General features: G+C 46.8%; 7 protein-coding genes across 7 annotated transcripts in view; 6 read left to right on the forward strand and 1 right to left on the reverse strand.

Annotated features, from left to right (window-relative positions):
- PtA15_12A288 (uncharacterized protein) overlaps window positions 1–1,191 on the reverse strand; it is a gene marked incomplete at both ends in the record, with an annotated part of 1,428 nt that extends 237 nt beyond the window's left edge. Inside the window, 4 exons of the mRNA XM_053161881.1 lie at window positions 24–584; window positions 655–762; window positions 833–1,001; window positions 1,073–1,191. Of these exons, the coding sequence (XP_053025855.1) occupies window positions 24–584; window positions 655–762; window positions 833–1,001; window positions 1,073–1,191 (957 nt within the window). The remainder of the gene's footprint in view (window positions 1–23; window positions 585–654; window positions 763–832; window positions 1,002–1,072) is intronic.
- A 6,811-nt stretch (window positions 1,192–8,002) lies between these two features.
- Window positions 8,003–11,254, forward strand: PtA15_12A289 (uncharacterized protein; the record flags this gene model as incomplete). Its single annotated transcript, XM_053161882.1, has 2 exons — window positions 8,003–8,263; window positions 11,249–11,254. The coding sequence occupies 2 exons, from the start codon at window positions 8,003–8,005 to the stop codon at window positions 11,252–11,254; spliced, it is 267 nt and encodes an 88-aa protein (XP_053025856.1).
- A 10,055-nt stretch (window positions 11,255–21,309) lies between these two features.
- On the forward strand, window positions 21,310–22,370 carry PtA15_12A290 (uncharacterized protein; the record flags this gene model as incomplete). Its single annotated transcript, XM_053161884.1, has 5 exons — window positions 21,310–21,445; window positions 21,517–21,665; window positions 21,781–21,868; window positions 21,967–22,088; window positions 22,194–22,370. The coding sequence occupies 5 exons, from the start codon at window positions 21,310–21,312 to the stop codon at window positions 22,368–22,370; spliced, it is 672 nt and encodes a 223-aa protein (XP_053025857.1).
- A 1,775-nt stretch (window positions 22,371–24,145) lies between these two features.
- Window positions 24,146–25,826, forward strand: PtA15_12A291 (uncharacterized protein; the record flags this gene model as incomplete). The annotated part of the gene is made up of 7 exons (XM_053161885.1): window positions 24,146–24,238; window positions 24,297–24,360; window positions 24,419–24,655; window positions 24,764–24,939; window positions 25,002–25,060; window positions 25,124–25,275; window positions 25,363–25,826. 7 exons carry the CDS (start codon window positions 24,146–24,148, stop codon window positions 25,824–25,826), a joined length of 1,245 nt encoding a protein of 414 aa, XP_053025858.1.
- Window positions 25,827–26,734: 908 nt separating this feature from the next.
- On the forward strand, window positions 26,735–27,687 carry PtA15_12A292 (uncharacterized protein; the record flags this gene model as incomplete). Its single annotated transcript, XM_053161886.1, has 6 exons — window positions 26,735–26,755; window positions 26,843–26,910; window positions 26,986–27,081; window positions 27,183–27,259; window positions 27,352–27,469; window positions 27,534–27,687. 6 exons carry the CDS (start codon window positions 26,735–26,737, stop codon window positions 27,685–27,687), a joined length of 534 nt encoding a protein of 177 aa, XP_053025859.1.
- A 9,631-nt stretch (window positions 27,688–37,318) lies between these two features.
- PtA15_12A293 (uncharacterized protein) lies at window positions 37,319–39,334 on the forward strand (the record flags this gene model as incomplete). Its single annotated transcript, XM_053161887.1, has 11 exons — window positions 37,319–37,341; window positions 37,423–37,514; window positions 37,601–37,671; window positions 37,766–37,811; window positions 37,906–38,037; window positions 38,126–38,200; window positions 38,279–38,429; window positions 38,517–38,685; window positions 38,781–38,849; window positions 38,928–39,004; window positions 39,067–39,334. The coding sequence occupies 11 exons, from the start codon at window positions 37,319–37,321 to the stop codon at window positions 39,332–39,334; spliced, it is 1,173 nt and encodes a 390-aa protein (XP_053025860.1).
- A 13,427-nt stretch (window positions 39,335–52,761) lies between these two features.
- Window positions 52,762–55,198, forward strand: PtA15_12A294 (uncharacterized protein; the record flags this gene model as incomplete). The annotated part of the gene is made up of 11 exons (XM_053161888.1): window positions 52,762–53,002; window positions 53,084–53,149; window positions 53,294–53,709; window positions 53,791–53,880; window positions 53,953–54,014; window positions 54,082–54,236; window positions 54,315–54,384; window positions 54,459–54,513; window positions 54,605–54,871; window positions 54,940–55,054; window positions 55,137–55,198. The coding sequence occupies 11 exons, from the start codon at window positions 52,762–52,764 to the stop codon at window positions 55,196–55,198; spliced, it is 1,599 nt and encodes a 532-aa protein (XP_053025861.1).
- Window positions 55,199–70,927: the final 15,729 nt, after the last annotated feature.

Genomic DNA, 70,927 nt, shown 5'->3' on the forward strand with positions numbered 1-70,927 from the left:
GGTGTGAGAGGGAGACAGCTTACGGCGGCGAGGAAGAGAGGGACGAGGCCGGGTGGGATGGTCACTGTGGGCAGATGGGGCCGGCCGGAGAAGATGTGGCTCTCGATGCGTGAGGCGTTTTTGTGTGACCTGAAGTCGGAGGTGGAGGAGTGGCGATGGGAGGGGTCGAGGGTGATGACTTCTCTGGCGGCGACAAGTTCGGACCAGGCGAGGAAGACGAGATTGAGGAGGGATCGAGCGGGGAGCTGGCCGCGGCTGTCATCCAGGGGGGCTGGGGAGTAGCGGTCGGCGAAGAATTTGATGAGGGCCTCGTCAGGACATTCGAGCAGCTCGGAGGGCACGATGTGGGTATTGTGGTTGTCGACATAGTGTGGCATCCGCTCGAGCAGCCGGATGATTGTCAGGAAGGTCGCCAGATGCGTCAGACTGTGATCGATCGTCCTCAGCGACACATCCCCCCGCCAGGCCGGCTCGCTGCTCGTGAGCAGCTGGGCCAGTAAAGAAAGCCCCGCATAGGTGGTCGAGCGTGAATATTTGACCAGGGCTGAGAGATCGGCGAAGCGTGGGTGGCAGCAATGGGACCACTTATATTGTACTCACCGGCAGCGTCAGCAGAAAGTGTTCAGTGTTCGGTGTTTGGTGAAGCAGACTTACGGAGGCCTCGATGATCCGGGTGAAGTAGTACTTGGAAAGTTTGTGCTGCTTGATGAGCGGCCTGAGGCCCTGGATGAGATGATGATCGGGAAGCTTCTTGCGATGATCCTAGCGAAAAGAAGACTGTGGTCAGTTTTCTTTGTGGGGCTGTCGAATATGTAGGGAGAGGGGAGTGGACCTGGGAGCCATAGCAGCTGTCGATGGCGTCCCTCCACCAGTGGAGCCTCAGCGAGGCCATCCCCATCCACTTGACCTCGGTGAGCTGGATGCAGTCCATGCCGGCAAGGAAGGTCCTGATGGCGATGAAGCCGGGCTGGGCGTGGCTGGGCCAGAAGGGGAGCTGGAGGCTGGCGGCCGCCCGCCGGGAGAAGAAGTCAGCATCCTGGTCGCGCCGGGCCGGTGGGCTGGTGGTGCTTACACCGCGTTCGGGTCGGTCTGCTTGAGGCGCTCAAGAGATTCCGCGAGCGGCCCGGCCATCGAGGAGGCGCGGCGGACGAGGCCCAGCGTGCGTCGGCTGCTGAGTGCTCGGCTCGCCATCTATCCGAATCACGATGCCCGGGCGAATGCGAATCTGACGGAAAGAGATGAGTATCCGCTACACCACGGCTGCAAACAAACTTTCTTGAGTGGTATCTGAAACCACTCAAGAAAGTTTTTGATAGAATTCAGATTGGACGTTGGGTTCCCGTTCGCGGCGGAAACCGAGTTGAGTAATCCAGAAGCGGACTGTTTCCTCGACTGTAAAGTCTTCTTTTGGCGAACCCGAGCTGTGGACAAGTTGCCCAAACTGACAATACATCTGTTGAGATGTTTTCCAAGATTTCCACCAAATAGCAGAGTATGCAAACCGTGTTGACTTCAGCAGAAGCGCTGGCTATGTCGCCAATTGTGTCCTGCGCATGAAAGAAAATGTAAGCATTGAATTACTCTTGCGGCCCGAGAAGAGAGACGGCCTTTGAAGTTATTCGCAACACCCTTGTTGGCCTTGTTGGAAGTTGTGTTGGTGAGATCAGAGGCCTTGTCAGAGACATACTAGTGTGGAGGCAGTCAACATGTGTTATCTTTTTGAATGGAACCCAATGGAGGACTTCCCGCCAATCTGGAAACCCAGATTTTCCCAGATTTTGCAGGGAAATCTAGGTAGATCTGGGATTCGGGATGATCGAGCCCAGATTTCCCCGCAAAATCTGGAAAAATCTGAGTTCCCAGAATGACGGGAAGTCCTCCAATTAGGGATGAAAGTGGGTCGGGTCGACCCGGCGGGTACCCGGCCCGTGTCGGGTCTGGGGCCGGGTTCGGGTCGACCTTTGTCACAAAAACCCATTTTTGACCCGACCCGCCTCAGACCCGCCAGATTTTTGGGTCGGGTTCGGGCAGCCATTTTGGCTGTCGGGTCGACCCGCCGACCCGTTTACAGACCCGCGCAGCAGGCGGGTACCCATGTAAAACACGTGGCCCCGCGCTCCCAGACTACATCAATTGCGCGGCCGGCGCTCCCACTGGGCCACCAATCATAGTTTGCGGGGCCGTGGCCCGTCAGCACTGAATATATGTACATATACTCAGGCTGCCGCTCTCAGCTACCGGCCTGTTACCCACGACTTCACCATGGCCAGGACCCGCTCTCAACAAGTACGCCCCCTCAAGCGCAAGAAGCACGTCCCCTCCTCAACCAAAGACGATACCGGGGCAACTAACAACGCCAAGGGCTCTATTGATCAAGACCACCAGTCACCTGCGGAAAGTGAGGCCGAAGACAACATCCAAGTCCTGGACCCCAGTCAGCCCCGTGAATCCCAAGAAAAAGCTCCCCGCTCGGCAAACAAAGCTTCCCAAACCGGAGAAAAAAGTTTGTCTCAAGGCCAAAAACCGCGTAAAACCACAAGCGAGATATGGAACCACTTCAAACCCAGTGGGGAAGGTTGGTTGTTACTTTCTCTATTCTCTGAATCAAAAATATTCTAATGTTTATTTATTTTTATTTTGTTTGAATGTTGAAACAGGTGAAGAGAAAAGAGGACAATGTCGGTACTGCCAGCAAACTTTATCTGCCAAAAGCTCGTGCGGAACGAAACACCTTTGGCGACACCTCGAACGATGCACCTCTTATCGATCACAAAGCAGGCAGACTATGCTGCAAATCTCAAAGAATTCGACACCGGCCAATTGGGTGTTTTCTCAGCAGAAGTCCCGCGATCTTCTTGCGAAGATGGTCGTTACTGACAAACGTTCGTTCAAGTCGGTCAAGAGTAAGCTGTCCAGGGAATTTGTGGCGAGCTTACAACCTCAGTTCAAACTCTATAGTCGAATAACCGTCAAGAAAGACATCTTGGAGATGTATCACTCAACCAAAGCCAATATTGCCCTTGAGATCGTCGAAGCAAATCAAATCGCCTTAACAACTGACCTCTGGACGACTTCAAATCAAACCCCCTACATGGTGATCTCAGCGCATTTCCTCTTGTCCGACTGGACTCTGAAAAAGCGACTCATCTCATTCAAGGAACTTCCGCCACCTCACACCGGATTGCTAATTGCTGAGCAGCTCTTCTCAGCGATTGTTGAATGGAAAGCTATCGACAAAGTCTCTTTTATTACTGTCGATAACGCCGCTGCAAACGATGTTGCCGTGGCTTGAGTCAAACAGTTACTTCAAGACAAAAGTCGATCCCCACCAATAATGGAAGGGAAGTTCTTCCATGTGCGATGCGCCGCACACATCATCAACCTGATCGTCAAAGATGGTTTGCATCAGCTCTCTCCCGCCATCAGCAAGATCCGAGACTCTGTCCGATATATCAGAAGTACCCCCTCCCGAAAGCGACAATTCAAAGAGGCTCTTGAGTTGACAAATATTGGAAATCTAGCCCAGCCAGTACTCGATGTGCCAACGCGCTGGAACTCGACATTTCATATGCTCAATTCGTCTATACCGTACCGAGAGGCCTTTGAGAATCTAGCCCTGCAAGATGCGAACTATAACAACTGTCCTGCTGCCAAAGAGTGGGAGGAGATCACGGCAATGAAAGATTTTCTTTCAATATTCAACACTGGTTAGTTGACATATTCATTTTATTTACTCTATCCATTTGAATAATGTACTCATTTTCAATTGTTTATTCTCAAACCCGCAGCAACATTGAAGCTGTGCATGACTCATTGTCCAACAGCCCACATGCTTTATGTGAATATAGTTAGAATAAAAAAGAAGCTGAACGATGTTCTTCAATCCGGACCGACTGAACTTTGCGATCTAGTGGAACCGATGCAAGAAAAGTACGACAAATATTGGAAAAACCCTGAAGAGTCGGCCGCAATCTTCCTCGTCTTTGATCCGCAATACAAGCTTTCGCTCATCGAGTTTCTGCTCCTCGAAAACTGTGATTTGGACACAGACAAATGTGAAGTTCCGAAAAAAATTGATGGCATAACAAAACAACTCTACGCCTTGTTCAACGAGTTCGCCTCCAACGCAAAACCAAAATCAAACACTTTGAATGCCTCTCAAGGCTCTCAATCGATCAACAATAGTACAACTTTAGATTCTAAAAATATGTTTGAAGACATTGAGGAAAGTTGCTTCAAGGAGTACCTTGCAAGCAAGATGACAAAGACTGTACCAACAGTCACGGCTACGGCAGAACTTGATCTCTATCTGCAAGAAGGCACGGTTGCCGTCGATACTCCGTCGTTTGATATCCTCGATTGGTGGAAAACAAACGCAGTCCAATTCCCAACCCTTTCAAAACTGGCGAGGTACTTCTTAATAGCACCAATGACATCAATAGCATCCGAGTCAGCCTTCTCAACTGGGGGAAGAGTGCTCAGCCCCTCTAGAAATCGGCTGAATCCCAAAACACTCGAAGCCCTTGTCTGCGGGCAAGATTGGATTAGAACCAACGAGGGCCTCTCTGACCAACAGCGCGAAGAATCTGAGCTTGACTCCGACTGATATAGTATAAGTTCTGATGTTTTTTTATCCAACCTCTTTCACATTCATTGAAAAAATATCGATATTGTGTTATATATACAGAATTACATTGAATAAATAAGACAGAATTACTAAATAAGAATGAGATTGATTGAATGATTTCCATGAGCTGTTGGCATGGAAATAAGCCATAAATATGGCTTGACCCAAATCCTGACCCGCCCCGACCCGGACCCGACTTCATCACAAGCAGGGTCGGGTTCGGGCAGTGCTAACCTGAATCCGACCCGACCCGCAATTATACCCGGGTCGGGTTTGGGCACTGTTTTCCGACCCGAACCCGACCCGGTTTCATCCCTACCTCCAATCAATCAGTGGTAGATATCAATATTAGGGGGTTTCAAAGTTGGCCAGATGCAACTTGCATGCACTTTTGCAACTTGGTGTTCAAGAATGAACAAGTGCATGCAAGCCACACTGTACTACACCCCCTAAGCCTGCTTGGATGTTTTTTTTTTTTGAAATTTGGTGTTCAATAAAGGGTCAGGCTTTAGACACGCCAAGAATTTACTACGCGCACGCCAAAAAAGGCGTGAACATCCAACCACTCCAATATTTTTGGAGTGGGATGTGGCTCACTCCAAAACCAGGTCTTTTTTGGAGTGCACATCCCTGCACTCCATGCTGGTCCGGAGTGAACACCTGCACACTCCTGTATATACCATTGTCTAGGGCCGGCGGAGGCCGGCCATCAAGCAAAAGCACTCCCCTCAATGGCCGGTCTGCGTCTGCGCCGGCCATCAAGGAGAGTACATACACATACAAGTCCCTCAATGACAGGTCAGACCAGTCAGCGAGAGGACTGAACCCTCTTGATGACCGGGATCAACCGGTCATGGAGAGGACACAGTCCTCTCATTAACCAGGATCAACCGGTCAGTGAGAAGACTCAACCCTCTCAATGACAGGTCAGACCGGTCAGCAAGAGGACTGAACCAACTGGTCATCAAGAGGGCAGTATCCTCTCAATGACAGGTCAGACCGGTCATTGATTGATGTCCGTTTTGTCCGGCAGGTAGCTTCCTGTTGTAGGGTCCCCGGTCATTGAGAGGGCTGTGTCCTCTCGATGACCAGTTGGTCCCAGTCATCAAGAGGGCCAAGTCTCTTGATGACCGGTCAATCCCAGTTGTTGAGAGGGTTGAGTCTTCTTGATGACCGGCCGATCCCGGTCATTGAGAGGGCAGTATCCTCTTGATGACCAGTTGGTTCCGGTCATTGAGAGGGTTCAGTCCTCTTGCTGACTGGTCTGACCTGCCATTGAGAGGGTTGTATGTGTATGTACTCTGCCCAATGGCCGGTGCAGACCGGCCATCAAGGGGAGTGCTATTGCTCAATGGCCAGCCTCCACTGGCCCTGGACAAGGGTACATACCAGAGTGTCCAGGTGTTCACTCCAAAACAGCATGGAGTGCAAGGATTTGCACTCCAAAAAAGATCTGGTTTTGGAGTGAACCACATCCCACTCCAACAAATATTGGAGTGGTCAGAGGTTCACACCTTTTTTGGTGTGCGCGTAGTAAATCATTGGCGTGCCTAAAGCCCAACCCTTCAATAAAAGCCTTGAACACCAACTTGCAAAAGTGCATGCAAGTTGTGCATGGCCAACTTTGAACCCCCAAGCATCTGCATTGGTCGCGGATTAAGGAGGGATTAGCGTAGCTAATCCTCCTTGGCATCCGCATTTGGTCCAATTTAGTTGGACTAAACTCCTCCTTGGAGTACGATTTGGAGTAAACAGGAGTAACTTTACTCCTTGCTACTCCTGGGAGTAAGAGCAACTTGAATATGCAAAACACCCTGGATTAAGCCAGAGTAGCTCTATGTAGCCATCTCAGCCGTGGTACACCCACCTATTGCCCCATCTACACATCAAAAGCTGCCCCAGAATACCATCCCATGCCTGCCGCAACGGCCCAGAATGCTTCAGCCCCATCACTGGCCCCTGCCAAAAACTCTCCCGCTGCAGCAACAAATACAACCAAACGCCAAGGACCCAATTTCACCGCGGAGGAAGACAAGCAGCATGCAAAAAGCTGGGTTAGGATTTTGGAAGATGATATCTGGTCTAATAATCAAAAGATAGATGATTTTTGGTCTTGGATACTTCAAGATTTCAATCAGTTCAGCCTGGGACCTTCACGTGGTGCTGATGGTTTATCAACCAGGTGAGATGCCTGTCATTCAATTTTCAATGTAAGAAAAACTTCTGACATGTCTTTCTGATATAAATAGGTGGAAAACTTTGCAAAAAGCCTGCCTCAAGTTCTGTGCGCTGTACAATTGAATTGAGAAGAACCCTGCCTCAGGCTCTTCATCTGAAGATTGGATGATGAGCGCCCGCAAGCAGTATCTTGATCAAGAGCATCACAGATTTTTTTTTTTTGATTGGCTGTGGCAACTCCTGAGACATGTGGCCAAGTTCAGGACCCTAGGCGGAAAAGCAACCACCAGCCAAGCTCAAGGACAAAATCAAGCATCTCTCCCTCTACAGCCAGCCGCATCCCTATTGCCAGCCAATCCTCAGCCCAACAACCCTTGTTCTCACCCCAAAGGTGAAGAATTAACTAGCAGAAGCCCCGTACTGAAATCAAAGGATTGGGAGTGCCCCATGGGTATTAAAACCGCCAAACGTCTTGAAGCTGAGGAAATGTACAAACAAAAAAAGATGAAGATGCTTGAATTGGCGCATGATGACTCAGTGAAACATTCGGCCAAAGAAAAATGCGGAAACAACATACAAGCCGAGTTAGTTGAGATTGACCAACAAAAAACAAACCTTAACTGCATGCTTCAAAGCGTTGATGATTGCCCAGACAAGCTCTCGCAACAGTTTCTCATATTGGAGAAGCAGATGATTATGGAAGCTAGCAACGTTGTAAACGCTGCGCTGCGCTAAAAAAAGCGGTCATTTAGCGCAGCGCAGCGGTCACATGGCTATGTCCCAGAGGCAAGTAGCGGAAGCTGTTGAAAAAACCGCTGCGCTACTCGCTACGCGCAGCGGTTGACCACTACCCACCCAGGGCAATTAGTGATAGCGCAGCGGAAGTGGAAATCTGCTGCGCTATCCGCTAATTTAGCGGATAGCGGAATTTAACTGCATGTTAAACCTCTTTTAACATGATTTAGACCATTTTCTTTCTTCTTTTTCAAACCGCTGCGCTACTGCTGAAGCGCAGCGGTTCAGCGCTATGTGACCGCTTTTTTTAGCACGCTAAAATTATCTTTTTTTTCCCAGGAAAACAAAAAGCAGTTAGCGCAGCGGTCTGGCCGCTGCGCGCAGCGTGTAGCGCAGCGGCACAAAAAACCGCTGCGCTAAAAGCAGCGCAGCTGTTACAACGTTGAAGCTAGAAGGAAAGCTATGGTGGCAGCAAAAAATCAACCACCTGTAACACCATCCTCTTCCAAAACACCTTCAAGACCTCCCTCTTCTTCCGAGACACCCTCAAGACTTCCAGAATCTTCCAAAACACCAGTGAGACCTCCCGCATCAGGAAGGCAAAGCCGTGAACAACAGGGCATCAGCCATGAAGAAGATTGCGCTACTGATGATGATTCTTTGCCTGAAGATGTTCTCCCTACTCAAACCCAACACAGCGCCCCTTCTGATAATCTCAAGCATGTTCCACTTGACCCACTCCTCTTTTAATTCAAATTCAAAACAACACACAGACAGACAGGGTTTTTTATCCATTTTTTTCCTGGTCTTGATGTGTTTTCTTTCCATTATTTCCCTCAAACTTTTGATTCTATCTTTTCTCTCTCTTAAACTCTGAAATGTTTTAGTTGTTAGATCATATCTCACTTATCAAAAATGAAAACAAAGTATTGATTGCCAGAAAAAAACAAGTTTTTTTAAAGGAAGTGAGTGGAAGAAAATCAGGATGAAGGAATTTCATCTCAATTAATAGGGGGTTTCAAAGTAGACCCGCGCCTGCATGCAGGTCACTTTGCATAACCCAGTTTTGCAGTGTGGTGCTCTATTCCAAACCATAAGTGGTATTTTATTGCTTTCCTTTACATATATTCATCATTACATTACCTATTTCCCCATAAAACTTCACAAATACCTCATTATTATTGCATATTCAGATTCTACGCCAAATTTCATCTATAGTCACTCATACATAGTACCCCCTTATCTTCAATGGTTCAGTAGTTATAGAGGATATAAGACTTACAGAAAACCTACAGTCTTCATTAGTTACAATACTCATTTCATGAGTAACTTACGTGAATCATTTCATTACATTCTTTTTACAGATATATTCTCACATACTAAACCCTTTACATAATTTACTCATTATGTACTATGCCTATTGTACACATTACATCATTGGATCTGTGCTTACCTCTTTCAGTAGTGCTCATCATTACAAGCTGTTACTATGTTCACATCACTTTCCCCATTTGTACAATCTTTTATTCCCATAGCCAGAACCTTTCCCCATTTGTACAACCTTCATTCCCATAGCCAGAACTCCTCATTGTCTGTGCTCATCTTTCCTTCATATAAGAACTGTTCTTCCCCCCCTCACTTGTACCCCAGCAGAGCCCTAGCCAACCTATGAAAGATTTATGCAGAATTCTAGATACAGAAATTATAGTTAGAAATTACTCATCACCCATTGATATCAGTGCAGTTGCTCCTGAACCCATTGCTATTGAACCTTGCCATTGCATTCCCCTCTTCTCATCACTGCTCCAACCCTCTCACCCTCAGTAGTCAGTAGTCAGCTCATAGTACTAGTTCCTAAGATCAAGTAGAAATCAGCCACACCTTTTCTTCTTTTTCTTAGTGTTACTCTCATCCCCTCAGCATTAGTCAGGAAGGCAGCCTCATCAGCACCCTTGCATAGCTTACATTAGTACTAGTGTTGCTATACATTTCCCTTCCAAGCTCTATTCTCCCCTTTGAGTAGTTCCACAGCGGGGAGACTGCAAGTCAACGTTCAACATTTGAGCTGAATGCTGGCTTGCCTTGCCTTGCAAGTGGCATGCACGGGTCTACTTTGAATCCTGCTAATGTAGCCTTCCTTACGCGATGAATTCCACAAGTTAGTGATGAGATTGCTGGTCAGATTGTGATGAATCAACTCCAATCGCATTTCAATACCACATATACGCTGTTTGCGAAGGGAGTAAGGTTCAGGTTGTGGAGGAAATATCTTCGTTGAGGCTGGGAGTGGTGGGTAGATTTTTGGAACTGCTCAAGATTCAACAATCATGTTATGAAGAATGATACAGGTAGTCATGATTGCATTCAAGTTGCCTGGGTACCAACTCATAGCCAGTGCACTTAGAATCTTGAACTGCCCTTGCAATGCGGCAAACGTTCTTTCAATGTCTTTCCGAAATGATTCTTGCCTTTTGGTGAAAAGTTTGGTCGCTCAATCTTGTGTGACTAAAGAATTTGACTGGATTAAAGTTGACCATGGGTAGTAGATGCCGTCAACGAGGTAGTAAGGCATCTTATAAACATTGCCTTCAACTTTGAATTCTACCCCCCAAGATGTCCCTGCTAGCGCTAAATCAAATAGGGGTGATCAATCCAAGACATTTTTATTGTTTAGAGATCCACATGTCCCAAAAACCAAGTGCCAGATCCAGGTATCTTTGGTGGCCACCGCTTCCAAAACCACCGTTGGGGTCTTCTCTTTTCCTTGGAACTGACTGCTCAGCAATGTTGGACAATTCTTCCATTCCCAATTCATGCAATCAAGGCTGCTGATACATCCAGGAAAACCTCTAGCTGCGTTTTTGGCGAGTATCTTCTTCAAATTGTCTTCGTTTGGAGCACGTAGGTAGGTCAGTCCGTACATCTCTTGAATTGCTGCACAGAACTCTGCCATGTTTTCTCGGGCTGTTGTCTCTCCAAGCCAACAGTACTCATTGGTGGCATCAAGGGGAAGTGCGTAAGCCAACTGTCAAATGACCGCCATTAGCTTTTGATGAGGACTTGAGCCAAGTTTTCCGGTACAATCCTACAGGGATGGAAGAGTGAGACTCTTCAGTTTGGACTTTGTATCCAAGTTGAAAAGAATAAGAACAGACTCACCGGCTTTTGAACAAAGTAACGGTATCGTGCAGTAAGGTCTTCTAGAATACGCAAAAAAAGCCCCTTCTCCATGCGATAACAACAAGAAAAATCACAAGGGCTGTAATGCAAGCCCTTGTTGAAGTAGTCACTCATAGGTTTTTTGTGATCTTCCAGATGACCCCGGTCCTTATTGGGCTGACGACTCTTGATTGATGGTTGGGTATTGTCCTTGGAGTTGCTAGAACTGAGATAATCCATATCAGCTTTGTTCAGGAGGTCTTGGGTTGTTTGGCGGGTATATAAGGTGTTTCGTTGTGTATTGAAGTCTTCATCGTTGAAGAGGAATCTTGGTGTCATTGTTGTGGAGTAAAATTGAGCTGATGCGGGTGAACAGAGCTGCTCAAGGAGTAGCCAGTTAATCTTGATTTTACACCGTATTAATGCGGGTGACAGGTAGGATTAGCGCTAATCTGGTATTAAGCTAATCTACTCCAACCCCAGTTACTCCCGCACCAATGCAGATGCTATAATACTGATGTTCACGGCAACAATTCAACAAGTTGGCAGAGTTAACTCAGAAAACCACTCTTGATAGTAGCCGCACAAGGCTACCATCTCACACACTCCATAGCAACAGAGAATAAGGAAGAAACAGAAGTGTTAAGAGAAGTGCTGCCAAGTGAGGGAGCTGGGAAAAGCAGTAAGCCTTTTGCTGTGTGGACAGGCAGAGGCAGAGGGTTTTCAGAACTCAGACAGAGGAAGGGGAACTTACAATAGGATGTGAGGGCTCTAGATGAGCTTTCAGATTGATATTTGCTGATGGCTGGAGGGAGGAAGAAGGAAATGGGGAAGAGAGAGAGTCACTTTTGTAGACAAGTGGTGACTGGAGAACAGCAAAAAGATAGTCATCAAGCCAGACTTGGTGCAAAGGAGGGAACGGCGGGTGGAGGGATGATGTGGCACTTGAATCCCCAAGATCCCGGTGGAAGAGAGGTGCTTTTGTAATAGAAATACAAGCGGTAAGTGGAGGAGAACAGAACAGAGAGAGCCATTGAGCTAGACTTGGTGAGAGGGAGGAATGACAGGTGGACTTGGAGAAATGAAAAGCAGAGAAGAGAAGAGGGAGCCTGGATCCCCAAGAGACCAGTTGGGATTGGGCTTGTGCGAATCCAGAAAATGCAAGCTTTGTCTGAAAACCTCCTCCAAAAGGTTTTGAAAAAGGAGAGAAACTTTTCTTCAACAGGAGAAATTTTCCAAAACCCCCATCAGTAGTTTTGGAAACTTTCTTCTTTTCAAGAAAAGTTTCTCCCAACTTCTTGGGGTGGCCAAACCATTGTGAAACTTTTTTTAAAATAAAGTTCTGAAAAAAGGTATTGTAAACCATGTTGAAAATTTTTGGAGTGAGAAGCTCTGCCCAAATGTTTCTGAAAACTTTTCAAATTGGTCCAGGGAGGGCAGAAACTTTCCCAAAACCACCGTGACCTACAAACTGAAAACTTCTTTGAAAACCATTTGAAAACCCTGAAACTTTTCTGGAACCACATTGGAGCTGTGGAATGTTTTGGACAAACTTTTCACACCCAAAAACTTTTCCCAGAACCAATCTCAAACCAAAAAAAAATTTAAACACCACTTGAAAACCTGAAACTTTTCACATTGGTAACAAGAAACTTTTCTTGCAGCCATGGTGTATGTCAGAAACCAAAATGTAAGTTGTGCACTATGGGATTTGAACCCATGTCCTCAACCTTCATGAGTGATGCTTTTTACCAACTAAGCTAAGTGCGCTGTTGCACACTGCGGGCATCTCGATGTTGCTGCGGACCGCAGCAACATCTGACAATTCAGTGGGGATTTGAACCCTGCACGACAAGTATTGCAGCGACACTTGGCCGGCTGTCCATCAGCCGGCCACCAGGGTATGTACACACAACGTACCTCTTGATGGCCGGCACAATGACCGGTCACTGAGAGGAGTATGCACTCCTCTAGATGGCTGGCCCAAGGACTGGCCATCAGGAGGAGTCCTTGTGCCGGCCGTTGAGAGTTGTCCCCACTCCTCTCAATGACCAGCATAACGGCTGGTCATCGGGAGGAGGAGTCCACACTCCTCTCAATGACCAGCACAAGGACCATTCATCGGGAGGAGGAATCCATACTCCTCTCAATGCCAACACAGGCCGGCGTTGAGAGGAGTACATGCACCTTGATGCCCGGTCTGTGCCGTCCATTGAGGGAAGTGTGTATGTACTCCACCGATGACCGGGCCTTGGGCCAGCCATTGAGAGGAGTGCGTACTCCTCTCGGTTACAGGTTGTTGTGCCGGCCATTGAGAGGTTTCTGTACTCCTCTTGACGCCGGTTGTGCTGGCATCAAGAGGAGTGTAGACTCCTCCCAATGAACCGGCCTTGGGCCAGCCATCAAGAGGAGTGTAGACTCCTCCCGATGACCGGGCCTTGGGCCAGCCATTGAGAGGAGTGCGTACTCCTCTTGGTTACTGGTTGTTGTGCCAGCCATCGAGAGGTGTCTGTACTCCTCTTGACGCCGGTGTGTGCTGGCATCAAGAGGAGTGTAGACTCCTCCTGATGACTGGTCCATGAGCTGGTCACCGAGAGGAGTGTGTAATCTTCTCAATGGCCGGCACAAGGACCGGTCATTGAGAGGTTGTTATGTATGTACTGCGGTGGCCAGCTGTCCAAAGGCAAATCAGCCGGCCAGATGTTGCTGCAGCTGCATTCTAATATGCAGCATGCTGATGTCGCTGCGGCCCACAGCAACAGCAAGATGCCCGCAGTGGCATCTGGTGCTCAATTCACTGTATGGTTACCAAAGTTTGTGCATTTGACATATATCCTGGGATCAAGTCTTACATGTGTTTTACATTGCTTGTCATGTTACCAGGGTCAAGCTCAGTTGTCTTTGGGTGACAGGCTGCATAAGAGCAGAATTAATTATAACAGTCATTCAGTACCTGCCGCGGGTACCTAGTACTGCTTGGCGGGTACCCCCTTGCACCCGCCTCACACCCGCGCAGCAGTGCCGGGTGTGGTACTAGGTACCAGGTTTTGGCCAGAAAGCAGTGCAGTACCTGGGTACCGCCTACAAGTACCTACCACCCCCCGGGGGATTGAGAGCCTTGACTTGGTAGATCCAGCTCGGCGAAGGCCTCCCAGCAAGCTGGGAGGATTCCTCTCGGCGCATCCAGCTCTCCAAGGGGACTCCTCCCCGGGAGCTGGATACATATATTTTATCCAGCTAGCCGCCGTCAAGGAACCTCCTGATGAGCTGGAGAGGAGTCTCCTTGCCAAGCTGGATACATATGTATCCAGCTTGCCAAGAGGAATCTTCCAAGTGAACTGTATGTGTCCAGCTCGCCGTGAGACCTCCCTAGCCAAGCTGGATATTGTGTATCCATCTTGGTGAGGGATGAGTCATCTCAACAAGCTGGATGAATATTATGTATTCAGATTGGCATGAGATGTCCACACGGCAAGCTGGACGCATATCCAGCTTGCTGGGTGGACTTGCCTCTTTGACCGGAGCCATTCCTCCGGTCAAAGAGGTGTACATGCCTCCAATTGGATTGATCAATTCCTCCGGTCAGAGGTGTGTATTCATCCTTGACCGGAGGGATTCCTCCGGCCAAAGAGCAGAGCCAGTGCATGCCGGGAGAAGTCCCTCCCGGCAAACAGTGGCTTGTTTGCCCTCCAGCTTGTCGCAAAGGACGGCAACAAACTGGATGAAGCAAGCAGGACAGCAGGACACTGCCACACCAAAAAACATCACGGGTGGTACCCGCGGTGCCGGTTGCGGTAACTACTAGGTACCTGAAATGGGCCCAAAAGCGGTGCAGTACCCAGGTACCGCTTGGTACCTGAGTCCCAAATGACTATCTCTACAGGAGATGTTCCTTGTACATCTTATCTACCTGCATATGCTGCACCAAACATACAAACAATGAGGGATTTATCCTACAGGGGACACTCAGCTACACAGTATTTGCATGCATGATGTCATGTGTTGCTATGCAACCAAGCCACCTTACCTCCTCTTCCATGCACCCTGCCCACAGCTGCCTGATATTTTGCTAACTCCTCCCATCCCAGATGTTGGGGGTCAACACCTCTCCTTGCATCTTCCTTCCTCCCTCCTACATAATTACTCTTCCATTGCCCCCCATTTAATACTACCCTTGCTACCTGAAATACCTTTCTGTACACTATACACATCCTCCTCTTGTAATCACTTTAGTTTGTATGGAACTGGACAATACCAACATTGCTGCATTAAAAATTTTGGAATAGGCACAGGCCACGCACATCACATTGGTCTTGTTGACTGAGCAGGAGGTGCTGATGCTGGCTGACAAGCCCAGGTTGGCAAACCATGGATCCCAGCTGAGCATTTGCCTCAGAGACCATGGATCCCAGCTGAGAAATTGCCTCAGAGCTCAGCCTTGTCTAGTGCACTCTGCACTAGAATGATGTTGAGCAACTTCCAAATATTCCAGGCTGTTCCAGCCTAGGATTCATATGTATGAGCCTGGTTCTAATCAAGTATTGACTCAAGTACACCGCATGTCAACTGGCAGTGGTTTCCCAATTTTTTTTCATAGTGTTCCTGGATGAACTATGGCCCCAATTATAAACAATAATTGGGAATTTATGCAAAAATTATCCAAACTTGGTTGGAATTCATAAGTAACTATTTTTAAGTCAAAAAGAATCAATTATCCAGTTTTGGTCCCAAGAGGCCTCAAGGAGGTCTTTTGAGATGAAAATTTGCCAAAAGTCCATTATTGATGTTGATTACAGGTGTGTATGATGAGAGGCGGCCGACAGAGCGCAGCCCCAAGGCCTCCGGTGTCCATAACTCCGCCGGCGCACAAGGGGTCAGGGATTCCTGAGAGGGCGTACACGGTAGGGGGGACAACCCCGTTTACGTCATGACAGATCCCCTAGATCTGTCCACAGACAGGATCTGTCAAGCAGGTGACCAACGGGTGACACGCTAGAAGATCCGTCAGGAATTATCCCACGGCTAGCACGACGCACCTGATCTCACGGCCAAGAACTCCAGCTCGGGCTGCGAACGTGCGATCCAGGAGACAGCCGGGCAGAAGAAACGAGTCCCAATAAATAGGCACTCGAGCTAGAGACACAGGAGTTCCTCCGTGCGCCTCAGCTCTTCCATCATTGCTGTCTCCTCACAGGGAAATTCCTTCATTTTTTTGCTCCACCCGCCCACCCTAGCTCAGGAAGGGGCCGGGCTTGGCGCCTCATCCCCTACTCCCTGAGCTATCAGGTTTCAGTGTCTGCTCGGGGGAAATGTCTTGACCTCACATCAGTGAGGACAAAAAACTGGCGACAGTTTTTTGGCGAGGAGGCATTTTCTCCCCCTTCAACCCACACACAGCAAGGCACATGTGAGACATAAAGGCTCCCCACTAAGAGGGGTTGAGCCTTTCAGAGCCTTTAGCTGTGTCAGACTCAGGAACCAACAGGAGGGATGCGGAGCGCGCGCGCCGACGACGCAGGAAGAGCGGCGCGCTCGCAGCCCTCCGCCTGACCCGGCAACGACCGGTAGGAGTATGGATTGCTGTTGCTGCACCACATAACCCTTTCTGTAAAACTGATTCCACTCCAATAGCCAATACACATGTGAAGGATATGGTGGCCGTTTCAGCAAGGGTCTGGCCCTCTCTTCCCATCCACCCATCAAAACTTGCCACCCCCCACGCCCAACCCCAATCAATCCCCCATGGAGCCTAATGCTCAACTGAATGACAGCAGCCCTCTGCAGCTACATAATCCAGATGGATCCTGGCCAGTTTCACCCCCCCCCCCCCCCCCACACACACACACCCACACCCAGCCAGTACCAAGCCAACTTTGAGTTAATTTATCTGGATCCTCAGTCCCAGATGCAAGCTCTACCAGTGGATAACTTGGCTCCAGAAAACCAGCAAACGATGGCAGTGATACCATTGCCCAAGGGCAAGGATTTGAAGCTGCTTGATAGTGTGAGATTACATGCCCAGGTGAATGGACGCAATCCCATAAATTGGGAAAGAGGCCAGGATCTACACTAGCTGCAGAAAATGGTAAGCAAAGCAAACCATCTCCGCAATCCAAAACTGGTTCCGCGGGTTTGCAAAGCTGACAGTCAATTTGATGATTGCAGATTCAACTCCAATGACCAGCAAACTCAGGCTTGCGGAAAATCCTGGCCCCCAGCCACTAAGAGAAAGAATATCAGCTAACACCAAAGGTGAGTAGCTCATGTTTAAACTCAAAGTTAATCAGACCAGGCTAATGCCAAATCTCAAATTCCTAAAGACATAGACAGACAGGAAAAGACCGTCCCAACCAATCCCTCTCAAAGAGAAGGGAAGACAATTGGTGAGCAATGTTGTCCAAGCTAGGCAAAAGAAACAAGAGGCTGATGAGGAGTGTGCTTCTTCTTCTAAAAGACAAAGGCACACAGTGTAAGGGTCCAGTGGACCCTCACTGGAGATGAGAGGAAAAGGCACATGGATCTGGCGGAGGCTGAAGTTCTAGTTCCAATCTGTATTGCAAACGTGCTAGCCGGGAGGGAATGAGTCCCTTGCAGTAAGTACAACTTGTAAGAGAGAGGAGAATGTGACCACTTAAGAAGAGAAGAAAGGAAACAACAGACTGCTTACCTAGCCAGGAGGGAATGAGTCCCTGCCGGACTAGGGAAGAGACAGACTGAAGAATATGTATTCAGCTGCGCAAGGGGTCAAGTAATGATGTGACCCTTTGTGTGAAGTCCCATTGAAGGTGGGGGATTTACACACAGCTCCTCCACTGTTTTTCTGACGGCAAACCAGACGGACCCTAAGGGCCAGAAAAGGAAAAGAGCGTAAGAAATCAAGAGCCCCACATCTAGATGAATGAAACATTCACAAAAGCTAATGTGTTGTGTTGCTTTCCAGATTGCTCTGAATCAATCCAAGTCAACACCAACACGTTTTCTATTTTCATCCTCATTATTCTCGGTAGAGAGAGGTCTATTGCCTGCTCTTAGGTAAATTTCAATTGCCTCTCATGATTCTTGGTACTAGAAATCACTATGATGTACAGACTCTGATCCAGTAATAAATCTTAGTCCTCTGAAATCTTTCAGATAGGAGGGGGGATCATGAGTTCTGGGAGGGTCTCTTGATGGTGGTGGTTGGATTGGTGAGCTTGGAGGACTGGTCTGAAAGGTGGAAACTGGGGATTACCCGGCACCTGTCGGCGGGTACCCCCTGCACACACCATCTGATCTTCAAGAAGTTTGGAATTAATCAAAATGTAAGATTTATTTTATTCTTTTAGATTTCCCAGAGCTCTTAATTCTTACTTTTGATTGCACCAAACGCTGACCTGTCTGCTTTGCTGTAGATATGTGGGACTGTCACCAACAACAAAGTTATGGTAAGGGAGCTAAAGAAGTACAAGTGGGCCCGCTTCAAAGGCTACACACAGTGGGTACAATGCTTTGCCCATGTGCTTAACCTGATTGTCCAAAGTATCCTCCGGCCCTTTGGGACTCAGAAGAAAGCCAAGACTTCAATCAAATCCTCTACCACAGATGCCAAAAACTCTGATGAATCAGAATCATCCAACAAGGATGCAGCTGAGCAAATAAGACAGTAAGCGCCTCATTTGGATTCCTTTGATGTCTTTTAATTTACAATGCATCATTTCTCCTAGCTTCAACCGTGGGAGCGAGCCTGCTGAAGACAAAGACACACAAAGCAAGCTTGATTCAAATGATGAAAAAAAAAAAAAACAGATGAGACTGAATCCCATGGTCTGGACAATATTGATCACGCTAGCAAGGAGGAGGACAGTGATTGCTACACAACTGATGGCTGCAAACAATCTCTTGCTAAAGTCAGCCCACCCAGAAATGTTGCATAGGCGAATTGAGTTGATGCTGACACCATCTTACAGTTTCGTGCTATTGCTAAGAAGCTTAGGTACTTCCTGAACTCCAAGGCTGAATTTTGAGACATCTGCGCCAAAAAGGGCTGTGCAACCCCTCATACCGTTGAATGCAACGTACATACCCAATGAAATTTGACTCTTCTGCAACTCAAGAGTGTTATCAGATGCGAGCCCGCCATGTATGTATATTTCATTTTGTTCATTTTTATTTAAAACTAATTCATTATACCATCCTCAGCCTTGTCCTTGAGTGGCAGATCCTCAGCCTTGTCCTTGAGTGGCAGATCCTCAGCCTTGTCCTTGAGTGGCATATCCTCAGCCTTGTCCTTGAGTGGCAGAGTCATAAATGTCATTGTGTTCAACACAAGTACTATTTGGACCAATTGGAATTTGAATTAGACTGGTATTTGGATGATGTGCTCAACCTGTTCTATGAGATTACGCTTCAAGTATTGGTATCTGGCTCTGATTGCTTATCCAATACTGTGGTCTTCATCAATCAAATAACCAAGCACTTATCATCCGTGATCAGTGGTTCTCATTATCCACCCGCATTAAGAAATGCATGTCAAAGGGGTTTGAAACTTACCAGCAAATATTACAGCCTAACAGATACCTCACCCATCAATCATATGTGATCTAACAAATTTCTATCCAGTCCTTCATCCCTCTTTTAGGGATGAGTACTTCAAGCTAGCTAATTGGGAGCCGGAATGGATAGCGGAAGCAATCCGGCTCACTTGAGATATGTGGGTAACATACTATAAGCCTGTACCAAAAGAAACAAGCCCGGTGGTGTCAACAACAGCAACCACAAGCTCCAAGGTTAGTTTTCTTGGTCATCCGTTTCCAACTGCGTCTGTTGTCCTCATTACTAAGATCAATCATCCACAGCCAAGGACAAGTATGCTTGCCAGCCTTGGAAGTGCTACTGCAGCTCGGGGCAACCACCTATAAACTGATCCCTTGGATGTTTGGCTTGCCGGGGGACTCATACTTGATGGTGACAAACCACTAAATCCCCTGAGGTGGTGGATGCAGCAAAAGAAATCAGGGAACACTCATGGGGGGCTTGTTCACATGGAATTAGACGTCTTGAGCTGTCCCGGTGAGTTTCAAACTTCATATTTCTTTTGTTGCATTGCTTGATTTAACTGACTTATGATCTAAAAAATACAGCAACCTCTGTTGATGTGGAGAGGGCGTTCAGCTTTGGGCGGGATTACATTTCAACAAAGAGGCACAGGCTTTTGGCGCATTTGGTAAGCAGAGGTATGACGGCTACCTTCTATTCAAAGAGGGGACCTTGGCCAAGTGGAAGGAGGCAATTCAGGCCAAGAAGAAGGCAAAGACAAAAGACAAGGGCGAAAAAATCATATTAGTAGACTAGAGGATAGTAACTACAAAGAAACGGATGCTAAGTAGTGATTTAAGGTGATTTATGAGAGCGGGTACCGCCGGTGTACCCGCCGACACCCGCCCGGCAGTGACGGGTGTCCATTTTGGGCTGAAAATCAACCCAGTACCCGTACCTGCCGCAGGTACCTGGGTGCCAATTGCCATCTTTATACTGCAGTACAGTTGCCCAGTGTTTTATGTAAAGATGGGCAAATTTTGCCCTGGAGTGGAACACATGGGTTTATAATTGGCACTTGATTGAAAGGTTTATTTTTGATTAAAAATGGTTATCTATGTAAGAATCTCAATCAGGTTTGGATACTTTTTGGATAAAGTCACAACTATTGTTTATAATTGGGGCCTATGCCATGCCAATTGTAGAAACCTGATTTTTGCCAATTTTTCTGCTCTTCTGCATAAGTTTCTGAAAGTTTCATTTTTGTAATGCTTCAGTTATAGACCTCTGGCCTCATGCCAAATCTACCTCCCAGATGGCCGAGCATCAAAGGGAATAAAGGTGTTCAAAGTTGAAATCATAAAATTTTCTTTACATGAAATCATAAAATCATGAAACTTTCAAATGATGATTTTATGTGTACCATTTTAGAAATGTTGCTCTAATCTGAGTGTTTGGGTGTACATATTTTTTCAGCTTAGAATTTTATGATTTTATGGTGTTATGGTTTTATGAAAGTCAACTTTGAACACCCTAAATGGATTGAGTGACAATGTTAGGTTTGGGTGGGAGCCATAAGCTTTTGAGTGCCAAAAAAGAGACAAACAAGAGCCCAAGCCCCTCTTTCAGGCGCTGGCTTTGCACGGCCCCAGAAACGCTAAAATTGGCCCCACAACAAAAAGACTCGAGCATGGGCTGGTGCTATCCGCAGTAGAAGTACGGCTGGCTGGCTCGAATGAGCTCGGTCTCCTTGGCAAGTTCTTGGCTGCCTCCCCAAGATATACTCTGGGATGGCTCTGCAGGAATAAATTGCAGGTAGCTGGTGATGCTCAGGATGGTTTGTATACAAGTTAGCTGATTTGGCTGATAGATAGATAGGGGCATTGGCTCACTCGAAAAAACTCAGACGGCCAAGCTGTGTCGCGCTGTGTGATCTTCTGAGAGGAGGCAGCTGTGCTGGTGCAGGCGAGTCGATCGGACATGTTTCGAGGGGCAGGCTGAGCTCGGTGGAGGGGAGGCACAGCCGCCGCCCCAGGGGCGGTCTTTAAAAGAGTAGCAGCTGCTGCAGCCAAAATAGCAGCAAACAGATCCAAAGAATGGCTTCCGTCAGGTTTGCAGACAGCACCACCCCAACACACCACCGCTTCCCGAGCATCGAACACATCCCACGCCCTCAGAGCACCCACCTCGACCTCCGATACCCTGCCCGCTACCTCACCCTCTCCCACGACAGCACGGCACACCGGACAGCCGACCACCATCACCACCACGCCCATCAGCAGCACCACCACCGCCACGAGAAGCCCCGGCCGTCGTCGATCTCAAGGCTGCCTCTCCCCCCCTCCGCACACCAGCTCAAACAGCCCCTCGTCCGTCCCTCCAAGCCCGCCCCCGCCGGCCGGCCGAGAACCCAGAGCCTCACCGAACCCTCCGCCAAGCTGCCCCCTCCTTCGTCTTCCGCCGCCCACCACCGCTCCTGGATCGTCCCCATCAACCCCCTCCTCCACGCCTCTCGTACCCCCTCCCCCTCCCCCTCCCCCGCTCGCCACTCCATCGCCGCCATCAAGAAAACCCTCGTCGAAACTATCGACGCTTTCCCCTGCCCGCTCGAGGACAAACTGACCCTGGTCGCCAAACTGCATGCCGAAGTCGAAGGTCAGCACCCCCAGCCTAACACATACACATTCTTTCTCCACCAACCAACCAAAAAAAACCTGTGTCTCTTACCGGCCGCTGTGCCTTCTCTGTGGCAGCCGAATTGACCCAGCTGAGCGAGCTCGCCGGCCCGCCGCTTGCCTCTACCTACCTTGATTACGCGGACCGGAGCTCTGGCCATTCGAGGAAGAAGATCGAGGACACGGTCCGGTTCATCAAGGTAAGCCCAGTATCTATAGTCTCAACACACATACACAGAGAGAGGGAGCCCGAAGAAAGCTGACGTGAAGGTTTTATTTCTTGGATGGCGTGGTACATATAAAAGCATGCCGACCGGATCAAGGCCCATGCGCTCCAACAGCTCAAGCAGGACATCAGCCATTCCCAGACACCCGCCCTCCATCCCGCCCTCCCAGCTCACTCGCACCACCACCCCTCTCACCAAGCTCCTGCCGCTCATAGCAGCAGCAGATTGGCGCTCTTGAGCAGAGAACTACATTGATCCATCCTCTTGCTACGTAGGCCCTTTCTCTCGTCTTGTCTTGTCAAAAAAGAAAAAATGCGCATAATATACAAGGGCTTCTTAAAATACTCTGTCGATATCCCCATCTGTATCTGTCTAGATCTGTATCTGGACCACCCTTTCCATGTCTTGCATCGACCATCCTAAAGCAGAAAAAGTTAGTAGCAGAAGTAGTACATGTACAGAACAGTCAATATACCTACACAGTGATCATAGTTACCTTACCTTACCTTCTTGCCTCTAATCGAATGCCCCATGTCTGTTCAAAAATTTACCCCCTAAAAAACACTTGGACATTAGCTATTTATGACTCTTCCACTCCTCTTGTACACAAGTGCTCTCTTTCAGTTTTTTTTTGTGGTTGAAATTACGGTTATGTACGTGTCCAAACCTGGCTAAGTCCGAGGGTGGAGGCGTTCGCGCCTCCACCGGAAGGACTTATGTGGTATTGGTGATTTAGGCCTGAGAGGAATGACCAAAAACACCATTTTCAATGAATGTTGCAATTAATCCCTTACCTCCGAAGATTCCACCAATATTTTTGGATATTAAGAAAGCATTTCCTCATTCCTTGCTCATAATATGTAACACATTGAAGATGGTGGGTTGCAAAAGCCAAGCATAAGGTCCGGTAAAACATCATTTTAGTGTAAATCCATGTGCTTTCCTCAAGAAAAAAAATGACAGGTATCCTTATTGAAACTGGTCTGACAGATCTGAGAGCATCAAAATGGTGCAGGATGCTTGTGGGAACATGCATTTGGGCATGTTCACTTATGGTGTTCAAAGTTGGTTTGCATAATTTTATGCATGCATATATGGTGTTCAAAATTGCATAAGATGTGTTTACATAACAGCATAACATGTGATTTTGGCTGGGAGATGTCAGCGTACATAAAACTTAAAGTGACATCTCCCAGCCAAAATTGCAGCTTATGCTGTTATGTAAAAAAATCTTATGCAATTTTGAACACCATGATAAATCATAAAATCTTTTTTGCAGGGGATATGACTGTCTGATTATGTAGTGCAAAATTTCCTCACCAAAATATTTTTATGATTTTATGATTTATGCATGCATAAAACTATGCAAACCAACTTTGAACACCATAACTCAAGATTCCGAGGGAGCTCATTTGATAAACAGTTATACCTTGACTGTTTTTGCCAGCATGAAGTTTTTTTTCCTACACGCCTTGTATCTTGGGTGTGGGAAGAAGAAAAATGCACACAAAGGTGGCAGGAGATAGCCAGGCATCTCAAGAGTCTAAGTGTAAATGTAGAGGGTGATTGGAGGACTTTCTGTTGATCTGGAAAGTCAGATCTGAGCCGCCAGATTTCAGATTCTGCAGGGAAATCTAGGTCCCCAAAGATCCCCAAAGCAATCCAGAGTCCCAAATTTCAGATTTCCCTGCAAAATCTGAAATTACAGACTTATTCAAAAATGACAGGAAGTCCTCCAATCAGGAAAATTTCACCGATGAGGCAAATATGTCCCTCACGGAGGGCGGAGTTTGGCATGAAAGGTCCTTGCATCCTTGATCAAGTAATCAAAAAAAGAGGGCTGAGTGGATTCAGGATGATTCCTTAACAGCCCAAGCCGCAGAAATGCCTCAACAGTGAGTCGAACACTGGACCTTTTGCTAGCAGATACTAGGCAAACGCTCTACCACTGGGCTACTGAGGCTTGTTGCAAGTCCCGCACGGATTACGGCCCCCGGCCCAAAAGTGAACCGCAACAAACGAGCGCATCGATGTCTGCTGAGGAGCACCAAGCATCGCATCGGACCCGACTGGCCAAGCTCTGGATCCCGTCGTTAGTGGCGGTCTTGATGGCCGCATTCTGGGTGAGTTGGCACGGGCCGGCGGAAGATGCGGATCTACTGACCTGTTCTCGCCCGGCAGTACCACCGAGGTCGGCCCGGGCACGGCGGCGGGGCCCGAGCGGCGCCCAGATACCTCGTCTCCGGTAGGTGCCCATGCTCGCTCCACGGCTGTCTCCCCCGCGCCGATCTTCTGTTCTGCAGGCTCGTTCGCATCCTCGTCGCTCTACCTGCTCCGGTACGAGCGCGAAGCCCGCCGGCTGGAAGTCGTCCGCTCCGTCCCCGGCCACGGCCCGCATCAGTACCTCTACATCGACCGCCCGCGCCACCGCTTGTACGCGACCAGCTGGAGCGAGCCCGCCCGGCTCAGTGCCTGGTCGATCCTCTCCGAGCAGCCCGGGGGCCCGCCCCGGCTGGCCCTGGTCAACCAGGCTCCCATCAGTTGGTCTCTGCTCCCTCCTAATCCCCCCCTCCATGTCCCCGGCTTGTTTGCGCCTTCGAGCAGACCAAGGCGTGCATGTGGGCTGATCCTCGCCCGCCGTCCTCCAGCCGCCGTCTCGTCCTACATCTCCTCCAAGCATGGCCTGCTGCTCTCCGTCGGCGGCCCGACCGGCGAAATCCACAGCCTCGATCCCCTCACCGGCGCCATCGGCGAGAAGCGGCAAGAGCTGCTCTTCGTCGCTCGGGATGCGCTCGAAAACGAGGACAAGTCTCGCAAAGCACTCGTAAGTTTTCCTGCACTCCTCTCTCTCTCGGTCTAGATCTCGTGATGGAATTTTGCGGACAGAGGAACGGAAGCCATGCGATCGAAGTGTCTTCGTTGGACCAAGTATTTGTTCCACATCTGTAAGCCTCACATCGCCTCCCGCTTCAAAGATCCAGTCGCACTCCTGCTGACATCCGGATCAGAGGACACAACTCGATATGGATGTATAAGTTTGACGTGCAGAAGAAGACACTTGAATTTTCTGCGGAGGTGAAGAGTCTGCACGCGGAGGATGGGCCTCGACATGCCGTGATTAGCGAGGACGGAGAGAGACTTTATGTGGTCACCGAACACAGTGAGTTCACCCTGACTGCAAAAGAAAAGAAAACCTATTCTGAAATACTCCTTGGCCCCTGTGCTGCCAAACAAACGAACCGTCAAGCGTCGAGAGTCGACCTCTACCAAGTGTCCTCCACGGGCCTCGTCCATCAGGCCTCATCATCCATCCTCGATCCTCCCCACGAGCACCTGCAATACCGCGGCGACACGGTCCGAATCGTGCCCGCCTCCCTCGTCGACCTGCCGCACGAATACGTCTTCGCGACCACCCGGGGCATCGATCCTTCTCGACCGGGCCTCCTGGCGGTCTTTGAGTACAACACCGACACCCAAACGCTCTCTAATCTTCTGCGCTGGGAAACGCCCACCAGCGGCGGGAAGGCGAACGCCATCGAGCTCAGTCATGTCCGCACCGGCCGCAATGTCCTCGAGCTCGTCCTCACTGACGACCAGCTTGGAGCACTCAGTATCGTGCAATGCGACCTCGATACACTCCAGGTCCAGGTCGTCTCGAGTTGCTTGATTGATGAGATCGGCGTCGGGGCTAGTCATGCCGTTTGGATTTAGCCTCTTCTCCTTCGTGTACTCAGACACCTCTTACATTCCATTCTTCTTTTAAAGTGTAATAATTATTTGATGACATATTGTCCCCACAGACAGAGAAGATCTAACCATGATGGTGTCTCGTTCGGCCCATCACCTGTGCCAACGCTCCTCATCGCCCCAAAAAATCATCTTCTCTCTTTCTTATGGAGCTTGCGCCCTTGTATAATGTGCATATGTAACCGGTGGAAGATGAATCAGAGACAGGTTGGCAGCAAGAATGGGTGCGGATTGGACCTCCCGGCCGGAGAGGATCCCACCGGAGCCCGGCACTCGCCGAGGAAGAACCCTGCTGGCTGGTCGGCAATGACCCATTTTCGTCGATACCGACGCAAATCATCTTTTTTTGGATGAAGAGTCAAGTCGTCCATGACGGCTTACCATCTGCGGATAGAGCCAGATGGTCCTAGATATCTGTAGCCAGACGTCTTACAGGGGGTCTTGCGGATCCGTCGGAAACGTTAATGGGTTATACGCATCAGATCTGCAGATTCTGTCCGTCTGGGGCCATCCATAGAAGCCCATGGTGTGACGGGAACACCAGGCTGAGAAGGAAGATAGTGTGAGCTCCGGACAAGCATTCGACCTTGCAAGAACCATGCAGATTATCTATCGACTGGTCTGCGAATCGTTGCGAGCAATGAAGGAGGCCTAAAGCTTCGTGTGCTAGACCTAAGGATCTTGAATGGCGAAAGACAAACTCGGCCGGACACACGTCCATCTCCAGGCCTGCCAGCTGGCATCACTACTCAGTCCCCTTCAGCCCAGGCACTTGACCTCTTCCTTTCCTTTTCCCTCGACAAGACTCTCTCATTCCGCACAAAGGATAGATATCCGTGTCTCTATTGCCTACCTATCAGCGTGTTTCTTCGATGGACGAGCCAAAAGTTGAGGTCAGTCTAAAAAAATCCTTTAGGTGTTCTCTCTCTCAATGAGCCAGAGTGAAGAGCTAAATCATCGAGAGGGTGGATGGATGGAAGATACGCGAAGTGATCCGGGCAACTATCGAGTCTGATGACCCAGCCGTGACGATTGCAAACATCGAAAAGTATCCAAAACAGCTTCGCTCTCCGAAGCCCAGCCAACGCCCTAATATCTGTCGTATTCTCCTTTCTGAAACCAGATATTTCACCGACGACGCTCACCTGCATTTCTCGATTTTCAAACAACCTCACGGCAATCGAGGCCGGCGATACCTGCAAGGAATCTATAAACTCTTGTGATTAGTTCTCATGTTCAGGCAGCAGATAGCTCTTGAGGGTGGACAGACGAGCCGGCTAACTTTTCGTGATGTCTCCATATGAAAAAAAAAACCGACAGTCGACTGATCACCACGAACAACAAGATCGAGATCCATTCGGTGATGTTTAGTGAGGATGGTCTGCTTGGAGCGCTTGGTCAGTATCTGCTTCTGCGGGGCAGGCCTCATCGCAGGCGCGAGTGAAGGCGAGAGATGCTGAGGGTGTGTTCTGGCCGGCCGATGAAGCAGAATGCACCCAGAGTGGACAGCTTCGATTGGGGCGACTGACGCCGGCGAGCTTCCAGTTCCGCTGCATCCAGCGCCTGGACTTGCGCAAGAACCGCAAGGGCAAGTTCCGCATCCGGCGGTCAGTAAATTCTCCCGGCGTGGATGCGGCCCCGCATTGAACCGCTCGTTTGTTTCTGTTGCAGTCAACGATACGACCTGTGGGCGGAGGCCGATGGCTCGCGGTGGCCCTTGCCCCCCGGAGTCGGCTGGATGATCGATCTCCTCTACTGCTTGATGGGCTGGATGATGGGGCTCCTGGGACAGTTCCTTGCGTACCGGGGCTTGCTTAACCTCTAGACCCTCCATCGCTAGTATTTCCCTTGAGCTATCTATCGAGTTGCAACTCAGACTGCAGCCATCTCATTAAATAAAATTGTGCTGTCATCATCACGAGCCGATTGTCAAGTTGCATCTTTGCTGTGCAGAAAGAACTTAAGAAGCTTTCCTCCAGAATCATGGTCAGACTGGGTGGAGATCAAACTATGCCCAACAAATTCAAGCTTTGCAATTTAGAAAGTCAAAAAAAAAAAAAAGAGTGAAGTGTGCTAAACTAAATACCGATCGCTGGAGATCAACGGAACCTAACGAACACTGCAACTCGATCACACCGCCCAGTGAGTAATCCACTGATTATGGATGTCGTCATCGGGGTATAAGCACGTGAAAAATTGCCCATTGAAGGGTATTTATATCCACTCCACTTGGTGTGGACTGGAAAGCGACGCGGCTCCTTCATCCCTGTTGAGTAAATCACCCCTGTCCTACCCTGGACCCAATATGGTTTTCAGCACCAGAGTCCATTGGCAACGGACAAGCCAGCTGACTCACATTCTCCACAGAGCAAAACAGAACGCTCAGTTGTGCTGCAGCAGAACTCCGAAGAACACTCGAACGATCATGATGAGTGACCATCTCAACGCCACTGGACTCACCGCAGAGGAGTCCAGGAAACTCAGCACTCGCTCGGAGCGCGAGGACGAAAAGACCATCATCCGATGTCTCAAAGAGGTCAGTCTCACCCTCTTATATCCCGCCGAGACCACTCGAACACCAGGCTCACCCATCTCTCTTCGGGTGCTAGCTTTACAGCTGTAAACCGTCAGAAAAGTCGTACGAGATGTACGCCGAGAATGCAACCTTCCATGATCCGCTCGTAAGCTTCCCTTCCCCTATCCTTGAGGCGGGAAATCGCCCTCACCAGATACATATCCATGGATCACCCTGATGCTCTGGTTCTTTCTGGCGAGATTGTAGACGATGGCGACGCCGCTATCGACTATCAAATCCCAGTTCAACGGGATGCCGAAGATGTTCAGCAGCTCGACCATCGACAAGTTCGAGCTCCTCCAAAGCCCACCCACCATGCCCACCCCGCCGGGACCCGACCAATTCACGGTGATCAATCAGGACGTCACCTGTGGGTCATTTTAGCCACCTTGATGGCGATGCGCTACTGACTCGATGGCGATTGTGCTCGATCGGCTTGCTACAGACTATCGCGACGGTAGCAAGTTGAAGACGCTGAATTCGTTGGTTACCTTGGAGAGAGACCCGCAGGGAAAGGTGATCAGGCACACCGAAGAATGGTCCCACGCCAAGGTCACCGGTATGTCGAGTCTCCACCTCAACGCCAGAGCTCTGTGTCCTGAAAAGCGAACCCCTCTGCACCAGATAAATCGGACGGGTTTCTGGGCCAGTTGAATGAATGGAGGAAGATAGCGGCGGCCGAAGTGATTGCAAAGTTGGTGCCCGAGGAGCCTCCAAAAGATACCCAAAAGGAGAAGTGATGGGCGGGATCATCTAGCTGAACGGACTGACAATACTGCTCAAATCCTCGTGCACTGAACTCCGATACTTGACCATTATGTTTTAGCCCTCTCCACCTATATGTAGTTTGAGCTGTATTCCCACAATCCAAGTTGCGGCACTCAAAAACACAGACACATTTCTCCATTATTTGTCCATGGTTTTTCATCATGAGTCTGACGCTGGGCCATTGGAGCTTTTGGGATGCGGGCGGAGGGCACTCGCATTCAACGACCCCCAGAAACACCCTGAAGAGACCCTTGGTTTCACCTCAGAAGTGAGGCGAGGTGAAACTGTAACGCTTCCTTCCCCAGCACTTGGTGAGGTGAAACCATAAACACTTCCTGACCCAGCCAAGATCCGCTTCTCATCCAAAACAACCCACTCAGACTCCACTTCACAAATTCACCCGCCCAGGACCACACCATCATCAATCCGCGGCTGAAATGGGCTCCACTGATGAGCCAGGTATACCTTTTCTCCACTACTTTAGTTGTTTGTGACACACAGGCTCACATATTCCTCTTTGTCAAAATACTAAAACCACAAAGACGGTGTTACATACTATGCATTTGCCCGAGCAAGAGGGACAAAGGACTGGCACCAGCATGTCAAAAATGCTGCACACAAGAACAACATCCAACAGCACTATGAATCGAGGAGGTCAAGGGTACCCCTTGGGAGGCTGATCCAACTCCGGAACAGGACAACTGGCAATTCCATGAAAAAGACATTGCTCATGAAGATTGTACATGGGCTAACATGATGGCACTGATTGGGGGACTTAACACACAGATGCTTAAACCAGAGACAAATGATTCTTGGCCTCCAGAGTCTGGGGTTTAATATTGACAGCAATTCCATTTGAGTGATGATTCTTGTATGGAAAACCTCCATACATCACTTTTGCATACTGTGAAAACCCATTCATTAACCTTTCCACATAGGACCTTAAATGAGAGGCAATGGTCATTAATTGGTGTCTATACTTTGCCCCTTCCCACACCAAATGTAAGTCTGACTGATCCACCAATGGATGTGTTAATGGTTTATCTGCTTGCTATCTAGATTGAATTTCTTCAGATCAAAATCCACAATGCATGTTTCACTTGTTACAAATCACAAGACAAAACTTCCCAAGTCATAATCAAACTGCACAACACTGAATCACCAATGCTTGCCTCATGTTAACTGAAGATTACCCTTCCTATCACCTCCATCTGGCCCCTAACTCAAATTTTACTCAAAAGGAATAATAGAATTCAATGGTTCTTGGTCTTCAGGGTTTTAAACCCTGCAGCGGCGCAGCCGCCTTGACCTCTAGTGACAGTTAAATTGCTGATCCAAAATTTTGGGCGGCAATCCGGAAAGAGTAAAGTCATAAGAGATGTGTTTATTCCATTTTTTCAATTTGTTTCTGGATGTGTTGTCGGAGTATAAAGTGATGGGAACATTTCTTAAGACTTTTTCCAATAGCTTTTTTTCTCTACTCATTTGGAAATGGAATTTCTGAGCCATTTCCCACTTTTTTATCAATTTAAAATAAATAAGACCAAGAAGAATTGTGTCAATAAAACATTGTTGCAGTGAAATTTGAATATTTTCTCACTGATGATTCTCTTTGCGCAGCAATCCATTAAGTTTAAGCCATTTTTTAACTTGATTTTGTTGTATACTAGTGATAATTCATCAACAGAGATGGTTTGCAAAGCTGCATCATCATAAGAAATTTCCGCGGGGTTGGCTGCAACGCGGATTTCAATTTGACTATGATCTGAATTAGATTTTAAGATTTTTTTGTAGCATCTGGAAAAGAGTGCAGGATTTTCAGTGTGGAAGAAGACAGGAATAACAATTTCTAAATTTTTTGATTGCACCGGTTCAAGTATGTAGAAATGTTTTTGATTAGATCTAACCATCTGGACTCAAAGGTCTGCGTTGAGGTGCTTGATCCACTTGGCCAATTGAGAAAGCTTATATATATTGCACCTGTGCCCCTCCTCCGGCACAAATTCAAGGTGCGGCGCTACTAGGGGATTCATCAAATCCTGTCAACAACCAACAACCACCCCAAGATTCAGCTCAGTTCACCAGCTCAGGACGCTCAGGTAAATACTCACGTCGTTGATAAAATCTTTTGGATTTCAATCAAATACCAGCCGAAGAAAGATGGTCTCTCTTTTGACAATCTTCCGATCAAAGAGCTTCCTGATATTTGTCCGCATCTGCTGCAAGGCCTCCCATCAAGGGAGCTCAACGTGGTACAGTGTGAACACAACCCGGACTTGGTGGTACATATTGTAGGATATGAGTTCATGTAAGTATCTGATGAGAAGCAAACCAACAAGATACTGTAATGAAAAGGAACATTGTGTTAAGTCTTTATTTTCATTATTTTGTAATGAGAATCCAGTTCCTTACTTACCTCTTGGTTTGGGAAGGGATGCCAGGCTGAGTTTTTGGGCTTAACATTTTTTATTATAGCTTCTTCTTGGCAGGAGAGCAGATTTGAAGCATCCAGACTGGTCTCTTTGGGCTCTGCGCTAACCTGCCCAATTGCAATCCCAATCATATCCATCCAGTTCAACTCTCCTTCCTCGTCATCTGACTCCGGCTCCTTGAAAATACTCTTTGGTACATCCTCTTTTTCCATTTCCTTGTTTTCTCTTTCTTCTACGTCCTCCAGAAAAAGATCTTGATCCTGTCCAATTACTGGCTCTAGGTGAATCAGGTCCTCAACAGTCATTGGCTCCCAATACAAGGCATCACGCGCAGCCCTTTGAGAAGACTCTTGATTTTGAATTTCATTTTCTGCACGCACAAGGATTTGATGTCAAGGCCCAAGACAATGTTTTGTCCAGATTGTTGTTGTCCGTCCTTTGCATAGCCAACACAGGAAATTATTTCCATTAACACCAGGTCTATTAACAAAGTCTTTTCAAAAAAAGAACCAAATAAGTGAGTTTTTTTTTTCTTTTCTGGATGGGAACAGACAAAAACAACTCCTGCAGCTCACATCTGAAATTCATGTCGGCCATCTTGCCAACAATCTTTCTCACTATGTTTCTGACCGTTTTCTTTTGTTGAATTGGAATTGATCTTGATGATCGGGGGAACTCAGCGGTACTGCCGATCAAAAAAGAGTCAGAGTTGGGTAAGCCAGTTTACCCAACCAATTTTTTTTCAACATATTTTTTTTTCACCCCAACAGCCAGCTGACCAGGTTTTATGTCAGCCCAGCCCACTTGAACAACCCGTCCACGTTCTCTGTCAACCCAGCTCACTCAATCACTCCGAACCGGTTTTTGGTCAATCCACCTTACTCAATCACTTCCACCATGTTTTATGTCAGCCCACCACCCTTGATCACTCCGACAATCAGCAGTCCCTGATGTTATCATTGGCTCAACCAAATCTTGCGGGTAATGCAGATCAACTTCTGCATGGGCTGGAAGGTATAAATTTTCTTCCTTTCCCGTCCAAGTGCCATCCTCCTCCCTCCTCCCTTCCATCCAATCCAACTGGCTCACATTCCATCCTCATCCACCTCCCTTTTGCCCCCCATGGCCTTGACCATGAATGACCTCCTCCAAGGTGACTTAAATGATACTGCCAATCATTTCCAGGGCGTTTGTGATTCTATACCCGCGTTGCCAAGTACCAATCCACATCAAACCAGCTCTCCTTCTACTTTAGAATCAATCACTCCAAAAAATCTATTCCAATCTGCATCAGACAAGTTCGATACACAGATGTCTGATCCATTGTTTCTCCCCACCGCCTATCCAACCATTGAGAACCCCGTTGCCAGTATAACCATTGATATCTCCACCTCCAATTTCAACATCAAACATGTGATCTCTGAACTTCAAGCAAAATTGAAGCTTGATCCAGAGCATTTGATCATTGCTTCTTGAACTAGCAAGGTAAGCTAATCACATCCTACATATCTCGACCACCATCCTACACATTCCAGATTTCTTCCATGTTGATCCTGCGCTAACTATTGGCTCCTCTCCTTTGAACCAGTGCGCTCCTGAGGCCAGAAACGTGAATGTGATATTTGAGCAGGCGGCCTTCCATCAGCTCGCCCTTGCTGCTTGCTTGCCCTTGACTTTCAATCACGTTTACAATGAGGGATTCAAGCTAAGCAGCAACATCCCTCCCCTTCCCTATTGCCCAAAGCGCTGCACATCCTTGTTGCTAATCAGAAGTCTTTCACAGAATTTTGTGCAATCATGTGCTTGCATAACCCTGATGAACCCAACAATTGAGGTGTACTCAAACAACCCCAATCACAATGGGGCCCTCCCCAGGACTTTATACTTCCTCACCTTTGTAAGTCGGCACATTTTCTTTTTCTCAATCCTTAACTAACATTAAAGATCAACTGGAAACCCTCAGGATGCCATTGATCACCAACCCAAGAATTGGAAATACAATTGCCTGTCTCCTGCACAGCTTCTTGATGAACCAATGGCACTTGAACCCTATTGGGACACGGTCGGCAAGCTCCTCAAGCACCAAAGGAGCAACTTATGCGCCTTGGTAAGCATGCACATATCTCCCCACCCCTCTGTAATGGTACTGACTTTTCTTTGTTCTTGACAGCTCTTGAAAAACATCCTTGAAACCCAGAGGGTGACTATCAAGGGGCCCGTTCCCAATCAACACGCAATGCTAACTGCTGTAAGTGTCTCTTTCTTCTCCTTAATTTTTATTAACCATTGATATTGATTCTTGGAACCCATCATTTAGATCTACCAAGACCTCCCACCGCGAGGGAAAAAAATGATGGCAGCTGAAATTCAACTTCAAGTGAATAACAACTGGGCAATGCAAATCTGCATGAGCTACAAACAATTTGTTATGGTACATTACTATGTCCATATATCCAAGAAGACCTCTCAATGCCTCGAGATCAACAAACGCCTGGCCATTCCCCAAGGCTCTTCCAGTGAATTTAAACAGCAGTAAGTTTTTAATGTTACTTCCTCACTGATTGATAATGCTCTCATTTACTAACCTCAGCTCTTATCTTTCCCCCACAAGACATGCACAACCCGTCTTGGAAAAAGACCACAAGTTGTTCTCGCATTTCAGGAACTATCTCAAAATCCCAAAGGAGGAATTCACCGTCCCAACCCTCAAGAACGTCCGTGACGCGCTTGCCAACGCTGCCGCTGCCCATAGTATTCTTTGCCATCTTCATTATTTTTCCCCTCCCCCTATTTCTCTCCTCACCATTATTGTCAAGCTCCATCATCCTGTACTCCAATCCTGTGGGTTTTCCTGAAAAAGAAAACCCGCGGTGTGTTATGATCTTGCCGGTTTTCCTGAAAAAGAATGTCCGTCAGATCCCATGCTAGAAATTAATCAGCTCTGCGGGTTTTCCTGAAAAAGAAAACCTGTCGTATGTTATTCTAGCAAACAACAAAAAGAATTGGCCCGTAATTCCCACTTTTTTTTAACACTTGTGTTGCCTTGCTTGACATCGGGGTCATCCCAACAACAAACCACTGTGTGACAGATCAGCCAACCGCGGAAATTGCGCAGGCCAGGCGTCAAGTCTGCGCAAGGCAATTATGTCGCGCCGGCCTTGCGCAAGGGGATATGCCGATGTACTGCTGTTGCGCAGGCCCTGCATTGAGGAATTTGGTTGGCATTTCCTTGACGGAGGCCCTGTGTCAAGGAAATGCCAACACAATTGCTCGACACAGGGCCTCTGTCAATAAAATGCCATAATTGGCGAACCTTGACGCAGGGCCTCTGTCAAGGAAGTGCCAACGGCGGCGCCACTTGCCTTCCGCGTAGAGACATCACGTTGGCCACCAAAGCAAATTGGTGGCGTTGGGGGGGGGGCGCCGGCTTTGGTTTCTGACCCGACGGGTCTCGGGTCGACCCAACCTATTAGGCACCAAAAACACCCAAATTTACTGTTGGAGGCATTGTAGTTGGGTCGCAGGCGGATCCGGTTGGAAAATAGGCTACCCGAACCCAACCCAAAAGTCTAGCGGGTCTGTGGCGGGTCGGGTCAAAAACCAGTTTTTGAGACAAAAGCCCAGACCCGACACGGGTCGGGTACCCGGCGGGTCACCCCGACCCACTTTCAACAGCTTTCAACCCTAGATCTTTTTTTTTTTTTTTTTTTTTAAAGTGCAGATTTGATTTGACATTGCGCACTACAACCAACCGGTCAGGGTTGTTCAGTTGGGACATAAAAATGCTGCTCAGTTGTCTTTTTCTTTGTAGGGCAGGATAATTTATTATTTCCTCCCGTATTTGAAGCAGCTAAAAGTCATAGTCCTACCAATCATGTCTGAACCCACCTTTGATATCTGCTCTACAAACTGGTCTGATGACTGGAACTCCAATCACTCCGACAGATCGAGAATCGACAACTGCCCTACAAGCTGGTCTGATGACTGGAACTCCAATCACTCCGACAGCTCCAGAATCGACATCTGCCATGAACCATGGCCCGATGAATGGTTTTCCCAAGAAGATGTTGAAGAAGTGGAGGGACCTGTGGTGGATTCATATCAGCTTGACCTTGGAGACGTCATAGCTCCGAAGAACACTCGAACGATCATGATGAGTGACCATCTCAACGCTGTTGGACTCACCGCAGAGGAGTCCAGGAAGCTCAGCACTCGCTCGGAACGCGAGGACGAAAAGACCATCATCCGATGTCTCAAAGAGGTCAGTCTCACCCTCTTATATCCCGCCGAGACCACTCGAACACCAGGCTCACCCATCTCTCTTCGGGTGCTAGCTTTCCAGCTGTAAACCGTCAGAAAAGTCGTACGAGATGTACGCCGAGAATGCAACCTTCCATGATCCGCTCGTGAGCTTCTCTTCTCATATCCTTGAGGCGGGAAATGCCCCTCATATCCATTCTGGTTCTTTCTGGCGAGATTGTAGACGATGGCGACGCCGCTATCGACTATCAAATCCCAGTTCAACGGGATGCCGAAGATGTTCAGCAGCTCGACCATCGACAAGTTCGAGCTCCTCCAAAGCCCACCCACCATGCCCACCCCGCCGGGACCCGACCAATTCACGGTGATCAATCAGGATGTCACCTGTGGGTCATTTTAGTCACCTTGACGGCGATGCGCTACTGACTCGATGGCGATTGTGCTCGATCGGCTTGCTACAGACTATCGCGACGGTAGCAAGTTGAAGACGCTGAATTCGTTGGTTACCTTGGAGAGAGACCCGCAGGGAAAGGTGATCAGGCACACCGAAGAATGGTCCCACGCCAAGGTCACCGGTATGTCGAGTCTCCACCTCAACGCCAGAGCTCTGTGTCCTGAAAAGCGAACCCCTCTGCACCAGATAAATCGGACGGGTTTCTGGGCCAGTTGAATGAATGGAGGAAGATAGCGGCGGCCGAAGTGATTGCAAAGTTGGTGCCCGAGGAGCCTCCAAAAGGTACCCAAAAGGAGAAGTGATGGGCGGGATCATCTAGCTGAACGGACTGACAATACTGCTCAAATCCTCGTGCACTGAACTCCGATACTTGACCATTATGTTTTTTTAAATAGTTAAATATCAAAGCCTCTTGTACCTCTTATAGCCTCATATTTGTTCAAATAATCATCCTTTATCTGTCTGCTGCCTCTCATTCTTGCGCCCCGACAGGCCGCTTATCTGGATCTGAAGGTTGGAGGGTCATTGTTGTACAAGCACAACAACCTTCAGCCCATCTCAGCATCACACCGGTCTTCATCACTTTCCGCTTCATATTTGTATTTGTCACAGCCCTCTCCACCTATATGTAGTTTGAGCTGTATTCCCACAATCCAAGTTGCGGCACTCAAGAACACAGACACATTTCTCCATTCTTTGTCCATAGTTTTTCATCATGAGGCTGACGCTGGGTCATTGGAGCTTTCCTTGCTGCGCAGCTGCGTATGTGTCTCGCATGGATGGATGGCTTAGATAAGCAATATTTGGCGGGGATTATGTAAGCATGTGATTGACCACAAGGGCAATTTTCCACATAATTTTGAAGACCACTGATACAGAACGCAAGGGTTTACGACCAGGAAAGCACCAGCGCGGACGGAGGAAGACACGGAAGAAGGCGAGGCCGAGAAGAGCGAGCGGTTAGAAGATGAGCGTCCGAGCGTGGGGCGGGTATTCGAGCGTGGCGGTCGGCGTGCTCGTGGCGCTGGGCGTGGGGAGCGTGGTGGTCGAGCTTGTGGTCCGGCCGTTCAGGAAGCGAGCCCGGTCTCGATCGTCTCGTCGGGACCATGATCATCAGGGACCCGGAACGGATCGAGCGGCGACGAAGCTCACCGACCTCATCGGTTCGTCTCGTGGCCATTTCCCTCCCGGCTTGCTCTGATCGGAACGGCCGCTTACACACATCCGGGGCCGGCCTGGACGTGTGCAGGAAACACGCCCCTCCTGCGGATCAACTGTCTCAGCGAGGCCACCGGGATCGAGATCTGGGCGAAATGCGAGGTGGGTTCTCGCGCCTCTCCGGGCCCCGCTCGCGCCACCGCTGCTCACACCCCTCCCTCTCTCGCCCCATTTTTCCGGCGGTCATCCCACACAGTTCTTGAATCCAGGCGGGTCGATCAAGGACCGGATCGCGCTCCAAAGTACGTCCGTCCACCCATCACAGACCAGCGAGTCGATGGGAGGGGAGGGAGACTGATGGCTGCTGCGCTTTGCCTGCGCTTTGGTGGAAAAAAGTTGTGAGGGAGGCAGAGACGGCCGGGTTGATTGCGCCGGACACGACGCCCCGATGTCGGGTGTTTGAGGGGACGAGCGGGAGCACGGGGATCAGTCTTGCCATGGTTGCCCGGGCGATGGGGTACGACGCAGGCAGGTGCTTTTCCTCTCCTCCACGCGTCCCACCCCCACACACCCACACATAAAGCTGAGCTTCGCTCTCTCGAGGGGGGACACACAGAGATCGTTTTGCCGGACGACACGGCGGTCGAGAAGGCCCAATTGATCGAGAACATGGGCGCAACCGTCGTCAAAGGTTTGCCTCCCCTCCCCAGTCATCGAGTGGCCATCTCTGATCCGTCCTGTTTTGCGAAACCTCCCCGGGGCATATTAGTCCGTCCAGTGAGCATCTCCAACCGGGCCCATTACGTGAATGTCGCGCGGGACCGGGCCCGGCAGTTTACGGCCCAACAGGGAGAAGGCAGGGCGCGGGGGCTGTTCGTGGACCAATTCGAGAGCCCGATGAACTGGCGGACGCATTACGGGTGCCTCAGAGTCTCCTTTCTCCCCGCACGCTCTCTCCGTCGCTTATGTGCTGATGTTCGTGAGAATGTGGATGGACGAGATTGCAGGACGACGGGGCCGGAGATCTGGGCCCAGACGGCCGGCAGGGTGCGTTTCTTCGTCGCCGGCGCCGGCACCGGCGGGACGATGGCGGGGGTCGGCAAGTTCTTGAAGACGAGGGACGAGCGGGTGCAGCTGGTTGTCGCGGACCCCCCCGGCTCTGGCCTCTTCAACAAGGTCTGCGCGCCCTCTCTCGTCCGCCTCTCTGCGCCCCGAAAAGCCTGGCCCTTTTTTTTGTTGATTCGTGTTCTCGCTGGCCGAGGCCTGGATAGGTCAAGCATGGCGTCTTGTTCTCGGACACCGAAGTCGAAGGCAAGCGGCGCCGACACCAGGTCGACACAGTTGAGCCCTTCTTCTTGGCCCGTGTCTCGTATATTTATGTATTCATAGTGTTGTTGTTTTCGGAAATGGAAATAAAGGTGGTTGAGGGGATCGGGTCGAACCGGATGACGGGAAACTTGGAGGAGATCATGGACGTAGTGGATGATGCGATCAAGTGAGCGGTTTATTGCTGGGCGCAGATTGATGAGCTGTGACTGAGCACCAGAGCGATGGCAGGGTGACGGACGCAGAAGCGATCCGGATGTCGCGCAAGATCCTAGAAGAAGAGGGCCTCTTTCTCGGCTCGTCGTCGGCGGTGAACCTCGTGGCCAGTCACAAGCTCGCCCAGGCCCTGAGCGCGGATCGAGAGGCGACCGGCGCCGAGACGCCCGGCTGGATCGTCACCATCCTGTGCGACTCCGGCCACCGCCATCTGTCGAAGTTCTGGAACGACCCGTTCTTGGCCCGCCACGGCTTCCTGGACTCCCCGCCGTCGCTCTCGTAGCTTCAGCTGTTTGGAGGCCAGCGGGCTCGTCGGCACGCATCGAGCCTCTAAGACTCTTGGGAGGACCCTGGCAAGCCTCTGCTGTGAACCGTCCTATGTAACCGGTAGCAATGCACCTTTTTTCCAAAATGATGCTCATGCACTGCAAGAAAAACTCGCGCCACTGGCTCCAGTTGCCATGCGAGTTTATCCTGTGTCACGGCTGTTGTTGCATTGGCCAAGAATTCACCAGTTGTTTTTGCGCAGTCCACTGCACTGCCAGAATAATGGGCTGGGTTGAGGTTATCCCAGTTAAACTGGGATGAACTCAACCAATTTAAACTTGGTTGATCTCAACTGATGAAATATAAATCCAAGGTACCCTTGGGTTTATATTTCATTGGATGAGATCAACCCATTTTGAATTGGTAGAATGCATCCCAGTCAAACTGGGATGACTTCATACCAGCCAAATATGCTGGCAGTGCTGTGCATTGAAGCTGGGTGATCAGCAACCATTGTTAAAGGCTTGCATAGCTCCAGAGGCTTCTTCAGAGCTCTTGCGTGTCATCTGGTGTCAGTTGCACCAGTTTTTCTTGCAGTGATATGAATAATTGCAATTTGGTAGCAACTGGAGGACTTCCTGTCAACTTTGAATAGATCTGGAACTTCAGATTTTGGAGGGAAATCTGAGATTTGGAATTCTGGATCACTTTGGGGATCTTTGGGGACCTATGTGCATAGATTTCCTTGTGAAATCTGAAATTTGGCAGCTCAGATCTGACTTTCCAGATTGACAGGAAGTCTAAAAAACAGTAAGTGGCTGGAAATCTGCATTTTGTGGCGGGAGTGGGGATCAATTTTGTGGTGGGAGTGGGGATCAATTTTGTGGCGGGAGTGGGGATCACATCTGTGAACATGCCCATGTAAAGTATCAAGGATGTGGTTTTCAAGCACAAACCCCAATTTTCCCTGCAGCAAAAGCGCATCCTGGCTGAGAGGCGTCCCAGGGCCCTCTCCTGGGCCCTGTCGCAAACTTAACTAAGTCCTTTGCGACTCCACCGGAAGGACTTAGAGCAACCGCATTGGTGGGGGATTAAATTTCAACTTTAATCCCGGATTAGCACTACCCCGGGGGGGCAACCACATTGGTACAGAGCAAAATGAGGAGTAACTTGTGAGCCTGTGTCTTTTGTGTGACAACAGGACACAAGAAAAAAGGGGGGAATCTGGTTGGATTTCTTGGGATAAAGAAATACAAACAGAGAGAGAAGAAAGAAAGAGAGAAAGAGAGAAGATCAGGTCTAGATTTTAAGTCTTTTTAAATTGATCTGGGCTATTCTCAACCTGGAAAAGTTGGATGCCAGCTGTGCCAGGCCAAAAAGAGTGCAACAGCCTCCAATCACAACAAGGAAACGTTGGTGGGATTCAGAAGTAGGGTTACTACCCTGCTCTGGTTTTATAGGTCTTAACCAGAGATAACCTTTTGATCTTTTAAGATTGGAATAGTATAAGAAATAAAGAAACAGTCAAAGGCAACAGAGTTTCACTCTGGATAAGCAAGGTTCAGTGAAAGAGTTTACTTACTGTCAATATCCTAGGCGCCTGTGACGGTAGGTATACTGGGAGCGTGGTAATCTCTGTGGTGGTGATCCTGGGTTATCTGGGGTGTGGTTCTGGTGTACTGAAGTCTGTAGATCCTCCTCAGGCAAGGGGGATCCTGACTTCCAAAATTTTCACAGTTTGCTTATGTAATTACATATGTACATGTGGTTTGGCGCGCCTGGTAGCGCTGACACGTCACAACTGCGCATGCGCGCCACAACTCAAGAACTCAGGGAATGAGTATAGTTACAAAGAATTGATGAGTTGTAACTAGGGTTAAAATTGTCTGAGGAAACAGAATATGAAGTCAAAACAATGATATCTCCTAAGATGAAAAAGATATGAATTAATTTCATATGTAATAAGTAGAAAAAGAGGCAGACTTTAGGTCCGCTGTGTTGACTCTAAGGCTGACATTCCCTACCACCAAAAAAGGTTGGATTTCTGTAGGAAATTAAACCATGGGGGCAGACCTTTTCTCACTTCTGAAATTCCTTAGAAGGATAGCAGAGTCTGGAATGTCCTTCTCAAGGAGCCATTCATCATGATCAGCACTCAAGCCTTTGTATCTAGCTAAGTACATCATGACATCTCTGTTCTCCACTCTCAATCTTTTGTCTCTGAGAATCTTCTGTATCACTTTATTCTGAGGGTTCTTATCCATGGGGGGAATGACAACTTTAACCTTCTGTCTCAAGGGGAACTTATCTGGATTGGGGTCTCTGTAAGGTTTCACTAAGCTGACAGGGAATGTAGGATGTTTTCTGCTGAATTCTTCAGTCAGTATTCTACAGCATTCTTTCCATGTAAAGCTTTCACTAGGAAAGGTCCAGCAAAGGAGTCTCTCATCTTCTTGGGGCCTGATAAGTTGTTGAAGTTTGCTGTGGATATCAGGACTTTATCACCAACTTTAAAGGATGGTTCTTTATAAGTCTTGTCCCATCTCTCTTTGTTGTAAGAGGTAGCTTCTGTTATGCATTGCTCAGCATGTTTCCTTGCTTTCTCAAAGATCTTTCCATAAGCAAGAGCAGTAGGATGAATGTCTACAGAGTCCTGTTTCAAGAAGTTTCTAGGAAGGTTTGGGATCCAGCCTTTTTCTAGAATAGCAGGAGGTTTTCCAGTGGTTGAGTGTATACTGGTGCAGTAGGCTAGCTCAAGGATTGGTAAAAGTGAGACCCAGTCATGAGTATATCCATCATTGTCTTTGAATTCCAGTCCATAGGCACAAAATCTCCTGATCATGTCTTCAAGTGTTTGGATCATCCTTTCAGCTAGACCATCAGTCTGGGGGTGGTAAGCAGTAGAAAAGGAGAGTTTTGTCCCTAGAATACTATGCAGGCCAGTCCAGAATTCAGATGTAAATTTGGGATCTCTGTCAGAGATGATGATTCTTGGGATGCAAGTTCTAGGCATTACTCTGTTCCAAAACAGTATGGCAGTGTCCATTGCAGAGTCATCCTTAAAGCAGGGAACAAATATTGGGGTCTTGGAGTATCTGTCTACTATTACTAGACAAGCATTGAAACTAGCAGCTCCTCCAGGAGATAAGGAAGTTATTCAATCCATGTTTATCACATCCCATGGTTTAGAAGGTTCTTCTATCTTCATGAGTAGTCCAAATCTCTTTCCTGTAGCCTTGTTGGCTTTCTGGCATCTGTCACAAGAAGAGCAATATTCACTAGTATCTTGTCTCCAATTAGCCCACCAGGCAGTATCAGCTACTTTCTCTAAGGTCCTGCCTTCAGAAAAATGGCCAGAGTAGACACTGTCATGGCACTCATGCAGGATGGTGTTAATGCTGGCTTTATCAGCTAGAACTAGGACAGAATTGTGTTTTTCTCTGAAGTAGATGAGGCCATCAAACAGAGAGAATCTTCCTTCATCATATAACTTTCTCCAAGGCTCCTGAAGAGAGTGTTTCAGTTGGGCATCTTTGGTATCTTTCAGCAGAAGTTCAGACAAAATAACAGTGTTCTTATCTTGTTGGTAGCCTTCTCTCACTGAGTCAAAGAACTCATTCTTGAAAGTAGAGACATGTATGCCCATGATGGGGAATCTATCATCATCTTTGTCCTCAGGGTCATAAGCAGGATTACTTGGATCATTTGGTAAAGCCCATCTGCTAAGTCCATCAGCATTCTTGTGAATATTGCCATCTCTATGGATTATTGTCATATTACCTCTGTATTCTTGAATAGCAATCTGCCACCTGAGCATGTGTCTATTGGGAGTCTTCATGTTCAGCAGTGATCTCAAAGCTGTGCAATCTGTTACAACATGAAATAAACTGCCATCCAAGTAGTAATGGAGTTTTTCCAGAGCCCAAACCAGACATAAGCATTCAAGTTGACTAGCACCATATCTTGTTTCACTGTCCTTTAGTTGTCTGGATATGAAAACAATGGGCCCTTCTTTTCCTACTCCATCAATGACTTGGACTTGATGTAAAGCAGCACCTAGAACAGTCATGCTAGCATCTACATATAGTGTGAAGGGATGGGCCCAGTCTGGGAACAGTAGTAAGGGAGCTGTGGTCAGTTTTTCCTTCAACAGGTTGTATGCCACTATTCTATGAAGAGTCATCTCATATATGACATCTATCCTGGTAAGCTCAGTAAGAGGCTTTGCTATCTCAGCAAACTTCTCAATGTGCTGTCTGTAGTAACCAGCAAAACCAAGAAAAGATTACATTTCTTTCTTACTACTAGGCACAGGCTTTTGGAGGACAGCAGCTACTTTGTTCTGATCTATTCCTATAGCAATTCCAAAACAAGATGGCCTAAAGCTTTGATTTGGTCAAATCCAAAGTTACACTTCTTCAGGGAGATTTTCATGTTCATGTTGATGACAACTTTAAGTATCCTGTCTATCCTAGTAAGGTGTTCTTCCCAAGTATTGGACATAATGATGATATCATCAATGTAGATAATGACCCACTTCTCATCAATCTCCTTTCTGAATTCAATGTCCATCATTCTCTGGAAATGGTAAGGGGCATTCTTGATCCCAAAGGGCATCCTTAGGTACTCATAGATTCCTTTGTGCATAATAATCCTCAGCAGGTGTATGGAATCTTCTGCAATCACATTCTGATGAAAACCTTTGAGTACATCCATGCTAGTCAGAAATTTTGCTTTGGCCAGATTGTTCAGAGTCTCACTGATCTTGGGAATGGGATATCTGTCTGAAGCAGTGTATGAGTTTAGAGCTCTGAAATCTCCTACCATTCTGGACTTTCCATTATGCCAGGCAATAATTACAGGAGTTGTGATCTCAACTACTTCATTATGGCCAACTTTCCTCAGAACATTCAGGTTTACTAGCTCTTCAATATGTTGCTCAAGGGCTTCCCTGCTTTTGGGGCTAGCAGGATAAGGAGGTCTTCTGAGAAGAGGAGGATAAGGCCTCTCAGTTGTCAACTTGAGATGAACTTCATGACCCTTGATGGCACCAAGGGGTTGGTTGGTGTTAGAGAAAGCAAGTTTGTTATTATAGAGGACTTCAAATAGCTTCTCTTTCTGCTCAATAGTTAACTTATCACTGAACTTGGCTTCACAGAGTTCTTCTACAATAAATTGCTGCAGTTGAGGATGGGACTTTTTTACAGCAGAAATTTCATTGGAAAGACTCATTTTCTCCAGATGATGAGATTTAAAACTGAATTTCTTCCTCTTGTTCTCATTTCCAATGGTAAAGAATCTCTCTTTGCTGTTTGTGATAGCAAAACCATAAAGAGACATGTAATCATTTCCAAGGATAAGGTAGCTTATTCTTGCATTTTTCATAACTACAAATTCTGCTAGTATTCTAATTGAACCTTTAGTTTGAGGGAAAATTAGAGCCATTTCTATTATGCCCATTGGTTGTAATTGATCACTACAGCTGTGGAATTTAGCATGATTGATTGGCATGAGTTTGTTTTCCCATTCTGGTATTATAGATTCTAGCAATTTGTTGCTGATGATTGAACAAGAAGCTCCACTATCTAGAAGGCATGAGTGTTCTCTTGAATCAATAAGGACAGTAGTGAGATTTGCTTTTCCAGTAAGATGGGCTTTTCCTCTATCAGGTTTACATTTCATGAGTCTGGCATCTGTGAAACTCCATAAAATAATATGAGTCCTATGGGAGTTGAACCCATGTCTCTTATATCCATGTCAAGTGTACTAACCACTGTACTAAGGACGCTTGGATATTGATAGCTGCAGGTGGGTCAATGAACATCCACTGGTGTCACATGAAGATCCCTAATTGAGGGGAAGACCCGTAAATGACAGGTCATGAATGAGTGACACCAGCAGGTATGATAAAGCTAAGAGTAGCAGAACCACAACCTGACAGCCCCCCGTGCTATGAAAGGGGTTTATCATACCAAGACTCCATAATATCCTAGGTATCACGCGGTAGCGCTGGGCTCATAACCTGTGAAACTCCATAAAATAATATGAGTCCTATGGGAGTTGAACCCATGTCTCTTATATCCATGTCAAGTGTACTAACCACTGTACTAAGGACGCTTGGATATGAATAGCTGCAGGTGGGTCAATGAACATCCACTGGTGTCACATGAAGATCCCTAATTGAGGGGAAGACCCGTAAATGACAGGTCATGAATGAGTGACACCAGCAGGTATGATAAATCTAAGAGTAGCAGAACCACAACCTGACAGCATCTTCTACATGAGAAGACTGACAGGATTTGTCCCAGGTCTGGTGTTGATGAGTCTCAGCTTGGATTTCAGCAATGGAGAAGTCTTGGTTTATCTCACATTCTACAGCATGAGCTCCAAAATCAAAGTCAACCAAAGGATCATAGTTGCCACCATTTCCATTGTACATGGCAAGGATCATGTGGTTGGTTCTATGGTTCTCTTCTTCTTCATCTAACTCAGATTCAGACTTTTGCTGCTCACCTTGATCTTCTCCCTTGTCACTGTTGGCCTCATCATCATCATCTATGCCTACATTGTTTATCCTGTTCTTTTTCTTAGGGCATTCCCTGGAGAAATGGCCAGTTTGTTTGCAGAAATGACATGTAAGTTTGTCCTTGTCAGGGGCAGAGACAGGATTCCTTTTTGAGGAGGACTCAGTTGGCTTGTCAGCTTTCTCAGGAGTAGGATTATTTCTCCATTGGGATCTATTTTGGGCATTATAACTGTGTGTCACAGGCTTGTTCCTTTTCATGACTCTGTCTATTACTTCTTCAGCTATTATAACCATGTCCTCAAAGCTCATTTCAGTAGCATCTCTCTTGTATCTTCTTTTAACAGCATGCTCAAGATTTGGAGGGCATTGCTTTAGGATCTTCTCACAAATGAGATACTCACTGAGCTCAGGTTGATAAGCTTTCAGTCTTTCTCTTTGAGTACCAAACCATTTATGGATTCTCCTTCCATCATAAGTGAAGTGATCACTTTCAAACTCTTGTTGCATTTTCCATTTCCAGTTCTCAGTACCAAATTTGTTTCTGATGGCATTCTTCCACCAGGCCCAAGACTTGTTCCCACACTTATCTCTGATTCCAAGGTACCAGTTTCTAGCAGTGTCAGTCAAGATGATTGTCAGTCTACTAATTATCATATGGTCCAACATTAAATAGTCTCTGACAAGGATATCAGTTTTCTTGATCCATATCTCATGATTGTAAGGAAATTCTCCTGAGAACTTCTCCCAATCACTGTTTTTTGGTATGCCTTTCCACAGCTCTTTCCTCATATCAAAGTCAATTGGTCCATGATCAATGTAAGGGAATTCATCATTGGAAAATGGACTGTTATGATTGTTAGCTGGTTTGGAGAAGTTGGGTTTATCTGATTGGTGAGAGTCAGGTAGAGGAGTATTGTCCATGGCAGGAGGTGGTCTGTGGGAAGCAAATTGAGCAGGATTTCTCAGATTGTCTTGGTGGTGCTGGCCTTCACTCCGAGCATTAAGCACTGGATTATTATAGTTGAGATGAGGAGGACAATCTCTATCAGCAGGTCCAATTGATTGCTCTAACTTGGTATTGGTGCTATTCACTACAGAAGAAATATCACAGAGTCTTCTTTTGGTCCGCTCAAATCTATTGTGACCATTAGATTGAGGGTCACTCATTTGATTTTACAAAGAGGAAAGTTTGTGGTACATTTTATCTTCCATTTCATCCAAATTCTTACCAAGTGAGTCCATGTTGGAATGGCATTGGGATTCATTGACCAGAATGAGGTCTTGCACTCCTTCCAATTTCTCTTGAACACTTCCTAGCTTTTCTTCAAGGAGTTTTCCCAATTGTTCAAACTCACTGGAATTCACAGGAGGTCTCTCTTTGGCACAGTCTCTCATTTGATTCAGGAATTGGTCAAGCAAATGGGGCATAAATTCCTCTCTAAAGATATCAATGATGGAAACATTGAGGACTTCTCTGAAATTTTGGACACAAGATTCTAAAAGAGTACCAGGGATTGTTTCCACAGTTCCAGAAAGTTCAGAAAGAAATTTAGAGAACAATGAATGTAATTTTTCTTCTAACAAAATGGGACCATTGTTAGACAAATCATCCAAGTTTATTAAAGACACAGTTTTATCTGAATTGTAAAAAACAAGATCAAGGGTTCCCCCTATAAAATAACAAAAGAGCAAAAAAAAATCAAGGGTTTCCCCTTATGTAAAACTTCCAAAAAATGACCGCAATAATCTCCATACAATAATCATTCAAAAAATAAAATCTTGACCTAGCCCCCCAACAACAGCAGAGCTGTGTACTCAGGCTCACCCCCCAGCCCGCGTCTAGTGCGCAGGTCAAAAGGGATGGACATGAAGGCCCCCGGCCAGCAGCTAAGGCTACGGACCAGTGGGGGGCCCACTCTTCGCCCCTCAGACTGCGCATGTGCCACAGCGGAGGGGTTGAGGGCGATGGATAGCTGGAAGTGCAGCATTTCCAATCGCCCTGGGGAATTGATAATCTCAAACGCTGCCTCTCTTTTAAGCAGTTTGTCCTTTGCTGCGTTGCTGGACTCGCCGCCGCCGTTCTCTCAACTCGTGCTGAATCAAATTCACCGTTACCCTTGCCACAACGTTGTACATATCCACCGTCGCTATCTGCAACCCACCGCCACATCACCCTATTATTGCTGTGCACTAACAAACCACCGTGGCGTAACCTGACTCGAGGGGTGAGGGGAATTTGTGCAAGCTGTTATTGCTGCTACCAATGCCCATCTAGCATAATATACGTGTCGCCTTATTATCATCCTCAAAGAAAACATTGCCCATCTTTGCACCAGAAATAAATCCAGGACGTGGGGAAAAGACGGCTGGAAGAAAGTGGTGGTCTGCATCGTCGCGGATGGGCGGAAGGTCATTCATCCACGAGTTCTCGACTGGTAAGCTCTCCTGGTCACCGTACATACATAGTCCTGTCAGCGCTAATACACGGTTTCTTGGGGGGTAGTCTTTCCGCATTAGGTGTTTACTAGGGAAATTGCGGCTGCGCCGCAGAACAAAGGCAAAGACCAAGTGCCAGTCAAACAGATAAACAATTCAAATACACATGTTGCATGACAATAGGACAGTTCACATTTGAGGTTGAGAGCTGCTGGTTTGATTATGACATGTGTGGTGCTGCTTGCTGGTTTCAGAAATCTGTTATCTCACCAGCCAAATTTCCCTGAACCGGTTCTGCTATGTGGTTTGAAATTTTTGCATTGCTGAAAAAATTGAAATGAGAAACCCCCTGATGTGTCTAATTTCTTCATTCAATTTCATGAGTTAGGTCTCATTTGGCAGTGGTATATCACAAGCATAATAATTTGGATTCTTGTCACACCTAATAATGTTTTGGTTGACTTTTTCACACAAGATGTCAAGCAAAATTTCCAGTATTACATTGGCAATAAAACTGCCAAATGCATTCTTACTTATAAATAATAAAATAAAAATATCACAGGCCATTAAAAACATCCTTCTCACAGTAACTTCTTGACAACCCTGAATTTTAGGTCTATGTACCTTGGATTCAGTTACACAAGCTATGCCTAATCCCTTGAGCAAAGTAGGCCTAGACAATGCCATATAAATTTGCCCATGAGCAAAAGCTGGCCTTAGCAGAAACAACCCACTGTTTCAAGTGACTGCCTTGATATTTCATGATGGTAATGGCAAGCAGACTGGTAACTGGGAAATAAAATATTGAGAAAGAGGAACCAAAATCTATGTCAGGTTCATAAGTCAGGCCCCATTTGAAAATATTTGGACTCCCTGGTAGATCTTGAATTTGAATGGCCATTCTGACGGCCCAATGGAATTTCAGGTAAAAACTATATGTGGTCATTTATTGTTTTTGTTATTACAACTATTTTATCCTTTTGTTCAGCAAAGGTCTAATGTTGGAGCTGAAAAAGCAAGACAATATGAGATCTGCGCTTGTGCAAGTAGCCAGGCAGCAGCCCAAAGATAAACCTTCCAACCAAAGGTTAAGAATTGAGTATGAGTTGTGATCTATCTCATCAACAGGAGACCTTGAAGAGAGTATCTTAGATCAACATTGTGTGTTCCCCAATTTACAAATTAGGTTGGCACTTTCTGGTTACACCAGGAAAAAAAAATAGTCACTTGATGGCAAGTGACATGATGCAGCTTTGGTTTCTGCTCCAGAGCTACTCCAGCGCTGCTCCAAGTCTACTCCACCAGCACTTGTAGAGCTTGCAGGACTGCACCAGAGCACTCAATGTGGCACAGTCAGCTGATCCTAATTTTTTCCCAGGAACAGCTGATGCTCATCATAAGCTGAGCAGTAGGCATTGACTGAGCCTGGGCCAAAGCTGAGAATTGGCTGAGCCTGGGCCACAGCTGAGCATTGGATATTCCAAGCCTGATACAAATCCAAGTGTCAGCTGGACCAAGAATATTCCAAATCTGAGCATCAGCTTAGCCAACAATGGTCCAAAGCTGAGCATCATCTTTTAAAAGGCTTGTGCAGAGCTTAGGATCAGCTGGGACAATACTGTTCCAAAGATTAACACCAGCTGGCCCAAAACATTTCAAAAGCTGAGAATCAGCTGAGCCAATGCTGGTACAAAGCTGAGCATTGGCTGAGCCAAGGCTGTTCTAAAGCTGAGTATCAGATGTTTTGAGACTATTAAAAAGATTAATATCACCTGAGCCAAGGCTGTTCCACAGCTGAGCATCAGCTGAGCCAAGGCTGGTCCACAGCTGAGCATCAGCTGAGCCAAGGCTGGTCCACAGCTGAGCATCAGCTGAGCCAAGGCTGGTCCACAGCTGAGCATCAGCTGAGCCAAGGCTGGTCCACAGCTGAGCATTGTCTTAGCCAAGGTTGATCCACAGCTCAGCATCAGCTGAGCCAAGGCTGGTCCACAGATGAGCATAAGCTGTTACAGGAGTGGTCAGACTCAGAATCTGAGCATTGGCTGGGCCAAGATTTAATCAAAGCTGAAAATCAGCTGAGCCAATACTGGTCCAAAGCTGAGCATTGGCTGGGCCAATGATGGTCCTAGTATGAGTCTAAGATGAGCCATGAGTGGAATAAAGCTGAAACGCAGCTGGGCCAGGACTGGTTCTGATCTGGGCAACAAAGCTGAGCATGAGCTGGGCAACAAAGCTGAGCATAAGCTTGGAGCTAAAGCTGAGTATCAGCTGACCAGAAATGGGGATCAGTGGTGCCCAGTGAAAACTGAGGATCTCCTGTGGAAATTCTGAAATTGGTTAGATGGTGGGTAGATGATGGGTAGATGGTGGGTAGATGGTGGGTAGCCTGCTGGAGCTGGCATGATGTCACTTGTCATCAAGTGACTATTTTTTTTTCCTGGTGTTATGATTGTCCAATTTGACTGGAAATGAATAACTGTTGGCTTGGCTCATGTCTGTGTTTCTCAATGTTTTGGGAATTTCCCTGAGGAAGATGTGAGAAAAAATATACAGCAAGGTATTGCAATGATGACCATGGTCCACGGAATTAGTTGATGAGATGTGATGGCTGGTTTGTTTCAGGAGAGTCCAAGCAAACAAAGTTGGTGTTCCATTTCCAGGGCTAACAGGGTTTATTTATAGAGAAAAGGAGAAAAATGGAAAGTCAAGAGATATATGTAGGAGTTATACAAAGGGAATTGCCCAGCTTGGAAACATCCGGTCTGAGTTAGAAATCTAGTCTACAAGGCTTGGTCACGTCAATCTGAGAGGCCTCCCAGGTCCATATGTGGATTGCCAGATCCCAGAAATCCAGATCTTACCAAATTGCTTGCTCTGTCGACCGCACCCAGGCCATGCCACCAGTTGTCCAGCTTCCTCAGAGTCACATCCGGCCGCCTTGTTGTGCTCTTCTGACCGCTCTTGGTCTTGCACCCTCAAAGGAAGCCGTCCTAGGCTTTTTAGTTCATGTTCTTGCTTTGTCACTCTTGGCCATACACTCTTATATATTTGTTTGCGGACACCTGTATGTGTATCCCTATTTCCCCATTTGCTGTGCGGCATTGGCAATGGGCCTCCAGGCAGATCACTACGAGTCAGATACTTTCTCAAGGGTCCCATTGGGCCGCCCCCGCATTGTAAGCTTCACAACAACATCAGGAATTGTCATAATAAGTCCAGAAAGCCGCAAGAGCCAAAAAGCAGCGAAGAGGTGCAAGACGTGTATGAGAAGTTATCCGCAATATGTTTGCCCTAGGTCTTGACGGTTTCTGCGTGCCTATCTGCAGGCAAGAATGACTTTATCACCCTTGGATCAGCCAATATTGAGCGGCTATTTGGCACTCTTCAGAGCGGGGTCCCAGCAGGACTGCTGACAGGGATCTCCGGGGAGTCCGCCTCCTGCTTATCACTTCATCTTTGATTGAACCTCCAACTCCACCATGCCCTTGGATCTTGGCAAACGCATCTATTTGTGCATTGAGAGCGTGTTCCCGACCAGGAGATTGCACAAAATGACATCCAGATTGCTCGCGCGTTGGACCGGATCTTGTCTTCCTCGGCCCCCGAAGCTCAGAAAAAGGCCTAGCAATCACCAGTGCGGTCGTTGACAAATGCCAATGTAGACTTGAACAGGAGCTTGCTGTATGTTAAAGCTAGGCTGATTGTGGGTGCGAGCTGATTCAAAATGCTAGTATGAGTTGATGAGTTGACATATACATAGCACAAGAGACTTGCTATGAGAACGGTTAAAGGAATGTGGCAGGGATGTTGGGATATACTGAGGGCTTATGTATTGTTTTTGGGTTTAGGCTAAGGGTTTGGAATATGCATTGCTGTGAATATTTTACCCGGGACCGGTGCTGGTCACAGTTGGGCAAGGAAGTTGGATTCAGAGTGAGTTGAGATGGGCAATTTTTTAATAATGGAACTATCTTTGTGCCTTGATTCATTGGTGACATGTATAAAGCGGAGGAGACAGGGTGGCACCGAGACTGGTGCTGGTCATAGTCGGGTTAGGAAGTTGGATTTGAAGAAAGTTGAGATACGCAAATATTGATTAATGGAACTGCCTTTCAGAGTGGTTTCAAGCAAAGACATGGATAGAGCGGAGGAATATATTTTGGGGCTGAGTTCGGGAAAAGCCCTTGGAGTAATGATGTTGTCCGGATTTAGATAAGAAGAGAATGAATTGAGGCAGAACAAAGGGAATAGTGTATAATCATGTGAGGAGGAAGAACAATAGATTGAGGGCGTTGGACAGAGGATCGGAAGAGGGGAGCTCATTTAGAAAAGCTATAAATAGAGGGTGTCGATGAGGGGAAAACGGCAAGGCTCCAGAGTTTCAGACTCATCATGGAAGCCTTCATAAGGCAAAATGCTGCTATTTTTTTTCCAGGAACTGGGAAATCTCTGTTTGGGATCAAGATGGCGTAGGATCCAACATGGTTCAAGACCAACCCATGACAGCACACATTTACGAGTTCACCACCCAACTTTTGGTAGACAGTGACCTGAAGTTCAAGGGATTAGAGAAGGGAATCGTGCTCACACAGATCATCTTCTGCATGAAAGAGCGCAACCAGAAGAAGATCAACTCTCACCGGTGGATGTTCAATTCCTTCTGTCCACTTCTTCAGCCCAACGTCTGCGTGCTTCTCGAGGTGGGCACCAAACCGGGCCCGCGTAGCTTGTACCATCTCTGGAAATGAATGGATCTCAACTCAAACGTTGGTGGCGCGGGTGGTGAGATTTGTGCAATGAAAGGCAAAGGCTGGCTCGGACTACTCAACCCCATAGTGGCCGCTCAAAACTTCGAATATAAAATGTCAAGTGAGCACGTTATTAGGCACCCACACCTGCGCTATGCCTTGTGAGATACTGATGATGAGAATGTTGGTTGGTCTTCTAGACATCTTGGATAAACAACGGAATCCGTATTCGGCTATATATCTGTTCTACCCGGCGCATTCTCAGCCTATCGATACATTGCACTCAAGAACAATGAGATCGGGCGAGGACCGCTAGCGTTGTACTTCAAGGGCAAAACGCTTGCCGGTCGGGATGCGGATGTGTTTACGTCGAACATGTATCTGGCCGAGGACCGGATCCTGTGCTGGGAGCTGGTGGCCAAACGCGGGCACAACTGGGTGCTCAAGTACGTCAAGAGCGCCTGGGGCGAGACCAATGTGCCCAACGAGGTCCCAGAATTCATCATTCAGCGCCGTCGTTGGCTCAACGGAAGCTTCTTCGCCGCTATTTATTCCTTGGCACATATAGGCCAGATGTCTCGCACCGAACACTCCCAAAAGAAAGCTCTTGCACTCTACTTCGAAGGACTCTACAACTTTTTGAATCTTTTATTTTCTTGGTTTGGATTGGCAAACTACATTGTGAGCATGATCCCTCCCCCCCCCCTCTCAGCGTTTCTCAGTTATTCCAGCGTGAGCTAACATACTGCTGTCCTACATCAGTACATTTTTTTTGTACTACTATCATCCTCACTCGAAGACCCATCTCTGAAAATGCCCAAGGCAATCACAATCATCAATACTTTATTACACGTAAGATTACTTGCTCGGTTTAGTCGCATACGAGAGTAAGATGATTAACATGTGTAGAATGCTATTGCTTAGTATCTCTATACTGGAACTTTGATAGGGTGCTTTTTGCTATCCATGGGAAACCGGCCACAAGGGTCAGTGAGGTGACTTTCAGTTACTAGTCTGAAAACAAATAGTTGACTTTCATTTTATCCTTCCCAGGGCCAAGTGGAAATATATTTCTGCTATGATAATTTTTGGATGCCTTGCACTCTACATGTTGGTCGCGTGTGTGTTGATTTTAGTCAAAGCTGTCAAGGGTGGAGCCAATGCCACCCTGTATGCGCAAATCGTCATTTCATTGATTGCTACTTTGGGTAAGATTGAGCAATCTTGCTGCTATCCGATTATCCTTGACCCGCTCGCTGACTGATCTGGCATTTTGCTCGACTCAGGTTCTTGGATCACGTCAAGTGTCCTGGCGCTAGATCCGTGGCATTTGCTAACCTGCATGTTGCAGTATTTGTGAGTAACCACTCAGCCAATCTATCAGAATTTGAACCAAACATCACTCATCATTGAGTGTTTATTCCTCTCAGGTTATTGGCCCCAGCATATATCAACGTACTCAACGTCTATGCATTCGCAAACCTTGTAAGCCAGCAATTTGGTGCCACACAACTGTGTGATTCTTTGACGATTCTCAGACTGAATTTCGTGTGCGTACCCTTTTGACACGGCGTAGCATGATTTTTCTTGGGGAACGAAGGACCAGAACATCATTTTAACCGACCTGGGAGTGGCAGTCTTTGCTGGCGATTCGAAAGTAGAGATCACATGCCCGCTGGAGCAGAAAGATCTTGACCAGACTTATGACAAAGCGCTGATGAACCTGAAAACTCGGCCGAAATTGGTTGAAAAGAACCGGTCGGACAAGGAGAAAGAAGCTCTAAAGCAAGACTATTACAAAAGCGTCCGAACAAACGTTGTCCTGCTCTGGACGCTCGCCAACGTAAGTCTCCTCCCGATCCGCCTTGATCGATTCTTATAGGTACACTCGCTGAGCGCTGGGTTATCTAGGGTATCGTGGTCGCTTGCATATTGGATGGCGATGTGAGAAGCTCCTTTGCTTTGGGAAAAGCCAGCTTGAAGGTCCGGCTATACATGATCATCATTCTTGGCTTTGTAGCCTTCAGTAAGTCTCCGCCCTGGTATCAATCATCAGACCGTCCTTCTGACCAATCCTCCAACTTCTCCCCTCCCTTTTTGTTCCACAGTGGCGCTGATCCGTCTCGGCGGATCAACAATCTACCTCGGCATCCGGCTGTTTGCCTGCTGATTTCATACTGTCAACTGTTTGGCTGTTTAAAACATTTTGACTGTGGCATCCATTATGTGTAGCAACAACCAGATCCACACGTGTTTATTTATATTGTGCACCAATGTTGTACTTGCATGTAATTTTTGGCTTTCTTTGAGGGGCTTGACTATTTGACTCCCAAAAATTACATTCTGACTCCCAAAACATAATTTTTGGGAGTTGGAATGTAATTTCCCCACATAGATTGGGAGTCGGAAATGTACTTTTATAAGAAACTAGAGGCCAAGGCGGCTGCGCCGCTGCAGAGCCCAGATGCCCAGCTCCACTATTCTTCAGCCAGCAACATTACTTTTTGTACTCAGCAACAGTAATGTTTGTACTCAGCAGCCTTAGTTTCTTTACTCAGCAGTGGTATTTTATGTTTTCATGTTTTTGAATGCTAAATGCACACATTCTTTGAGGTGATATGTTGTAATCTCACAGTTTAATTTTTCTGTTGGGCAAAAAATGAATGCATTGGAAAATATTTGAAGTGATAAATTGTACAACACAGTCAACCACTTGGATAAGATTATGCATACCCCCAACCAATAACCCCACTGATCTCATAATTTCATCAGCTTGAGCCTATATAGATTGTGTGACCCACCAAGAAGGATATTCAGATCTTTCAGATTACAGGAAGCAGATCTATCTGAATGATAGTGAATCCATTGCCCCACCTTTTCAGGGTAAAAAAAATGGCTAATTTAATTGTTACAAGAGTATAGACAAACTACCATAGACACAAACACACATATACACACAGACCAATTGAAAAAAGAGTAAATAAAGTAGAAGAAGTAGAATGATTAAATTTACTCAAGTTAACCAATTTGATGAAATTGGTTTTTAGAGAGGAAGGTTCCCTGTTATGATTGACAGTCAAATGTTCATTAGTAGAAAGTTGAAAATAATGATCCAATCTTAGTTGTTCTTGCTGCTGTTGTTGAAGTAAGTTATGTTGATTTTTTAGGTGTTGTGTTTTGCGCGATTGACCTTTGAGACTTTGGTGGCTACTCTGAAGAACAATCAGTTAATGGCTTCTCTAATCCCTTGCCTGTAAGAATCAAAATACCAATACGTTCCAGACCAACAATCGAGTCTGTCAGTTCCATAAACTTACACTACAATGAGATTGTTGATAAGTCTTTTTTCAAAAGCTTGCAGAAGGACATACCCAGTTGAGGAGGAAGCTCCAAGAACGTTAGCTTCACTGAGACTTAAAGATCGCGCCTTTTCAGATATCTCAGATTCCATGACCAAGGGATTGAACATTGATTTGATTTCTTCAACAGTCATTGGATTGAGTTGTTGATGATGTTGGTCCTCGAGATTGACTTCGGAAGTGGAGGTGGAAGATTGCAGAGGGGGGTTGTAAGCAGCGGACTTTTGTCCAGGCAGTGGGCGAGCTTCGCGGTCTTGTTTGTTGGCGATGACGAGGACGGGGATGTTGGAGTGAGCAATGGAGGGATGCTGAAGATCTTTTTTGAGCTCGGCCCATCCTTCGCCGCGTTCTGATCCAGCGGGAGACTTGTTGACAGCTTTTGCTTTCCCCTTTCCCGTTGAATCACCACCCGATCCACCTCGGGCTTCATGGCTATTCCGAGCATTTCCATCCGTTTCGGAATCGGTCCTGACTATCTCACACCCATATCACATCCGCCTCTTCGTAATACTTCTCCCATATCAATTGGATGTGTTTGAACCCCCCCAAATCCCAGAATTTCAGGTACGTCGATGACAACGTGATTCACCCTATGTTGAGGTGGGTTGGCAAGGGTACGTTGTTATATCAACGGTAAAGTTGACCGAGTCGGGCAGGAGGGTGCATTCGTGGCGCGGGCGAGTCAGCTGATTGATTCACTAATGTCGAAAAAAGTACAACAAAATGTGTCAGCTGCGAAGGGGCGGTGATGTGGGCTGAGAAGTGACGACGGGGCCAGGAGCAAAGGGTGCGAACCTTCCAACTGTGGTTATGGAGACACGTGCGGGGTGAGAATGACCATGTGTTTTGGGGTGTTTTGGAAGATTTGCAGTTACGCGCAACAACCAATGAAAGGAAACCCCTTGGGTTAAACCGTTGCTCAAGGGGCAGCTCACGACGATAATCTATGTGTCATCTTCAAAGCGTCGAATGGAAAGGTCGGGGAGAGGCTGAAACCCCTTGGGCGGGCGGATGGTGCGGTTGCCGAACAAAAAGGTCGGAGGGAGGCTGAAACCAATGGAACGGGCGAATGGTGTTGTTTCATTGTGATCGTGTCTTGCACTAAGTAGGGACGTGGCGCAACTTGTTCCCAACGGGTCGAGTGGTTGTTTCGCAAAGGGGGGACCGAAGAGATTTGTTTTGTCATGTCCAAATCAGGATTTCGGTTGAGCACCTGGGGTTGTGAAGCCGGCAAAGGAAGATAAAGAGTCAGCATCTCGGCGCCATTCAACTTCCCCCAGGTCAAACTTACCATTCACATTTGTGAAGCCTGAGTTTGACCTCCCCTCCCGACCTTGCACTTGCTTGGCGCAGAGGGTTATAATTTAAAATGTTTACCCGTCGCACTTGCGCGGGTTGGACGACCCGTCTGCGCCACTTCGCTTGCAGTGGACCGGGGGTATTAACATCTTGAAAGTTTCCCCACACATTTGTGAAGGCTGAACAAAAATCTAAGTTTATTAAATAAAATGTTTACTGAAATTATTTGGTTCCCCTGTCGCATTTGCGCAGGTTGAGCTTTTTTTTGACCTTGCGCTGGCCGCCACACTTGCTGGGCGTGGCACACCGTTAAGCCCCTTTTACACCATCCGCCCCCCTCCGTCCCCTTGCACTTGCAACAGGCCGAGGGGGATGACCCCGGTCCCTTTTCATTCATGATTCATGAATTGGGGGATCAGTCCGAGGCATTTATGATCGGGGACTTTAAATTTAATTTTCAGGCAGTCAAGTCAAACATACTCCTGTCTGAAAATGTGTGAAATGTGGGAAAACAGTGTATGGCAGAAATGCCTGCTCTGACAGGCCCCTTTTGGGGCCTTTTGTGAAAGGGTTAAGGGAAACCCATGATCCAAATTTCCACAAAAGTGTGGATTTAATAAACTTAGATTACAGAAAAAATACCTTCTCACTGGGGTACCCAAAGCCCATCAAAATTTTACAGCGGGCAGAAGCCCTCTCAAGAGCACATGCTGCGTGCACTGTGGGTCTAATTTGGTGGATTTGCTAATCTTCAAGTATGTATGTACAGTGGGTCATCTAATGTTTTTGGCACTGCATTTTTCATTGCAGAAGCTCAAGCAACAGACCCAAAGTCATGGGATTGGCTGCAGGGGTGTAAAATAAGTTCCCAAGAATGATTATGACAGAAAAAAAATGAAAGTGAAAATTTTCCAATTTTGTGCAAATTTCTCAGAATCCAAGTTTATTAAAGACACAGTTTTGTAAAAAGTTGAAAAAAAATCAAGGGGTTCCCCTTACATTTTGTCAAAATAGGGAAAAAAACATCAAGGGTTTCCCCTTATTATAAAACACAAAAAAAAAAACAAGGTTTCATACACATACAACAGAACTGAAAAAAAAGAAATCTCAAATGCCCCCAAACAACACCAAAGGTGTTGTGAACAGCAATGGCTGTTGCGTCTGGGCCAACCTCCAGCCCACGTCAAGTGCAAAGGTCAAAAAGGAAGGGTGTTGAAGGCCCCCATCCCGCAGCAAAGGCTGCAGAACCCGGGGGCCAAATCTTTAGCCCCTCAAACTGTGCAAGTGCAACAGCGGAGGGGGTTGAGCACAAACTGCACGCTGGAAGTACAGCAGCAGAGGATGCCATGGGGGACAAAAACAAGCAAGTCAAAGCCTGTTTTATAGAAGATCCAGCACTACGGCTCTCAAGATCCACCCACTCGAGTGCCACATTAATCAAGCCCTGACAACTACGCCACCGCCATGCCCCTCCTGTCGGTGTTTTGACCGGCTAGGTGTTGAAAGTGTGACAATGACGACGACCATGGTACCTGGTTCTTCCTTCATTAATTTATGACAAAGTTGTCACTAATTCACTCTCAGTTGCTCAGCAGACCATCCGGAGTCAAAATGGATCCTAATGATATCTGAAAACTGCGCAATCTGCGAGCAACTCAACCCCCATCACCAGCCCCCAATATTTGCACTCAAATCTACGCCACTGGGGCGGTTGTCCCATCAACTCACAACACCTTCCGCTTGTGGCTCTTGGGCATGGCAAAATCCATCTCATCTGCGACCACCCGCTCAACCTCCGCCCTAGCAGAAGCACCATCAACTCCCCCCATGATAGATGTCTTCTGGCCTTCAGAGGCCCCATCCACACCTTTGAAAAACACTCTCAACCACAACGCCAGCCGTCAACCATTAGCAACCTCACCCTCAACTCAACTCAATGTCAATCCTGGCAATGTAAGTGTCCTCCTCACTCCTTGGCCCAACCATCCACCCCTCCCCAAGACAAATAAACCTACCTGTACCTTCTGTGGACCTAATTATCAAACTTTGTCTAGCTTGATGGATCCGCCTGGTTGCTCTACATATTCCAAGAAGGAGCAGAACTGCCACGAAGCGATATACAATCTGATCCGGACGGAGTTGGTCTTTGTACAGATCTACTAGATCTTCTCGTAGGTGTTTTACCGGGAGCTTGAGCTGCTGATTGGCTTGCGGGGGGTGCCAATCATCTTTGCAAACGTTGAGGAGATTGTGCTGTTCTGGAAGCCGTTTGTGAGTGCGCTGGAGGGCCGTCAGGCCCAGACACCTGGCGCCCAGGCACTCCCTTGCCAACTTGAGACTCCAAAACTCCGTCTTTGACCCGCGCAATGGTCTCAAAGTTAAGGGCCTCGAATTCAAGCATTAATTGCTCCAGCCTATGTAGAGGAGAATTTCACACTACCTGCTGCTGATTGACCGGGTAAGCAATGCCTTACTCTTCCATCCGCCTCCTCACCATCTAATACTCAGAGGAATCCCTTTCTCCTTGTGTCTATCCAGGTCACGAAATGGATGGATAAAGGATTGTCAGAATACAGTTGTCTGGCTCTGACTCTTCCCTGCTGCCGCTCCTCAATAGGTCCTCCATCAGACTCATCACATAGCCCCCCCTTCCTCCCTCCAAAAAACAACACCATCTTGTGCCAAATGCTATACACAGCCGGTGTTTTGTGTGATCTCTGCATGCCTACCCTCATATGTATTTTTATGTGGTTTTTTCCTCTGTTACTTTGCTGGTTGTATCTCCCTTTGGTGGATCATGGCGCCCGCACAAAGGTAGATTCCTCTTGTTTTACCTCTGAGCAGAAGTAACAAACACATTTTAGGCTGCCACAAGCCCTCCATTCCCAAAAATTCATTATGGATCTAACCATATTGACACTGCTACTGATCAAATTTTGAATGCTGCACTGCAGCACAAGACTGAGTACCCACAAAAAGCCTTGTATCTGCACAAGACTGTGAATGAATATGATTAATAAAATGGTGTTGGAAGCAATCTGTTGAATGTGATAAATCCATGCAGTTAGTTGAAGAAACTATTTGACAGGTTAAGTCTACCTTAATGTTAGGGTTCTTCAAAGTTTTGACATACCAGCACATTTCAAAAAAAAAAAAAAAATCTTCTTTTCAGCAACTGTAAACTATCTGCTTATTTAATCTGTTTACTTTCCTGAAGAGAAAGTGATTACATTAGGATTATGCCACATCAACTTTGAGAATCCAAAGTGACAACACCAACACATTCAGATTAATTCATTTTCCATGAATTTTTTGTTTGAAACAATAATTTATATAGCGAAAATAAAAATCAAACTGTGAAAGCATGCTCTGGGGGGTTGCAGCGGCGCAGCCGCCTTGGACTCTAGTTATTAAGATGACTAAGAAAAATTTCTCTGCTGGATTGGCTAGAAAGGTTATCAAGATCTAAACTTAAACCCATCGGAGAGGCTGAACTTATTGGTGAAAACCTCTGCCTCTCCCTCTCCCTCTGCTGCGGCCTCTCCCGTTGGACCTGGTCAACCTCATCAAGAACTCCCCTACGTTGATGATCCTGTGGGTATTCCCCAAGGGCGGGTTCCAGTTCCTCCCGGATCCTCTCAAGCCGTGAAAATGGGATTGATGCTGGTAATTCCCGCGTTGACCTCCCCACTGTTGATAATGGGTTTGAGGTTGATGGTAATGCGCGTTGGGGCGCTGGTAGGGATGATGGCGCGGTGCTTGGGTCTCATCTAGCTGTGTAGAAGCTGGTGGGAGTCTTGCCATTTGTTGTTGTTGCGGAGGGGGCCGCGGCGGCATTTGATGAGCCTGATGGTCATAGGGGGGCGGCATTGGCGCTTGATGCACGCACTGCCAGCATAATTGGCTAGCTTGAGGGTATCCCAGTTAAACTGGGATGACCTCAACCAATTGAAACTTGGTTGATCTCAACTGATGAAATATAAATCCAAGGTACCTCCCTTGGGTTCATATTTCATTGGATGAGATCAACCCATTTTAAATTGGTTGAGTGCATCCCAGTTAAACTGGGATGTCTTTATCCCAGTCAAATATGCTGGCAGTGACGTAAGGGGGGGTAGGACCCTGGTAACCAGTCTCTTGTGCTTGGTGTCGCGAATTTGGAGGCTCTGGTGTTGGCGTAGCTACTAGAGGTTGGTGGCCTGGGTGTGGGGCTAGAGCTAGGCCGGTGTTGGTCTGCGCGGTTACTGTCGGCGGTGTTCTGCGCTTGGCGTCTAGAGTTTGCTGGTATAGCGTCCTCTCCAGGACGTTGAGGTCCTCTCTGGGGATCCATTCCTGGCTGAGACGGATAGCTTCGTCTCTCCCAGCCATATCCTCTATCATTTCTTGGGTCGTAGCGGCCTGAGAGAGGAGGCGCCTCAGAGCTCGTGTGTTCTGCGTCTCCCGAGCGCGGACGTGCAATTTGTATTGCTTGTTGAGGAGGTTGACTAGATCTAAGATCTCTTGATCCTCCTGCGTGAGCTCCATCGGCCCGGAGGAATCTTGAGGAGCCTGGTTCTGAGCTGGGGGAACCAGGGATAGATCCTGCGGCGCTCCCGGTCGTAAACCCTCTGGGTTGGTAGGCTGGGGGGAGGGATGAGGTCTCATCTGCTCCCTCTCTACGGGTCGCGGTACCGGCGTTGACCTGCTCGAAGCTAGGGCCAGGGACGTCTCCCTCGGATTGTACAGAGCCGGGGGAATGCCCGTGTCCGGCGGTAAAGGTTCCTCTCGAGGGAAAGCAAGAAAATCCTTGTCCAACGGCGGTAATGCCAACTCTAGCTTGCCGAAGCCGTTCCTCTGCGGCTGGGCTGAGTTGGTAGCGGAGTCGTTGCTCTGCTGAGAGGTCCCTTCCATTTCTAAGATGGGGGGGCATTTTGTTTATGAGTTATTATTAGTTTTTTTTTTTTTTTTTGTCTTTTTACGTTTTAATCTTAAGAAATAGAGAAATAAAGAAAAAGAAATACCTGAAACCTTGGCTTTAGCGGAAAGTCTGCAACTTTTACGCGTAGTAGAAGAGACTTTCTTCTTTTTCTCCTTAGCTTTGGTTTTCGCGGTAGTTTCAGACGTCCAGTCGGCTATATTAACGGCGGCTGTGACCTTCTTGCGACGTACTTTCGGGTAAGAAGTTGTAGCAATGGGTGTCCAAGAAGTACTACTAATCAAGTTTCCATTTTGCGGGGTAGCTATGATTTTATCTTTGTAGTCTTCTTCCTCTGCGCTCTCCTGCGGCGTTAGGATAAAATTTTCGGTCACTATCGGCAATTATGCTTCGGAAGGAGAGAAATCTTTTGAGCGTACTCCAAATATCTCTTCTTGATCCAACGGTACAGTGGATCCAAGTGAAGATAAGTCTGACAAAGGGATAAAAAGGTCCGCGGAAGAGTCACAATTCTGCACTTTCACGGGTAAGGAGGACATAAAAAAAATTTTCAAGGGTTCAGTTAGGGATTTAATCAATATAGAACCAATTTGAGATAGTTTTGAGAGAATTTCAGCGTTAGTTGTATATGTAGAAAGAATTTTTGTGATTTTTTTTTGTTTTTGAATTTTTATGAATTTTTGTTTGATTTGAACAGGATGATCAGTCCTTGGCTTTTAATGTTGAGCAACAGGCCTCAGCTAGTCTGTGTATGCTCTCGACCCAATCATCAGCGGATGTCACACATGACATGTCACAGAAAGGAATGGGGATTTGGGCAGCCAAACTAGAGATTGATGACCCCCGGTTACCCGAACTACAGGCCATCGAGCATGCTGAGCATGTGAAGATAGCACTGAGCTATCGTTGAAAGCAATACAGCAAACAGAAAGCAGCTAGGCAACTGAAATGCTCAAGCAAGGAGCTTGCTGATATCATAGATGCGAATGCAAAGATATTAGCGGACAATATCAAAGGGGCATTCAATATGAATGCGCGAAAGAGAAAAGCAATGATTGTTGAGCTCTTGGCGGCCAAGAGGCGACGAGTGACCCTTGGAAAGTACAGGCTGAAAAGGGTAAAGCTCACTGAGAAAGCAAACATTCTCAAATGCTTTGACAGGAGAGGGGGACCTTCCGGACGAGTCCACACCCACCAATGGTGGGCATTAGTATAAATAGACCATGACTAGCGGCTCAGTTGTATCTCCTTATTTTCTCATATTTTTTTCATCTTATCATTCTTACATATTATACTTGTATATAACTCTCATTAGACTAGACTGGTAGCCTCGCTCAACAGTCTAGAAAGATTTATCATTATATAATTTTAGAACCATTTATCATCATCACAACATTTAAGCAGTCTAGGAGTATGAAAAAGGAGGATATTTCCCAATGAGGCCCCCAATTGTAAGCCTGTGTCTCTTGTGTGACAACAGGACACAAGAAAAAAGGGGGGAATCTGTCAGCCTTAGAGATACATCAAGTATCCAAAAGACTGCAATAACTTAGTAAATAATAATAATTATTAAATTATTATTGCAGAATCAGATTCCTCATCATAAATTAGCGGGGGTTACCCACTTAAAGTACCCCCTTATTCCTATTCCTTCATGTACTAATTGTATAAATAAGAATTGGCCCCAGAAAGCGCCCAAAAATAATATTACATACATAAATTTAGTAAAACAAACAATGTACATAAAATTAAACTGTTGTACATTAATGAGTAATATTACTCGTGTAAAAATACCCCGTGAAAGTATTATGTAGACTTCTACTGAAGCTCTTTCACATGACAATTGGTTATAAACATGTCATGTGACAGAGTCAGGGAAATTAGTCTATTACAATACAATTAAATTACCCACAGCCAAGCCCTTTTCACGGCTACACCCCTGGATACTCCCATAGGGAGAAAAGGACTCAGTGTTTACGCCCACTGAAGTCCCCTCTATAAATAGAGGCCTATTTGGCCCTCAGGAAAAGATCCCCCAGACCATTCACCGCCCAATAAACCGTAAGTTTGCAGTGAATATTCTCCTCTGCTACTACTGTAGCCCCTTTTCCCTTTAAACCATCTCCAGCACGTAAAATCAACTGGATTAAACCTTTAAATATCAAAAATCCCTTATTAGCATATTTAGAAGCTTTATCCTTAAAAGTAGTTGCCGTAAGACTTCCGCCTCTGACAAGCAGCCAATCAGTTTAAGCGCTTACCACCTACTTTTTACGCCAAATTTATTCCCTGTAATTAATAATTATATATTATTAATTACATAATAAATCCTCCTCTTTTTAAAAAGAGTGTTTAAAAACCCTTGTAGTGGCTAAATTACCACGTAACAAGCTTAGTAATTTACATTACTAGTGTTTACATCAGCACAGTTATAGTGCTACGGCCCAAAACCCTTAATTTTGACGGGTTTTTGTCCTAAGCTTCATAAACAGAGCTGTCAGAATCTGGTTGGATTTCTTGGGATAAAGAAATACAAACAGAGAGAGAAGAAAGAAAGAGAGAAAGAGAGAAGATCAGGCCTAGATTTTAAGTCTTTGTAAATTGATCTGGGCTATTCTCAACCTGGAAAAGTTGGATGCCAGCTGTGCCAGGCCAAAAAGAGTGCAACAGCCTCCACCCACAACAAGGAAACATTGGTGGGATTCAGAAGTAGGGTTACTACTCTGCTCTGGTTTTTCAGGTCTTAACCAGAGATAACCTTTTGATCTTTTAAGATTGGAATAGTATAAGAAATAAAGAAACAGTCAAGAGCAACAGAGTTTCACTCTGGATAAGCAAGGTTCAGTGAAAGAGTTTACTTACTGTCAATATCCTAGGCGCCTGTGACGGTAGGTATACTGGGAGCGTGGTAATCTCTGTGGTGGTGATCCTGGGTTATCTGGGGTGTGGTTCTGGTGTACTGAAGTCTGTAGATCCTCCTCAGGCAAGGGGGATCCTGACTTCCAAAATTTTCACAGTTTGCTTATGTAATTACATATGTACATGTGGTTTGGCGCGCCTGGTAGCGCTGACACGTCACAACTGCGCATGCGCGCCACAACTCAAGAACTCAGGGAATGAGTATTGTTACAAAGAATTGATAAGTTGTAACTAGGGTTAAAATTGTCTGAGGAAACAGAATATGAAGTCAAAACAATGATATCTCTTAAGATGAAAAAGATATGAATTAATTTCATATGTAATAAGTAGAAAAAGAGGCAGACTTTAGGTCAGCTGTGTTGACTCTAAGGCTGACATAACTGATGCCCCTGTGACTTACTCCAAACAACCGCATTGGCTTCAAGACCAAGCACAATGCTTTGGACAAGCGTCCTTCCATTCCCCGATCAATCCAAATCTCAATGTCGCAGGTTACTTGTTTGCAGGATTGCTCAGCAGAATTGTATAATGGTCCAACAGATTCTAGATATCAATGTCAATGACAAGCTTGATTCTAGCAATTCCAATGAAGAGACACATCCACCACGCAAGAAAAAACGGCAGCCAAACAAATACTGAGACCACCTGAGACACCATGAATCAATGATGAAGGATTACTTCAACAAAACCACACGCTACAACTCTTGCAATTTTTGCCAAAGGTCTTGTTGTCTGTATCATACAGGATCTCACCGGTCATTATCCTTACTTTGTTCAAAAAGCAGTAAGTTTTTCATATCTATTTCTGAGCATCAGACACTAACCTTGTCTTTTCTCAATAGGATTGCACAGGAAAGATGGGCTTGAGTCCTCATCAGAAGATCACTGCTGCAATCCAACAGCTAGCCTAAGGACTCCCACTCAACTCAACGGACAAATATTGCCGGCTTGCCGAGACAACTGCAAGACAAAACCTAAAAGTTTCTCGCGGCGCAATCCAGGAATTCTATGGTCCAATGTACTTATGAGCCCCAAACCACAATTATTTGAAGCGGATCCTGGAGGAGAATGCTGCAAGAGGCTTCCCAGGATGTATTGGGAGCCTTGATTGCATGCATTGGGCTTGGAAAAACTGCCCAACGGAATGAGCCGGCCAAGTTGAAGGTAAAGAGAAGACACCCACAATTGTTTTGGAGGCCACCACATCCAAGGACACTTGGATGCTTGAACAATAAGAATGTCCTCAACCAATAACCGCTCTTTCAGTCGCTACTTGACGGGACGTCATGGGGTGTGGAGTTTCAACTCGGTGAAAACAAGTATACACTGCCTTATTCAAGCAAGGGTGTAGCAGCTGCGCTACGCGCTTTTTTCTGTATCTCCAAAAATAGATGGCAAGATGTCATAATTACAGAAATATTTTTGGATATTCTGGATCCTCCCACATCCATGAATCAAAAACGCTTTTTTTGATTTTCTTTATTGAAGTGGTAGTCCTTTGAAAATATGAAGCAGTGTCATTTGGGCGCTATTTTCAGCACAGCTGTTTTGAGCTTTCAAACTCACCTGCTTCATGGATTTAAAGCCAAATAATCCCAGTGCGAAGAATACAAAGATGCACTTTTGATTCCTGGGTGCAGGAGAATTCTGAATATCCAAAATAATATGTTTACTTCTGACATCTTGCCATCTATTTTTGGAGATACAGAAAAAAGCGCGTAGCGCAGCTGTTACACCCTTGCTTATTGTCTTGTTGACAGCATCTACAATCCTTGGTTGACTCTTATCCAGTCCAAATATTATTCAGAAAATACTGATTGGGCAACAAAGATATTCATCAAACAACAATAATCAGTCCAAAAAGATATTGAACGTACATTTGGCATATTACAAGGCCAATTCCAGATCCTCAAGAAACCAGCTATGCAGTGGTACCCGGACAATATTACAGCAATCCTTAAAACTTCTATAATCTTTCACGACATGATTGTGGAATCAAGAGCCGATCCGAAATTGTTCCCTCCACTTCCCTCCTCAACAAAGCTCCTTCCTCCCCAAGAAGTACTGTACACCATCCTTGAGCAACGTGTACAAGAAGTTGAGATGTGATCTGCACAGGTCAATCAGAAGCTCACCAAGGACCTCATTGCAAAACCTGGGAGATAAGGTTCTTCAATCTGACACTTCTGATGATGACACATCCAATCATGATAGCATTTCAGACAAATACTAGTGAAAACAAGGCCCAACATTTGACAATTGAAGCTCACCATGTTTTTTTAATACACTCATATTCTCTTCAGTTATGCTGCTGTCTCAAAAATAAATTGTTTTGTTTTTCTATCTCAATGTAACGAGTCTGAACACTACATTTAAATGAAAGGCATTCAAAGTGATTGGTTGACCTCATAGAGATCAATCAATCCCATTAGCTCAAAGTGATTGTCGATATAATAGAGATCAATTGATCTCATAGAGATCAATCAATCCCAAAAGCTCAAAGTGATTGTTCAATCTAATAGAGACCAATCAATTTCAAAAGCTCAAAGAGATTGATGGATCTCATTGATATGAAGAGATCTATCTTAAAGCGCAATGTAGAGATCAATCTCTTGATCTCAAAGAAACAAATCATGTCTCTCGTTGATCTCAAAGAGATTGATGGATCTCAGAGGCACCAATAGGGAAATCTGCTTTGCTTAACTGAATCTACTCGGAGATATGAATACTACTTGGAGATATTAATAAGTCAAGGACCAAGACAAGACTTCATGGTAAGGAGTGAGAACAAGAACTGAGAGAAGAGACTGAGAAATTGAGACATGATACCATAAACATTGAAACAACAGCAGTTGTATTTATCTCCAATAGAAATCTACATGAACACAAGGTCAGGGTGAAGGGGAAACTCTTCCTCTTGAGTTGGACTGATTGGGTTCTGGGTTTGAGTTGGATTGATGTTGCCGTCGTTGTCTTGGCCTGATTCTTAGGACTGATCTTCTTCCTCTTCTGACTCATCTGCAGTGTCCTTCTCGCCAGTTGGAGGCCTTGAGGATTCTTGATTGGAGGCTCGGGAAATTTGCTGTTCAGAGGGGTTGGGTGTTGGAGTGGTAGCTCGCAGGAATGATGATTTTATTACTAAGTAATAAAATCATAACTAAATACTATCTACAAAGTGTGTGTGACAGTTGTCTCTGTCAAGTACTACATACATGTTACAACATCCCCCCCTCTACAAGAAACTGGCAAATACTAATAGGATAATAAAAGAAAATAACGAAAATATGAGAGATAAGAAATAAAATGAAGAAAGAAAAAGAAAAAAAATGACCCATTAGTTAGAGAATCCTTGCACTATCCTACCACATCTTCCGTGGGCTGTCTTCCCCAGGGCCTTGGTCAGCACATCAGCTATCTGGTCTTTCCCTGGGATCCATTCCAGGGATGTTTTCTTCTCAAACAATGCTTGATTCGTCACATAGAAATCCCTCCCTATGTGGTGAGTCCTCTTGTTTGAGGCATCTTCACATCCAATCTTCACCGCCAATTGGTTGTTGCAGAAGATCTTCACTTTGAATTGCGCGCCTAGAATGTCCGACAACAGATTCCTAATCCAGAGTGCGTGGCGAGTCGCGTGTCCCAGAGCCATGTATTTGGCCTGGCAGGTTGAGCTCGCAACTGTAACTAACCTACGTGATACCCACATGATTGGTGCGCCATACAAGCGTAGGAGAACGCCGTATGATGATCGTGAGTTTGGACCGCCCCAGTTCGCATCAACAAAACATTCCACTGGCGTTGAGTCATTGCCAGATGGGTGAATAAGTAAAGGCATATCTTTGGTATTTGCAAGATAGCCTAGCAGATGTCGAAGTCCTTTCCAGTGTAGCGTCAATGGTTTGGCTGAAAACCTGGCTAAATAGTTAACACTGTATGCAATTTCAGGGCGTGTACCTACTGCCACATAGCTTAGGCTTCCAATGGTCGACAAGTAGACTGTGCTGTTGATGCCATCTTTGTTGTCATACGAGTTGGCAGCAAAACCTTCCAGTAGGGGGTTAGAATTCAACACCGTGCTGTCCCAGTGTTCTTTCAGTATCTTCTCAATCAGATTTGGTTGAGTCAGCTCAAAACCCTCAAGCTTCCGCTTGATCTTGACTCCGACCATACTCATCAATCCTTCCTTCCATTTGATTTCCAAAGACCCCTTTAGCTGCAGTTCTAGTCGCTGGAGTGCCTCTTCAGAAGATCCTGTCACAATTCCATCGTCGACGTGGACCCAGATGATAGATTTGTCTGCCCTATTGCTTAGGGTATAGACACTTGAGTCGTAGTAGCTACATAGATGTGTATCCAAGGTCTGCCAGGGTTTTGCTCAGGTGTTTCCACCAGCAGCAGGCCGCCTGTTTTGTCCCGTAGAGCGCTCTTTGTAATAGACACACCTCTCCAGCATTAACGTTGAGTCCTTCTGGTGCTTGTACCCATACTTCTTCATCAATAGGGGCGTTGAGATACGCCGCAACAAAATCAAAATTATAGATAGGCCAGTTGTTCTTAGCGGCAATTATCAGCAGAACCCTCATCAACGTGAACGTAGGAGTGGGTGCAAAAGTGTGTGCGAAATCTGTCCCTTCCTTCTGGTTGAATCCTTTGGCGACATACCGGGCTTTGTATTTGATGGATCCATTGTCATTGAGTTTCTTAGCAAACACCCATTGAGCCTCAAGCTTGCGACGTCTTGCCGGCAGTTTGCGTACCTCCCATACTTTCTTTCGACGCAGGTTTTCCAGTTCTGTGTTGATGGCTTTCTTCCAGTTCTCCGCTTCCTTGGATCGCATGGCCGCTCTAAAAGTAGCAGGTACGGAGTCTGAATCATCGGAGCAGTTCTCTTCAGTCGCATCCACCATTGTTTCTTGGGATGCCACTTCCAGTTCCTCCGTGAAGTCATTTAGCTGGAGCCGCTTGGATTCTGTCTGTCGAACATCCGGCGTCGGAGGCTGAGCGTCAATGGGATCCTCTACTTTCGCGGCAGGGAGCGTGTTGCGGCCGAAGTTGGCCCATGCTGAGGAAATTAGCTTCTTTGATGCCGGCAACCAGAATTTCCAGCCTTTGGACCCTGGTAAGTGTCCAACAACTAGCCCCTCTACTGCACGATCGTCGAGTTTCTTCCGTTTTTCAGGCGCGACTAGGACGTAAGCTTTCGCTCCAAAAACTCTAGTCCAGTCCAATTGTGGCTTCTCACCAAAAAACATTTGTACGGTGTTTTGTCTTTGGTGATTCGATTGGGGATCCTGTTGATGGTCCACGCTGCCCACAGGAAGGCATAGCCCCAAAACTTGCTTCCCAATTCGCTGTCATAGAGTACGCTCCGTCCCATATCAGAAACCGTCCGGTTGTAACGTTCGGC

This window comes from Puccinia triticina, chromosome 12A, assembly GCF_026914185.1.
Source record: "Puccinia triticina chromosome 12A, complete sequence".
Taxonomy (NCBI): Eukaryota; Fungi; Basidiomycota; class Pucciniomycetes; order Pucciniales; family Pucciniaceae; genus Puccinia; species Puccinia triticina.